This window comes from Mytilus edulis, chromosome 7, assembly GCF_963676685.1.
Source record: "Mytilus edulis chromosome 7, xbMytEdul2.2, whole genome shotgun sequence".
In the NCBI taxonomy this organism is placed as follows: domain Eukaryota; kingdom Metazoa; phylum Mollusca; class Bivalvia; order Mytilida; family Mytilidae; genus Mytilus; species Mytilus edulis.
The window spans coordinates 48487543-48559631 of record NC_092350.1 but is presented as its reverse complement, the minus strand read 5'-3'; the positions used below and the strand labels follow the sequence as shown (position 1 = coordinate 48559631).

The 72089-nt window shown below is 31.0% G+C and overlaps 2 protein-coding genes across 4 annotated transcripts; one reads left to right on the top strand and one right to left on the bottom strand.

Moving 5' to 3' along the window:
- Window positions 1-25196: 25196 nt before the first annotated feature.
- LOC139481670 (neuropeptide S receptor-like) lies at window positions 25197-26655 on the top strand. Its single transcript, XM_071265126.1, has one exon. It carries the CDS (start codon window positions 25315-25317, stop codon window positions 26599-26601), a length of 1287 nt encoding a protein of 428 aa, XP_071121227.1. The 5' UTR covers window positions 25197-25314; the 3' UTR covers window positions 26602-26655.
- A 2925-nt stretch (window positions 26656-29580) lies between these two features.
- LOC139481669 (DNA damage-regulated autophagy modulator protein 1-like) lies at window positions 29581-53789 on the bottom strand. Of its 3 annotated transcripts, none has more exons than XM_071265123.1 (10): window positions 53744-53789; window positions 38435-38557; window positions 37344-37397; window positions 36702-36769; window positions 36147-36313; window positions 35629-35797; window positions 33618-33655; window positions 31732-31905; window positions 30746-30825; window positions 29581-29897 (listed from the first exon to the last, which is right to left on the bottom strand). In XM_071265123.1, exons 2-9 carry the CDS (start codon window positions 38524-38526, stop codon window positions 30781-30783), a joined length of 807 nt encoding a protein of 268 aa, XP_071121224.1. In that variant the 5' UTR covers window positions 38527-38557; window positions 53744-53789; the 3' UTR covers window positions 29581-29897; window positions 30746-30780. The 3 variants fall into 3 exon arrangements, with proteins under 3 accessions (XP_071121224.1, XP_071121225.1, XP_071121226.1); XM_071265124.1 differs by having other exon boundaries at window positions 38435-42606; window positions 53744-53779; XM_071265125.1 differs by having other exon boundaries at window positions 30746-30822; window positions 53744-53779.
- Window positions 53790-72089: the final 18300 nt, after the last annotated feature.

Here is a 72089-nt window from a genome sequence, read left to right as displayed (position 1 = left end):
AGCCAGTCATATTACTGTTTGAGTTCTTGGATACCATAAACTAGTTATTACCGCAATTACTATAGATTTAGAAACATCTTCTATAAAATAATAGAAAAATAATTTGTCTTTGCTAGTATATAATATATTTTTGTGTGTGTGATCAAATAAGGGATGTTAGTGTGTATATTATTCCAAAATTAGGTAAGTTTTTACATTTAATTTCTATGGTTTCAAAGTGAAAAATAATATTAAAACACATTGTTAAATTGGCACTGAAACTAAGTTTAAGTATCACACCTGTAAAGTCTTATAATTTTGTCAAAGCAGTATCTTATAATTTTACAAATGTTTCAATTGTTTAATTTGATATCATTATTAGCCTCTTATCCTGCTATGGGAACCTTGGATGTAGTTAATGCAATATAACGATTATTTTGTTCAAACAAATTGACAAACGTTCAATATTATTAGGTTTTTTGTGACATTTTGTTTCAAATTATAGGCAATCTCGATATGTTTATGAATAATATATTTGTTTATCTAGTTAACTGTGAATAAACGGGAATCTGTTCGTCTTAAAATTAAAACATCCATGAACATTTCTTCCTCAAAATTTGTTCTTTTTTCAACTTTTTTAACCATTCAAAAACAGCTTCACACGTGCAGGTTAATCCTGCTCTACATGTGTTAAGTATATTAAATCAGTAAGTTTCATTGACACCGTTTATCCTTGCACTTTCATGGTTATCTCCCTGACTACTTCTTTATAACCGTAAGGAAACAACCATGTAACTTTAAAGGGAGAAGTAAGGTTTTCTTCTCATTTATATACTTTATACAAGTGATACCTTATCATGCTTATAACGGGTTATTTTAATTGGGTAATTTTTTGCTTATTTTCGCCCATAAAACAAAATCGCCAAAATAAATTCAGTCAAATTATATGTGAACATGCACAGGTATTGATAAAAGATTTGAATCCGCCAAAATAATAACCAAAATATTTCGTATACCTCATTCAGAACAAATCGTAATTTTACACAAGCGAAAATAGCCCGTTATACGATAGTTTGACTTGTAACTGTAAATGATAATGAAAGAATGCGTAAATAATTGATTGACTGATTTATCATAAATATTATAGTGAAGCATGTATTAAGTAAAATCAAAAAAATACTGAACTCGGAGGAAAATTCAATCGTAAAGTTCCTTATCAAATGGAAAAATCAAATGACAAAACACACCAAACGAATAAACAACTACTGTCATATTCCGTACTTGGTACAGGCATTTCAAATGTAGAAAATTGTTGATTGAAACTGGTTTCATAGCGCTAATCCTCTCCCTTGTAAGACAGTCGCATCAAATTTCATTATATTGACAATGAGGCGTAAACAAAATGTCATAATTGGAGATATCAACAACACGAACACTACCAAAAACTGGGGTGATTTCAGGTGCTACTCCACATATGGCGCTCGTCGTGTTACTCGCGTTTTACAAAGCCGGTAAGTAGTCCAATTCGGTAGGTCACATTTGCAAAAAGAGAACGGGATAGTAGTTACTACCTAAGGAAAAATACCGATATCATCGGTATAACATATATCCCGCAACGGTTAACCAACTCGTGACGGCTTCTATGAAAAAAAGCAACAGTTGTAGAGCGCTTTTCAATTTTAACGTAAGTGATGATTTCAACTTCATCATTTGGATCTCTTGATTTAAGAATGAAAAGGTCACAATTAGGAATTTATACAATATAAAAGTATAAGGACAGCACAACATTACATCTAGCCAAATATGATAAAATACAAGCTCGAGTATAGCATAGGGTTTCTTCCCCTGGAAAGTTTTAATTTACTGCATACAATTACAATTGTTAAAGTACACAGAAAGAATATCTTAATTTATCATATTCAAATGTCAATTTTATATTTCTAGATTACTAATATGACTTTTAGCAAGAGCATGTCTGAAACCAGAAGCCTCGGGGCGGAGTTGTCGTTGTTCTGGCTTAACATCCAGTTCCTAATTCTAAATAATAATATTTGTATGTATATATAACTAATTAACGGTATATAACGTCATTAAATTTTTCTTCGAACCCGTTTTACGAAGTTCCTCTCGTACTTTGGATGAGCACGTTCCCACCAGACGACCAAGACTGTTCTTTGCCTTACGGAGTAAGAACCTATGTCTCTTAGTTATTTCTAAATTTTTCAATAGCAAATAAAAAAAAAAGAAAATATTTTATAAAATGGTATCAACATAAGCGATTAATAGTTATCAAATGTACCAGGATTATAATTTAATACACCAGACGCGCTTTTCGCCTACACAACACTCATTAGAGACGCTGTTGACTACTGGGCTGTTGATACCCTCGGGACGAAACGTCCACCAGCAGTAACATGGACACAGTGGTGTTAAAAGTTATCAAATGTACCAGGATTATAATTTAATACGCCAGACGCGTGTTTTGTCTACACAAAACTCACCAGTGATGCTCAGATCAGAATAGTTATAAAGCCAAACAAGTAAAAGTTGAAGAGCATTGAGGAACCAAAATTCCCAAAATTGTGCCAAATATGGCTTAGACAGTCTATTCCTCGGATAAAAAATACTTAGTTTTTCGAAAAATTGAAAGTTTGTAAACAGGAAATTTATAAAATGACCATATAATTGATATTAAGACTCTCTTCTTATTGAGCTATATCAATTGAAAATTCGTAAACGTCCCACTACCTAAGTTGTTAGGGTGGGTTTACTTTTCAAAATCCTGGATCAGCAATTGGTCAGTACTTAGATAATTAAACCATAAGGACTGACATTCGAACAACAATGGTATCGATCTAGAAGTAGTAAATTCTAAAATAAAACATTACTTTCGTGCGTCCATTCATGTTATTTCAAGAAGGAAAAAGGCATAAACTATTAAGTATATGGGTGTGTCATTTATCAAGATACAAAAACGTTCCTTCCATATAAAAAGATGATAACCATTCAAAGCAATATTTTACAAAAAAAGTATGAAATGCGACTACATTTTTTAAAGTTGTGTTATAGCGCTAAAGGTAATTGTTTTTTACTATCTCAAACAAATTATTTTATACGGTACTGTTTGTTTTATCCAATTTCGATTATCGTGCTATCGGAAGTTTCGCATGTTTCATATTTTATGGTTTCCGACTCAAGCGTAACTGATGCAGAATATTGTGATCACAGATACGATACCCTTTGTTTGGTCGTGCTTCATACTTCAAGAAATGAAATGACCAGTTTTTGTTGTTTGGCTTTGTTGTTTTGTTTTTTCTCTTTTATTTTTTTTTCTAATTTTCAAATAACTATTATGATAAAAACTAAGATATTTGTTTGTTGCTTTGTATTTATTACTAATTATCGGAAAAAAACATCGAAAACAACTATTCTTTAATTTTTTTTAACCAGTTTCACATGTAGTTAGCTAAAAAAAACCATACACGTTTAGTTATTTTATTTTCCTCCAAAGGTCCTAATCATTCCGTGTAAATCACTCGAATGATGTTATTTTGGTTAAGGTCAGCAAACCGGATGTATCATTTATACCTTAAAGATATTTTGTTATTTGTTTCGGAAATGAATACTTTATAGCCACGAAATAATTCCTTACATGGAGAAAAACGTATGAGCTCAAGGCATTAACAGTTTAGTTGATATTAAATATAACAAATTCATTATTTCTGTCCATTCATCGGTACACAATGTATAGAAATAAGGAGATTTTATTAAATTGACTACTATCAACCACAGTTAAAATGACGAGGAAATAAAATGTTGCATGAAAACAACATTAAATTTAGTTAGCGATTGATGACTCCTACATGATAAATGTTAAAAAAAAGATTCAGACAAGAAAAACATCATCCTAATATATTTAACAATAAACTTTAGAAAACGAAACATGATGGACATGAATCAAAGACAACCAATGACTTATATAACTGGTATGCATTACAAGTTGATCCGGTATGTATTATAATGTAACATCTTGCACAAGGATAACAGGAGCATATAGCGTACAATCTTAAAACATAATGCAGTTATCTGTCAATACGAAATTAAGGAGATTTAATATGATTGCCAATAAGAAAAATATTCACCAAAATTTAAATGAATTGGATGCAACCTTTTATAGACTTCTTGAAAGCTTTCAACAATGGGAAATACCCATACCGTATGGTAGGCTATAAAATTCCCCGACATTATAGATATGGAAGCTATTTAGTATATGTTTGTTAAATTGAATTTCACGAATTATGTAGTTCTAAAAAATATATATATTGCATTTGACAGTTGTATGAAATGAATCCTACATTTCATGGCAGTAAAACAATTTGTGAGTCAGTGCCAAATACGGCATAGATTACCTTAGCCGTATTTGGCACAATTTTTTGGAATTTTTGATCCTCAATGCTCTTCAACTTTGTACTTGTTTGGCTTTATAAATATTTTGATATAAGCGTCACTAATGAGTCTAATTATGTAGAAGAAAATTATAATCCTGGTACCTTTGATAACTATCATAAACATATAGCATAGGTGTTTCAAAACACCCTTATTTTCGTATTTAGTATTTTTATAGAAAATTTTTAAAACTAGAGGTAACATGACTACTAACGTTTTTGCAACAAAAAAAAAGGATTACTATTTAATTAGTACCATGAAGGTCATTTCTTATATGCAATGAACTGTTATGTTAAATGTTGTCCATAGTACTGGCATGATATTTCCTTAATTAAACAAACATAAATTCTGCACAATAATTTTAAACGTGCAAATTTAACAACGAGATATTACACCTTTTGTTTACGATGGAACTTGTGTTGCATTTTAATGTTCTTAAATTCGAAACAGCGAAACAGATGATGTGTATTCTAAAAACACAAGTATTGATTTGGCCCAAAAATTACTGCAAATTTAAAAGTTATCATACATATATTTTAATTACTGTACAATATCTATGGTACAAGGTATTCAGAAAAACAAAACAATTTTGGACATTGAACAAGTTACCATGGCAACAAATTATGACTTAATTCATGTAATTTGCATATTTTGTAAAATTTCGTGATTTTCTTTGTTTTTCATCAAAGTTTATTGTAGATTGAAAACGTATGTGCGCACCCAAGAACCAATTTTATATTTCGTGAGATTTTGTCAAAAGTTATAATAAAGCTTCTGTTAAATTATTTTGTTGTTTCTTGGCTGCGCACGATGTTTCCACAACAGAATTAAAGATGGAAAACTGCATAAATTCTGTATTTTTCATCATTTTTGTGAAAACAGTATATATTATGACGTAATTGTGACGTCATCACATAACAATCTTAATGTTTTTCATTGATATTTCACGACCCTATGCATTTCTAAACATTATGTGCCAATTTGAGAAAGTTATCAAACATTTGATTTTCTTGGGCCAAAACCAGGCCTTAATGCCCCTACTCCTTTCGTAATAACATATTTTATTCATTGAGGAAAATTCTTTATACACTGTTAGCTTTGCTTCTCAATAATCAGTTGTATGCCTCCAACTGTAATATAGGTAATGTAGAGTAGGTTGAATCTTTTTTATGGATGATTTATATTCGACTTCACATCACGCAATTATAAATATCAGATCAAGTTTAGATGAATATGTAAGACGTTGAAAACAGACATACGTTAACATTAAACTTAACATGTAATAGAAAGGCAGTAACTTTTTTTATAACACGATATGGGGAAGGTTCACGTTGCTGTCTCATTAGGCAAGTTAAGGAATCGCGCAGATCCAATTTATGAATGAACAAACCTTTAATACACTGACAGCCATAAAATCAGACAGAATAATTAGATAGATACTTTAATGACACTATACTGTTAATACTGTAAGATTGGCATTAAAAGATATAAAAAGATATCCTTCTAAAAAACGTTATGTAATACGAAACTGTGACACAAATTATCACAACAACGAAAATTAATAGTACCATCAATAGCTTTGGGTGGTTTTTTTTTAAATATCAGATTATCAATAAAGTATCAAAACGTTACATATAATCTCAATTTTAGTTTATAGTTTATTTGCAAAGGAAAGATGAAAGATAAATTAGATTGCGGATGATAGAACTTAAGTTGCAAAAATGTTAGTTAACTAACCAATAAAGTATGCATTAATACAGAATCCAATTTCCGATGTCCCAAATGCAGTTGTCTTATCAGGACTAAATTACTGCCCACGTGAGTTATGGTTAGTTTAAAAAAAATATAATTGATGATATCAGCACAAATAATGGTAATATCTCCAGACAATTTATAGACGGTTCTAAAAGTTTAAAAAATTACAAAAAGTAGCGAAGAAAATTTATTGCAATCTTTATACCCTTCAAAATTATCCGAAAAAGTAATGGAATACTACTCAATGGGTAGAGTGATAATCTTTTATTTTAAATAAACAACACTAAAATAATTATAAGATCTTTTAATATTAGAATGTTACCCTAAGACATCTTTATTTATGTCATTTGAATATTTGTCTAAGGGATAAAGTGGCCGATCAGCTGATGTTGCGATTTTACGATATTTATATATGTGCTGGCGCAAAGTGTTTCAAGAAAACAAGAAAGAAAACAATTCAACGGTAGACTTGATACAAACAAACGGGATTGCATGAACAACATTTCAACATTGAAGAAAAGGTCAGCATTAACAAAATCTCTATAGTGAAATTTGATCCAGGTAGACATAGATGCAATCTGAATTTCAGTATATTTTTATAACTTATAAACTGAGATTTAAAAACAACTTATATGTTAACATTTGTAATCTAACAAACAAAAAAGTTGCAAACATTTTGTTTGAAAAACTTTTTTTCTTAGAAAGAATTCATTAAATGATTCAATCTCAATACCAAACTAATTGTCCAAACAAGCCACGGACAATATAATGTACTTGAGACATGGACTATCGGAAGGGTATAGCATTGGAAATATCACCTTATCTTCTTATTGACTGATATCCTGTGAAAGTTTAGCGATATAAAACTTCCAGTACATACCTGATTTTTTTTAAAAGTTTAAGTAACTGGTATAATCGATCGGTGTAGAATTACTATAAGCAGCGTATTGTATCGGCTAATTATGTGATGTAAAGAGGCCCAATTTTTAACTTATTTGATTAGTTTGAAAAATTAACATTGTAGTAATGCTGTATTACGTAATCTAGCATGCATAAATTGTTATTAAAGGATCGTAAAACATTATGATAAGTTTGAATGTCAAAAAACATATAAAAAGTCTTATTTAAGCTAACAAATAAACACCATTATTATATTAACCTTGTTTAGCAGCTTTAGTTGACAAATCTTCTTCGGTATAATGTGATCGTGAACGGTAATCTTGTTGTAGCACTTTATTACGTACATTGGAAGGAATGGTACAATTGGCATTCATTTTAGGTATATATTTGTGCCGATGAATCATGGATTATACATTCGAAAACTAATATTTTTTATATAGATATAGGAAGATGTGGTATGAGTGCCAATGAGACAACTCTCCATCCAAATAACAATTTATAAAAGTAAACCATTATAGGTCAAGGTACGGCCTTCAACACGAAGCCTTGGCTCACAACGAACAAAAAGGTATAAAGGCCCCAAAATTTACTATATTGGGTTTTTTAAATCCTTTATTTAAAATAGAAAGTCAAATTTTATAATAAGATAAAGCGTGAGATTTCGTTTCCATATAGTTGTATGCATGACAGTTACAAATGTACAAATGTAGTGTCATCCTGAACTACACAAAGCAAAGTCATAGAAATGCACTTCTTTGTATTCAAGTAAAAAGTAAATTCACAAAAAAAACCTGAACTCCTATGAAAATAAAAATGCGAAACGTCCCTAATCAAATGGCAAAATCAAATGTTCAAACACATGAAACGAATGGATAACAACTATATTAATCAAATGAACTAATGTAAATCCTACGTCTGCAGTTTGCATGGTTGTCTATTAACTTGATGTTATACTACAATAGAACACGGAAATAGAAGCAAATAGAAAGTCGATTTCAATTCGAGAAAATTCTATCATTTTGTCTTCATTATTTGATTTTTCTTTACATGAGATGTCATAAAATAGCAGAGAATTAATAACTTTGTATTGAATGAGACATCTCCTGGAGCTTACATTGAGAAGCAAGTGTTTCGTACATCAGCTAATTATCTATAATCTAACTTAAAATGTATTTTAGTATTAAACTCTGCAGGCAACATCAACATGCAATTAATAAAGTAAAAAGTTTCAGTATAATGAATGTAGATTCATTATTACAATATATAAAACCAGAATATGAGTCTTCAGGACACCATAACATCCTCAAATTTACAATGTGTCAATGTCCAGTAAATTGGTAAAGAAGAAATTTATTATGGAACAATAAAAGATAAAGACACAGAGTACTGGATTTTAAAATAAAGTTCCTATTGTGGACACCATATATTTTTTTTTATATAAATTGAACTTTTTCATAGTTGTTGTGTCCGTAGCCTTTGATAGCCGACTATACTGTATGGATTTTTCTCGTTTTCGTCTCCAGCAAAATGCAGCAAAGTTTAAATTTATATAGTAATGACATGAAGAGGAACTTAATTCTTTAAATCATTTTTCGAGACAATGGTTTTAATTCTCCAAGAGATTTAAAATAGTATTGGTTTTCTTTTACAACACGGACTACTAAGGTCGGCTTTTACAGAATATGATTTATATCAATATGTTATCTTTTTAATCTTGTTGGAAATCTATTTAATCCGTCCAAATGTTAACATATTAATGTAAAGTTCACACAAGATGAAAAAATTCCTTTAAAGGCGCTGAGTAGGAATGAAAATGATATTTACAATGAAAGTTGACACATTTGATGGTGTTGTAAAGGGAACAGATCATCAGTGGGTTTTTACTATTCTGATTAACATCGAGAAAAAGAAAAAAAAAAGGGATTTAACATTGTTTAAATTTCCTCACAAGCAATGCATACATTTGTACTGTAATGTCAGAACAACTTAATAAAAGTCATGATTTAAGGTATTTATGTTCACTTCCACATACATGTTATATCAACCGATAACCTTATAAAACTTTTTTTTTTAACTATTCCATTAAATCAACATTACGCAATAACTTCACATTCCATAAAAAATAAGTTCAGAAAGTTATGTATTCTATCACTCGTTTATACTAACAAAAAACTTTTAACTATGGAGTGTACGAATTTCTACGGAAGCCAAAATTGGTCTCGTTCAGGTGCTTTATGAATATAAATTTTAGCAATTAAGATACACATTGCAACACTGTATATTCAAAGTACGACACTATATGTCTGAAGTTCGGCACTGAAGAATTAAAGTCCTTCTCAATAGATATACCGTTAAGTCGAGCGCTGTAGATATATGAAAAATGTCCGCGTCATATAAAGCGCTTAACTTAATATATGCAGCGCTGGACTTTCATCTAACGCACTACACTTAAAGTCTCCAGCTTGACTTTGAAAACTGTAATGTTTCATTTACTAAAGACCAAAATGGCTCTTTCGGTATAAGAAATCTTCAATAATCCGTACAATTCGGAAGAGAACTGTTGAGATTATACGGAATAGAGTTAGATATATAAACATGTTTATTAAGTTTCAAGTCGGAATAACTTCATGGTAGACTACATAAACTAAACAAACTGCTGTTCTGATACGGATTTAACGAACTGACGTAAACATAATAAAGTGCAATGTTTATGTTCATATATTACATTGTCGTATACAACTATCCTACATTCGTTTAAAAAACAGAATATCGTGACTGAACATGCCTCGTAGTTTTTTGTTTATTGCCCATTGACATTTACTCATAAATCGTTGTTATTTCATATAAATAAGCACAACATCAAATTTACCTTATTTCGTGTTATTAACTTTAATTGTAGTCATCAAAAGGCCTTCAAAAATAGGGAACCCACTCCAGTATTGTAAGCTATAAAAGGCAATAGCGTGACAACATGTGAACATTCATCAAAAAAGAGAATCAACGGCCTGATTTATTCTGATGAAAAACGAGTAACAAATGCTTACATAAACCAACTACTTGAATTAAATTAGAAGTTTAAAACGTCGTAGACGTACACTGCTGTTGAACCATTTGGTACGTCTGAGTGAAAAGTAAAACAACACTTCATACGAGCAAACAGTATCATTAAGCTGCAAAGGTCTTGTCTCATCAAACGGCACTTTATACTAAAAACATAACAAAATATATAAAAGACACATAGCGCTCTCAGTAAATCGAAAGGTATGTTTAACTTGATTTCAATATCTTAATTTATTTTGCTTTGTAGACTTACCTATGAATCCATGAACGCAACAAACATACAGATTTCATAAAACAATACTTAAAGACGTTACCTTGTGCAATATCATTTTTTGTACATGATTCAGCACCATAAGTATTTACATTAAAGATATTTATCTAGTCCATATATATATATATATATATATATATATGTTGAGACAAAATAAATATAATTGTAATGATACAGATTATATTCAGAAATCTTATTATAACCTTAAATTGATAACTATTAAGAATGTGTATTTGAATGATAAAAAATCCACATGGATCTTGCTGAAATCATCAGACCCTATCATCTACATCAATGAAGAATTAATGATGTTGTATACCGTCTGTAATAATGTTTATACATGTTGATGTCTCCATAGGATATAATTCATTTTCATTTAGTTTGTGTTTCATGTAAATCAGTATCAATTGAATCTTTGAACTAATATTGGAAGAAGAAAACGTTTCAAAGTTTTTCCCTTTGTACCGCTCACCTGTATGATATCCGAGATTACTCTGACGTCCAACGGCTGTTTTGCCAGACAAGCTGGCGCCGTTGGACGTCAGAGCTCGTTCCATATCAAAACGTGGATATTTGCCCACCCAAAATAGATGTGCTGCTTCGTCGCTTCTGGTGACTATAAATATGGGACGAGCTCTAACGTCCCACAGCCCAAGCAGCAAAACAGCCGTTGGACGTCAGAGTAATCTCGGACTACTGTATGAATAATGCTTAAAAGGAGAAGTGAATTATAATAGATGCTACATAGTATTAGTCGTGTGTGTATTATATCGGGTTTTGTCCAATATTGATCCCTTCAATTGTTATAAATTAAAATCTTATGGTTCATTGTTTTTAATCAAATGCTAAAGTGAATCACTTTGCAAAAAATGAATACAGGCTATACTAATTAGTCAGGAACTGTTTCGGCTAACTGACTAATTTCCAAGAACGAACACTTAGTATGCATGATCATGATCAAACAATCTAGCAATTTATTTGAATAGGAAGGGTGATTAAATATCATTAATAAACGTACTTGTGGAGAAGGTTGCATGAGGTTCTTAATTAATTATGAATATAAACCAAATATTACATAAAGTATACAAAAACGAAAAAGAAATTCATCAACACATTGATATAAAAATTATTTCAACAAACATTCTGCAACAACAAGAACTGTTCATTTCATTTGCTCTAGATCAAAATTGATGTAGACACGATGCGATATAAATTCTTAGGAACTTCTAAATATCTGTAACATGTCTCTACAACCAAAAATACCATGAATTAGAAATGATCCGTTTACAACCGTAGATAATCGGAGAGATGAACGTTTTTTAGTGATGGTATTTTTGTTCGTGTTGATGTGAGTATATCAGTGTTATAGTGTATGAATCGGTCTGGTCTTTACTGCTGATAATTTCTTGTTCAAATAAAAAAAAAAGAGTACATCTGTCCTCTTTCGTAGCACATGTTTTGTTTCTGCTTAAGGACTATAACTGCAAAGAAACCTGAATGGAACAACTGCACAATGATATATAGTTCTTAAATGCTGTGTCAGTTGATCGCGAATAGTCAGTGGTCTTATTGTCAAACATATCACGTCTTCCAACTTTTATTCATAATTATATAGCTTACAATGCAATTTTACATTAAATATCTATTTCTACAGGCATCAATCCTGTCAGAACAAACATTCTGTGTTAATCATTGAATTCGACCAACGTTTTACTTACTCATGATCAATACCTTCGAAATAAAGTTAATACATGATATATATCATAGAAAATGCTGCATTAACAAAACATTTAATTATGATTATATATTTCCAAGAAATGTATATTTTGAAAAATAGTTTATTCAAACCAATTTTCAAACTTTTCAGAGACATCGCTAATATAGACTGTTGTTATAAATTTTATACAAAAATGAAACTCACTGACAGCTATTGAGCGCGTACAATACAATCAACTGTATAATAATATTTTCAATCAAACATTTGTTTTGTAAAAAACAAGTTAACAGCGTATCAATGGAATAACATAATTTGATTAGTTTTCGTAAGCACAATGAATGTACATTTGTAATGAATGTGAATGTATGAATGTGACCTACCGAATTAGACTATTTACCGGATTTGTTATCACATAAGCAACACGACGGATGCCGCATGTGGAGCAGGATCTGCTTACCCTTCCGGAGCACCTGAGATCACCCGTAGTTTTTTGTTGGGGTTCGTGTTGTTTGTTCTTTAGTTTTCTATGTTGTGTCGTGTGTGCTGTTGTTTGTTTGTCTTTTTCATTTTTAGTCATGGCGTTGTCAGTTTGTTTTAGATTTATGAGTTTGACTGTCCTTTTGGTATCTTTCGTCCCTCTTGTAGTATTATTTCTAGCAAATAAGTGTGCACATACTTGTATTGTGGTCAATTGGGGTTTGGGTTGGAAGACAGACATAATACAACAGAGTTCAAGTTCATGATGTTCATAAATGTACCAGAATGCCATGAAAATAAAGGATGTCGCAAAACTTTTCAAAATCGAAATCTTGTGTTTTTCATCGACTAGAAGATTGCATAAATTGAAATAAAAAGAATGTTGAAATCCATGGAAAAATAGGAAAGTCCATTATCAAAATTGCAAAATAAAAAGCTCAAACACATTAAAAGAACGAGTGGAACAACAATTTAAAGTAGGACTGATTTGCTTTTGTTATAAGAAAAATAAAGGATTAATTTTCTTTTATAATACGAAATATCTAGGTTTGCTCTCCCGTATTTTTATCATGCGTATATATTTTTTAATTATTCTCAAAAATCTATATTATTCTTCTTTGTTGTCAAAACATTAATGTAAAATTTGCAAAATGTTTTTAATTTGAAATTGAATTGACATACATGATAGAGTTTACAACCTAATCTCATAGAAGTAAATATATCAAAGAGAATATGATAAAACTTCTAAGAATTAAATAAGTTGTATGGACAACATTTAGAAGAGCCAATAAAATAAGATGCCGGTACGTTTATGATATAAGACCTACTAACCTAATACCGATACACAATGCAGTCTGGTTTTTGCATGCATAGTGGGAATAACTGCTGTAGGGGCTTTAACACATTTAAAACAAAAATCATCCGTTAGATTGGATAAGTCGAATGAAAAAAGTGTCTTGCTATACTAAAGCAGTTGATGTTGTCTTATATCTCTAAAACCTAAGTGTAATGAGCAAATCTGACAGAGTAAAATTGTTTATTAGGTCCAGATCTATCTGCCCTGAAATTTTCATATGAATCGGACAACCTGTTGTTGGGTTGTTGTCCCTGAATTGGTAATTTAACTGAAATATTGCCAATTTTGGTAATAATCTGGAATATTATTATTGAAAAAGATAAACTGTAAACAGTAATAATATAACGCAAAGTAAGATCTTCAAATAAGTCAACATGACATCTAGTTAAAAGAAAAGTGTCCGATGATCCTGCCCGTAAACCATAATGGTGGACATGGCTAAAAATTGTACATAGTGTCGAATGCAGTGTATGACTCATATCTCTTTAACCAATGCATTTGAGCTAACCTAACAAGATTAAATTGTTCATCAGGTCAAGATCTAGCTACCCAGAAAATTGCAGACCTATTTTGGGGTTACTGCCCCTGAATTTGTAATATTCAAAAAATGTTGCAGCTTTTGGTTATTATCTAGAATATTATTATAGATGGAGATAAACTGTAAACAGAAATTATGTACAGCAAAGTTAAACCTACAAATAAGGCAGCATGATCAAAATAGTTAATTGACCCCTTAAGGAGTAATTGCCCTTTATAGTAATTTTTTAATAAAGTTTGTAATTTTTTGTAAATTTTTGTAAATTTTCGTCTAATGTAACTACTGGGCCAAATTCATTATAGATAGAAAAAATTGTAATCAGCAAGAACTTTCCGTAAAATAAGATCTGCAAACACATCACTATCCAATATACACATAGACCAAGGTGATCGACACAGGCTCTTTAGGGCCTCTTGTTAATGTCTAGGAGATTTAAAAGTGCTGATTAACTTTATTTATAACACGGAAAATTTAGTTTAGCTTTGTCACATAAGCAATTATGGTAATATTTGCTACAATATTTTAAACGTGTTTAAATTGAAAGTAATCGGAATAAATGTCAGAATATTAATGTACAGTTGACAAAGGATTAATTCAAACATTGGATGCTTAGTCTGAATAGAAAAAAATATTTTAGTATACAAGTTCGCACAGATGATGGCTTTCACCACCTAATCCTATTGAAGTAAATATATTACAGAAAAAATGTACAAAACATCAGAGAATAGAGTTGGTTGTATAGACACGCTCTACAAAGGTCAATCAACTGAACAACATACCATTAAACCTAGTACCAAGACGCAGTCTTTTAAAAGTGATAACAGACATGTTGTGTTTTATGCATAGATATAGCTCTTGTAGCTTTTTAAATAACACCCATCTAGCAACAGCAACGTCTGCATATGCAGTTTATATTCGATTCGATATAACAGGGCTTGTATTTTTCTACCATTATGTCATTGGTAAGGTTTCACTGCTCACAAGGAAGTTTTTAAAAAGTATAAGTTGTGAAGTTGAAATTATACATTTGTAAGATTTGCGTACGCCACCACGATTTGGTTAATCTTTGCGCCGTTTCATTTTCATAGATGGTATTGTAGTTATGTCATAACTACAATCCCATCTCCTTACCCCGATTTGACCTTATCATCTGGTATGTATTTACACAACGACGTGACGGCGCCAGATGGTGAACAGGATCCAATCTACTTTCCACTATGAGATTACTATTAGGATTTGGTGGGGTTCGTGTTGCTCAGCCTTTATTTTCTATGTTTTGTATTGCATTTTTTTGTTTGTCTGTGTGTATAATTGTGCAAAAATTGGTAATGAGAGTTAAATCTGTAGATCAATTACTTGTTACGAAACAGAGTTAAACCAAACTGTGTTGGCTAGATCATTTCAGGTTTTTTTTTCTTTTGACGAAAAAGTTTTATTATAATTGTTGCCTTTTAATATGAATATAGGTAAGCATTCTTAACCTAAATAAAACTGATATGAACATGTAAAACGACTTTTCATTGTATATGTAGTTACAATAAATAACAACTTTTATGATCTTTGATATTCATTTCAAATATAATGTTGATTCGAAATTATAATTGTATTTAAAACTCACTAGTAAAAATATCTATGGGTGCACTGTATATATCGTATATATAACATGTATACATAGGTAATAAAAAAGGTAAATGATGACGACGGAATGAAATTCGCTACATATATATAAATATTTAACAATTAAACTGTCAGTTCATTTTCGAAATTTTGAAAAACTAACAATTTTTTCAAGGGTATAGTAATTGCTTTCTAAATCAATCTTTATGTTTAAAAGATCTTAATATAAAACAGTATTTGCATAGTTATGTAGTATATTAAATACCATTTATTGGTTTCTTTCAACCTGGATAAACAAAACAAATATATGTCTTCAACTTGATAAGTCTGTGATTAAAAGAGGGACGAAAGATACCAAAGGAATAGTCAAACTCATAAATCTAAAATAAACTGACAACGCCATATACATGGCTTAAAAATGAAAAAGACAAACAGACAGACAATAGTACACATGACACAACATAGAAAACTAAAGAACAAACAACACGAACCCCACCAAAAACTAAGGGTGATCTCAGGTGATAGTTAGTGGGATTCCTGGCGATGTTTCTCAGCTGCCCCTTTTCTACTTTGTGTTAGATGTACTGTGGTTTGTCTGTGTGTTTTTTTTTTCTTTTAGGCAAATGCCTTTGACAGATTTTTATCTATGATCTTGAAAGTCCCTTCGGTATTGTTTGCCTCTTTTTAAAGTGTTAGTCAGTTTATATGTAGATATTTTTCAGAAAAATTGTGCATGTGTAAACAAAAGCTGTTGTTTCGAATATGTACTACAATTAAAACATTAAATGATGTTTTAAGATGAATAACTCTTTTCTCATCATTAAAACAAGATGTGTGAAAATATTTTCTATGCAATCAAAACTAATGCGTAGGCTAATCTGCCGGCAAGGACGTCCACATAAGACCCAGCCCAGTAGGCAACACTTCGGTGTTGATATGAATATCAATAATGTGGTCATTTTAATAAATTTCCTGTTTACAAAACTTTGGATTTTTCGGAAAACTAAAGAATTTCTTATCCCAGGCATAGATTACCTTAGCCGTATTTAGCCGAACTTTTTGGAATTTTAGATCCTCAATGCTTAGGTAGCTTAAACTCGCGTCTAGCGTACGACATTATAATCCTGGTACCTTTGATAACTATGTATTGTGACTCTGGAATCTTAGTTGAGCATTAGGTTCACAAAACGTATGAGTCAATTTAAGTGTAAATATTTTTCATTTAAAATTCCGAAACAAAGTTCTGAATATGTTAATAAACACTGCTTTCTATAATGTATTGAAGCAATTGCAACAAAGATCTCACATGCTGTATTTACAGTCATAGATATTTCTTTGTCAGAACAGCTAGAACTATATAGGTGCAAAGTGTAGACTAACATGCCAACAAGTTCTGACATTTATTGTGACTGTTTTATCTCAGTTCAACATAAGGTTAACAAAAAGTCAATTAAATGGAAGATATTTTTCATTTAAAATTCCAATACAAAATTCTGTTGTTACAGCAATTACAACAAATATTTCACATGCTGAACTTCGAGTAATAGATATGTTCCTTGTCAAAACAGCTATAACTATATAGATGTTTTATAAGCAATTAAAAGCAATATGTAGGCTCATATGCTAACAAGGCCAGACATTAATTATGACTCTTAAATCTTAAATCTTAGTTAGGCATAAGTTTAACAAAACGTTTCATGAATCAATTTATTATTAATATATTTTGTTTTTAATTTCCAAAACCAAATTTTTAAGATAGAAACAAACACGCTGTCGTCAATGTAATGCAGCAATAACAACACAAAACTTACCACCTGTACTTGAAGAAAAAAATGATTTTATTTGTCATAACAGCTAGATTTACATAGATGTTTTATATACAACTAAAAGCAATGTGTAGACTAATATGCCAAAAAGACATGACATTCACTGTCAATGTTATATCTGAAAATAACATTATGTTCATTATAAAGGTGGAATGTATTGGGGTCTACTTAGATAATGTCCGTTATTACTCCGATAATAACATTATAAATCTGAAGTTAGCATTTGATTATAACATATAGACCACTAATCGTCTTCTCCATATCCGGTTACGTGAATTATAACCTAAGCTATGAGTCGGATGACAGACTGACTTTTGCAAAACATTAACTTTTTAGTGACAACGTCAGCATCTGAGATAATATCAAGGCCAGTAAAACCACTTTGATCTAAACTATATGTTCTACGCACAATTTGAAGTGATTGTACGTTGAGAAAACAAATTATATATTGCCATGAATAATAATAGAAGTAGAACATTTGAATTTACAAATTTATTCAAAATAAAAATAATTGATTAAGATATAAATCATTACTAGTTGTGGTGAAAACGGAAAATATATCTTAAAAGTGTTAAAATTGTGAGAGATATATTAACGTAGTGCTTGATTGTTTTGGAATGACACCATTTGACTAGTTGACTGTTATTGGAAGCTGATATAATTACTATATGTTTTATCCTGCATTAAGACAACTTTTATACAAATAACAGGTATACAAACACATTTTTGCTTAATTTGTACTTATACAAAGTATTCTGTTACCCCACTTCCATGTTGAGCAAGCGGTAATATGATTTTTTCTGTTTCCAAAGCAGTGCATTATGGAGTCCATTTTGCTGCCCCCATTTCAACTATTCAACTTTGACGATTTCTTTCAGAAATTAGAGACAATGATTTTGACTGTCATAACTAAATTGTTATGAATAATTTTAGGATTCAAAAATTATTTGTTATTCCTACGAAACAGGAGAAAAACTCGGCGGAGCCACACTTTTCGTCCTGTTTCTAGAGCTCATACAAATTATTTGTATATTTTCTGAAAACATACATATATTGTATATGTATTAGCCTCTTTATCACATAGTATTGTATGAAACAAGGAATATATCATTCAATAGACATTATATGAGGAACGTTAACAAATATGCTACTACATGACCATTTTCTTAATGGTGAAGCATTTAAACCTGATAGCATAATATAAATCTAAGGGGCACAACGACTAAAAAATCAAATTGTAATCGTAATTGTTTTGGAAATATTTTGAAATCAAATTACACAAGAATGTATGTATTTAATATATTGCACCGATAACAAAAAAAAACCTTACATGCTGTTTATAGGGTAATAAATATTACTTAATCTTCCAAACAAGATTTTTATAGATGTTTTATACGCAATTAAGATAAATGTGTAGGCTAATCTGCCGGAAATGCTTGAGAATCATTGTCGCTATTAAATCACAATGTTGCGTTACATTGTATGTCGGTGCATTAAAAATGTAAGCATATATTGCAAAAGTACTTAATTTAAGACTATAACTACTCTGAAAATAACTTATTAAGTTTGAAGTGGCATGGTTTATAACATTAAGACCACGAATCATCGTTTTTTTTTAATTATTTAATTGAGACCTAAATTATGATTCGGATCATTGTGGATGACAAAATTACTTTTTGAAAAAAGATGAACTTCTAAATTGATGTCAAAATCATAAAAAACTTATGGCTCTACAAATATGTTTTGCTTCCACGCAAAACAATTGATAATACAATTCTGTGTTAACCTTTTGTAGATTGCTATCGAAGAGAACTTAACAAGTTGTGAACATGTTCACAATGAAATAACTAATTTAAAGGAAAGCGATAGCAGACGAATTTAAGCACACTATCTATTGTATGATGATATATAGAGATATGCCAAGTTGAATGTGATGTGTACATATACCATCGTTAATTAATTGATCGAAATGGAATATCTGAGTCCCATATATGACCACTATTCCGACCTCTTTTATTGACTTTACATGCTTACTTTTTTGGAGTACCTATCTTCATGACAGTTTTCGCATGTAATCGAAACTTCTTTTTGTGACATGCGTTGTATATGAGCGTTTTTTTGTTATATCGAGGTACACATAAATATGATGCAATGAAGAAATATATATATATATATACAAACATGTTTCTTCCACACAACTCTTTTCCAGACATGGCTACCAACTATGTCTTTTTCATGATTCTGTGAAAAGCTTTCAAATATGTATCTTTCTTTAGATGTATTAACCAACTCTCTCCAAAAAACTCAGACAGAATAAAAACTGCATTTCATTTAAAATACGGGACGGAATTCTCAAGACAGCATAAAGGTAACTAACTTCTTTTCTGTTGATATGTGTACGAAATTACAGAACTATAAATGCATAATATTTTTCTGTTTCCGCCTGATTTACATTTTCCAGTGTCATTCTTTATAAATGGATAAATAAGTAATAATGAACAACAAAACTATGTGAATCCAATCGCGATTTGTTTGATTATCTCTAGTGTCTGCACACTCTGTAAGATGAAAGTAAACATGAAAGAAGATGGTACGATTTATCAGGTTTCATAAAGGTGTACTTTACAGTTTCTTTTTAAAATTTTAAAAATCGTCACCCGATTTTTGATTCCAAATATCATTTATGGGATGAAAATATGGCTAATAACAGAACACAATTTATATACGGAATTAGTTTTATCGCAGGTTTTATTGTACTCTACATCGTGAAACATCTATGCTGACGATACGATAAAAAAAAGGAGTCACCTTTACAGATATAAACCTTTATTTTTTGATATTCATCAACTGCACAATTGTCATTAAAGAATTTCAAAGCTCATGATAATTTGTACATGTGTAGTATAATATCTACATTTCCAAAATATAAAAATCGCTCTGTGTTTCATATATGTATAATATTCATAAATACACATAAATATCATTCAGACCATTTTCATTAAGTCTATATTTGTTGTGAATGCACAAACTTTTTTTTATAAAAATTTTAAAAAAAATAACTCTACATGTATTGTTAATCAAATTCATTATACAATGTGTGTAAGTTCCCAGAAACATAATACAATGTATTTAATGTTATTTTTTCTTTTTTTTTTCTCAAGTCTTTTGAACAATATCTTATTTGTAGCGAATTAATAAAAGTCAAACCATCACAATTTCATTGCATACATTTCCATTTAGAGTTTACATTTATTGTAAAGGAAATGTTTAGACATGTTAGACTCGACATGTTATTACATATTTTGAACGACTGAACAAAAACCATTGTAGATTCCACACATATATCGTGTATTAACATTCTGTCTGGAAAAAAATAACGTACATTTACCCAATGCTTCGACGTTTTGAGATAGTGGTTGTTTAATTTTCTATCACACACATTTATTGATTTAATTGCTGCTTACTGCATGCGACATGTCAACTGCTGATTTGAAGGTAAAAAGTAGCAAAAAAACAAAAAGTTCAGAATTATTAGGAGTTAACACATTTTTTGCAATTGCTAATTTAAAATTTCAATTTCAAAGGAAGTAATGCAAGCCTCGAAGTTTTTTGAAAGTTGTAGCTTTAATCTTACAGGGCTTAATTGCTATACACACGGCAATCTGATCTTCGCTTCAGCTTTTTGAATAACCGTATTAGTCTTTTCAAAATCGAAATCATTCTTGCAAGCTATATTTGTAATAATTTTTCCATGGCATTGGTCAGGTGAACGTTTTTAACAAATCTATGGCTTGCATACATTATTTCTTAAACAATACTAAACACTATACCACATTTTTGTATATGTTCTGCTTCTGGAAGTATAAATTACCAAAAACTCGTATTTACAAATACACTAAGGATTCTTCACATGATTGTCCTGTAATGGAATAAATATGTTTCTGTTTTATAATTATACTGAATATACTAACTGAAGACAGTAACCTTAAAATAATTCACAAACTAATAGCAAGATCAATATTTGTTCTGCTTGAGTGCATGTTGCTGGATATGAGTATATATATATATATATATCAGTCCGATTAAATATGTCATGCATATTTCAATTTGTGCAAACATTTTCCGAAGTATAATATATGAAAACTAATAGGATTTCAAGTGAATCCATGACAATTCATTCCATTCTCAGCTCGCCCCACCTTTCTACCAACTCGTCTCACTTTCTATCATTTTGTCCAGCTCATATATTAACCAACTGCCCTGTCCAATAAAAAGGGTAGGTAAACCCAACGGAATAAAAACCTGTCATCTTGCTCCACGAATATCCCACTGTATTATGTGAGCATTCACATGAGTAAGTCTAACATGTTTTTTTTAATAATAGCTTTGGTTACATTTCGGTAGGCATCACAGTTAGTTAAGGGTGATTGCTACTCTGTTTCAAAATAACAAGCTTTTTAAAGACATTAGTAGTATATAAATAACGGAACTTATACAACTAAGTAAACCTTCGAAGTTTTTCCTCTGAAAAAAAAATGAAAAAACATAACAAGGGTTTTATAAGATTTTCAAGTATGGCTTTTAAGACTACATTTATATGAAATAACATTATAAAAAAAAAGTAGGAGTAAGTGGTCAATTTTTTTATTGGCCATTAGATAGATAAAATCAGAGAATTCCAAATATCTGGCAAAACATAAAGAAAACAAAGAGAAGCAAAAATCCTTAAACATAGATATAGAATGTGGTATGAGTGCCGTTTAGAAAACTCTCCGTCCAAATAATAATATATAAAAGTAAACCATTATAGGCCAATCTACGGCCTTCAACACAGAGCTTTTGCTCATACCGAATAATAAGTTATAAAGGGCCCCCATATTACTAGTGTTAAACCATTCAAACTGGAAAACCAACGGTATAATCTATAAAAAAAAAACCAGAAACGAAAAACACGTATAGATTACATAAACAAACGACAACTATACTGTACATCAGATTCCTGACTTAGGACAGGTGCAAACATTTGCAGCGGGATTAAACGTTTTAATGGTACCAAACCTTCTTCCTTTTTCTGAAACATTAGTATAACATCACAACATAGAAAAACACAGGATAAAATATCAATTGGAAGACTTAACTCAATCAAAAAACATAAATTAACACACTATGAACGAATATATTTGATCTGCGTTACCTGAATGCAAATACATAGTTAATAAAATATTAAGGACAAAAATTCAAGGCCAAAAAACAAACAAACAAGTCCAAACAAAGCTATGACAAAACACCACCGTAAAATACTTAATAACCCTTAGAAAATAATCACTTTTGAAAAAAAACGGTTTTCATAATATACACACTGAATAAAAATTAACGTTGTCGTTTTAGGTATACACGAGTATGATTACAAGTTGGATAAAAGTATGAAGATTAAAGTCATTCCATTATAAGCACAGATAAATTATTGAGTAACATAAAGCTATGTCTAGATCTAGAGGAATTACGATTTTTTTTATAATTTCTTTAATTTATATTATCTTTTAAATTGAAAGCCGGATATAAAAGGTCCTCAATACATGTTTCCTTTTGATGGAATCATAATCAATTCAAGAGATATTTACTTTATTTACATAACGAGGTTAGTTAGTACACTTAGTCTAGTGAAACACCGGTACTTGAAAGGAAAATACTACATGATATTTCTCCTACTTTAGTACATGTAATATGTAATGTGCAATTAGTGTTTTTTTATATGTCCTAAACATGATAAAGAAAATCGGGTCTTTAACTATGGTAATAAATAATGCTTGTTTGTCCATTGGAGGAAGAAGCTTAATGGAAAAGGTTTTTTATTTAACAAATTAATGTAATATTCTTTAATGCATATCGTCTTTTAAAAGTACTGCGGTAACCTTTATGTATTTTGTTAGAGTCATTTGGTGTTTTTTAGTTCGATATTTATTTTAAAATGTATAAAATAAATTTGAAAAAAGTATGAAGCAAAATCTTCGCGTTACGAAGATTTATTAATTGATATATGGGTGTTTAACGCCACCTTTCGCAATATTGCCTTTAGTGACAGTGAATTATTATTGTCGGCGGAAGTTGGAGAGAATTACTGACCTTCAGACGAAACTGACAATCTAAGTCAATTACAATTAAAACACTTGCCACGTTTTAGGTTATTTTGGTAGAAGTATGAATTAAAGAATATCATGTTAAATAACATCACATCTTTGCATTTGCATTCAGGTTTTACCCCCAGTACATATCGTAAATTAAATTGTAACATGACTGGTACTTTTTTACCTATGATCTTCTGGTGAGTTAACTTCTGCTACTTTTGTTTTGAAAGGAGTGTGTCAGCAGACTGTTTTTCACTCATTCAACCCTCCAATTTCACCGTTGACCACTAAGGATGTACGGAGCTTAAACCACTGCTCTAACTTTCATCTGAAAAGTTATTAACGCACAGTGTGCATTTGAAACGAAACCATATTATCTGTTTTCCCTACCATGTAGAAATTAGTCTATCTAGTAATCTACGTTCAGTACGTGGATGTCATCACTTTGATACATATGTTAGGTTTCGTTCAACACGAAAGAATAATGTGTCATTTTTTTAAAACACGAACACATCGAAAAATAGAAATAAAAGGATTGTTCAAATCATTACATCTTTTGTTTAAATATTTTTTCGTGTCATGAAATATGAAACTTTGCAGATAATTTGATGACAATTAACAGATTATGACTGTAAAAATTCTGTGTATTATATCGATCGACAGTAGTATTTAAAGGGATAGTTATACTGAATAAATGTTTGTCTAATCTTACTTTTTATCTTTTGCTTTAACTAAAGGATTTGACGCAATTATATAAATGAGTTATAATGAAGGTAAACACATAAAAACTTAGTTTTTGTATAATTGTAAGACAGGTGGTTGTTGTTTTCTATTTTCTATTTATTTTGTCCATTCCTTTCTATTCTTTATATTATAGCACCTTATTATTCTCTGTTGTTTTTATACACCTTTACATTTGTATGATGTTTTTCCCATTACTTTCTATTCTGTTAACACCATCAACACCCAGGAAAGGCAGAATATTTTATTAATTAAGAACCTATTAAAAAAATAATTACTGACATCTGCGGATAGGCCGTGTATTCGATCCGAATTTCATAAGAATGCAGAACAGTCCATATAGAATTTTATTTCTGCTAATCAAAGAAGGATGATAGGAGGTATCTGTTACTGGAACTGCACTTTTTTTTGTCTAGCTAAATAGATATAGGAAGATGTGGAATGAGTGCCAATGAGGCCGCTTCCGGTTGTGGGACTTCATCGCTGTGTTGAAGACCTATTGGTCACCATGGGTTGTTACTGCTCTTTGGTCGTATTGTTGTCTCTTTGACACATTCCCCATTCCTGTTATCATTTTTATGTTCTCTATATTGCCTCGTCACATCCTAGAGTAGCTGACAAGCTATCGTGACTATATTTATAACTCAAATAATTCAACCTCTCTTCGTGTCCCAAGCGAGGCATCGTAAAGCAGCGGAATATAAAGACAGCATTATTCAGGTTACTATATTTATTTGACATTTCATGATTTATGTAATGATTACGATTAAAATTACCACATTGACTAATTTATCATTTCTTTTATTTGCAGCTTTCCAACAAAATTAACACGCAACTGTTCCCTGATTTACAATAATTTATGATAAAAACTAAACTTGCGGTAGGCTGATGATTTTATTCAATGCAAAATAAATGTTAGTCCTACTACTAGGACGGATTTCGTGTTCCAGTATGTCTCGAGGATGTATACTATAAATATTTTTTCCGTGACTGTTACTACTACAATATGAACAATAACAGCTCTTATGATTTCCAGGGAGGTAGTTGGAATTGCCATCCTGTAAATGGAGTAACAGTGTCGTTATCAGATTGTAAAAACAGGATACATATGGTGGATCATAAAATATGGACCCCTGACGTTATTCAACGAGTAGTGTCTTTAATTGTTATAATGATAGTCACGATAATAGGAAATACGGCGATCATTTTTGTACTTTCTTGCACGAGATACAGAAAGAAAAACAGTCGCGTCAATATGTTCATTATTAATCTTGCCGTTGGAGATTTAACTGTTTGTTTTGTAACTATGACAACAGAAATTCTTTTTGTGGCATTTGGTGAATGGGTACTCGGCAATGCCGCTTGCAAGATATTGACGTATCTACAAATTGTGACCTTGGCTAGCACCACATTCATTTTGACCTCTATGAGTATTGACAGGTATTGTACATTGTGTCGACCATTCCAGTTTCACCAACCGTCGTCTGCTTTACGCGCCAAACGAATGTGTTTAACATCTTGGTTACTTGCTTTTATATTTGCCTCTCCACAATTGCTCATATTTGTTCAGACAAAGGAACAGGTTTTTGATAACGGACACGTACAGTATGGATGTAAAAGTCAAGGCTATACGGCGGCTTGGCAACGAAAGGTTTATTTTACCTTTTTGAGCTCATATATTTTGATCATTCCTGTCATCATTATGTCATATTGTTATATCAGCGTTGTTTTGTGTGTTTGGCGTCAAGGTAAACCGTTTAGAAATCAGAGTGGAAAATTCTGTCAGAATGCATCCGCAAAGAACACAATATCAACGGCAAAAGTAAAAACAATAAAGATGACCCTGACAATTATCATAACATTTATCGCATGCTGGACACCGTATTTTGTAACAACGCTCATTAAAATATACAGCGACTATAAATTCAAAATACCATCGTCAGTAATGGTGTTTGCTGAAACAGCGGCCTTATTGCAGAGTGCGTTTAATCCAATTTTATACGGGTGTTTCAATATTAAAGTAAAACATTTAATGACTGACCACTGCTGTCCAGGAAAAATATACAAAGTTAAAACTGGACGTGCATATAATGTAGGTGCATCTGGTACAATCGTTGTAACGGGGAAGATAAATTATTATCTTCGCCATGATTCGAAAGAAGGTAGTAGTTCCGGCGGAAGCAGTAGGGGGTATGTTTTTAAAGAAAACGACGAAAAATGTTTCAAATTAAAAGTTCGTTTTATCTCTAAAGGCTCAATTAATCAAGACAGCAGCGAAGCAGGACAAATTTAATTTGTATTTCCTTGTCATTGTTTAATGAATGAATAAACATAATTATGTTTTGTTTTTCTCGTTTTGACATTCAATGTACTAGTAACTTGAATAATTTGTTTTACTATATATACGAATTCCCTCTGCCCGTGAATAAGTATGATAAATTGATGTCCTACCCTTAACACTTGTATTCCTAATTATACATTGAAGACAGAATAATGTAATAAATTTAACTTTAATTTAATAGAAAACGGCCGACATTAGTATATATGTTTGTATTAGGAAGGCAATGCAAAATTGTGTTTAAAAAAAGAAGACTTTGATTTAAACATTTAAACAAACAGATCTCTGAAATTGACTTCTTCGTGCTCGTTTATTTTAGAAGGAAACGGGACGTTTGGAGGGCTCTTCATATGGAACCAAATGTGCCCCTTTTTTTTGGCGACATTTTGATTTTACGTCAATGAGGCTAATAGGATATTCACAGTAAATTATTGATAAACTGGAATTACTCCTTGAAATTAACTTCATATTCCACAATATACATCTTGAATTAACGGATACCTTACATGTTTTCAATTTGACTTATCAATATATATCTATACTAGAAATTGGCTTTAATGGTGGTTTGTTTGGAACTTAACTTCGAAACAACAATTAAGATTATTATGAGTTCAAATATATCATTGTCCATGTTTGCGATACTTAGTTATTGCAGATGAAGTATACATATATCTTCTAGTTGATACGATATTACAGGTATTTCAGTTCATATTGATATTTCTTTGATTTATAGTTTCTATCGTCTAAAATACTTTTGAACAAAAGGTCCAAATGGAAAAGTCCTCCAAATATATATTTGTAAGACGCCATAATTATTTAGTGTACTGTTATAGGCAGCCGATTTAAAATATATGACCATGGATATGTTCCAAATGTTGTCAGAATTCAGTCATCTTTCCAATTTGACTTATCTCAGGAATGTAACTTGCAATACATAACATGGTGGCAGTACTGAGACAGGAAATGCTTCCCTTTCGGAGCACCTGTCCATCCCGGATTGTTTTCTGTTTGGTTCTTTTATTCCGATTCTTTCTGTGTATATTTTATAGACTTATTTGTTTTTGCTTTGTTGGTCTTTTTTTTTGCGACAATTATTTAAAAGTTATTCAGATATTCAGACTTTATTTCGGATTCGTATCCCGTCATTTATGTTATCGCTAAAAAAAAAATGCAGGAAACCCACGCTAGGAACCAATAGATCGATGGTTTTTATATAAGCAACACATCCAAGTAGGAACAAAATAACTCCGGTAGACAAACCATATACAATAGAGGCAAAATAAACTCAATAGACAACAAGAGATAGAAGGAATTCAACCGTACACAAAATACTACAAACAAAAGCACATATTGAGAAACACTTTGTTACTTAACATAACTTTGTGAAAATAACTGCTTTGTATTGGTAGCAGATCTTGATGCGGTTGAGTTCATTGCAAGTCGATAAAGTAATGCAATAAAGAGTGAAAAACAAATTTCAGGTACCACACATTGAACCTATGAGATTTTCAGCTGAGTAGGAAAAGTCGTAAAACATAATAAAAAGATGAAGCTACACGATGAACATGTATATGTCGCCTGTTTACACAAATATTTCGATGGTTTATGCAAAAGTAAAACATCGAAATTTGAAAGCCACTGATCAGGATTGCCAAACCATCTTATCGATGCAGACAGACTATAATAATCGGTCGTTATAAAAACAAACCTATATCCAGGTGTATATATTGTGTTGCAAAATGCACAATGACATTTCTTAGTTGGACATTGGAACAATTGATATCTTAAGGGAAATTTTTAAACATGATTTGGGTGTGTATCATACGGAAGCCGATGAGGGCCATTCAAATAAAAATAATTATGTCGTAATTACGACATAGCATGTCGTATTTATGATATCACTATGTCGTAATAACGGCATATTATGTGGAAATTGCGACATAGCTATGTCGTAATAACGACATGTTATGTCGAAATTAAGACATGCTATGTCGTTATTACGACATAATTATTTTTATTTGAATGGCCCTAATAATCGACGGACGCCAAGTGATGAAGATACATTTAGCTATCTAAACAAATGTTAAAGAGGATACAACTCAGATATGGTTTTAACTGATCATTCTTAAATTTTCGACATAGGTCCATTTTGTCATGATGAACCCTCGACAGTTTTGAAATAAATGTAACGATTTTCGAGATATTATCAAAAAACTAATGTGTGCCCATTATATCCTACTTTTGAAGTTAGTAACAGCGGCTGTGCTTTTAGAGGTCAAAAATCGAAGCAAGCCTTTTGTAAAAGAAACAATCCTTACTAAAAAATCAAACTTTAATTTTTTAAAGAATTTTGCACAGTAGTTTCAAAGGAAATTTAAAAATACACTTACGCCAGACGACGACGGACAACAAGCGATAGCAATCGCTCGCGGACCAGTTCAGGGATCCATGAGGCAGGAGTATTAGGGGTCCAAAGTTTAACATAGGCTTCAATGGAAAAAGCTTTGAAAATCTTCTCTATAAGAACTATCAGGTGATATTCGACTAACCTTAGAGAATCGATAATCCTAATATTATGAGAGGTAAATACAAAAAAGATGATGTGGTATGATTGCCAACGAGACAACTCTTCAAAAAAACCAAATGACACAGAAATTGATAATTCCTATACCGCATAATCAGCTATAAAAGGCCCCAAAATGACAAATGAAATATAATTCAAACGAGAAAAACTAACGGCCTATTTTTGTACAAAAATAAACAAAAAACAAATATGTAACACATCAACAAACGACAACCACTGAATTAAAGACTTGGGACAGACACATACATAAAGAATTTGGCGGGGTTGAACATTTTAACGGGATCCAAACCCTTTCCCTAAGTTTAATTTGTAGGAAAAGTTAAAACAGTGGTAAAAAGTAAAAATCATTCTTGCAAGCCATATATTTATTCATTTTTTAATGTCCTGGGTCATGTGAACGTTTTTAACAAATCTATGGCTTGCATGCATTATTTCTTAAACAATACTAAAAACTATACAACATGTGTATATATATCCTGTTTCTGGAAGTATAAAATACCAAAGACTCGTATTTACAAAAAGATATAGGAAGATGGTAGTGCTAATGAGACAACTCTCCATCCAAATAACAATTTATAAAAGTAAACAATTATAGGTCAATAAATAGCACCACCTTTGAAGGAACACATGTCAATAATGGACACTAACGAATCTTCACATGATTGTCCTGTAATGAAATAAATATGTTTCTGTTTTATAATTATACTGAATATACAAACTGAAGACAGTAACATAAAAAAATTTGACAAACTAGTAGCACGATCAATATGTGTTCTGCTGGAGTGCATATTGCTGGATATTTTGTTTTCTGTCGTCTAATTTGTCTAGGTTCTTTTGTTTGTATTTTTTGCCAATATGGTATTTTTTATATGTGTTCGGTAATATGCAAAAGAAAGGATTAATAAACAAATTCATACTTCAGAAGAAAAAAGACGAACCAAATGATTGTCCAATAGTTATTGCGTCATTTGGCTTCAGGTTTACAAACAATAGCTGTTTAAACACTTGACGCTCGAATCCAAAGAAGTTAAAAAGGCCAAATAAAGTACGAAGTTGAAGAGCCATTGAGGACCAAAATTCCTAAAAGTCTATAACCATTCATCTCATTTCTACTATGTATATCTTATTTATATGATAAGGTACATTTAGTAGGCACATTTTGTAAAACATGTTTTGGGACTTGATAAACTACCCAATTCTGTTCAATGATCAGCATTAAATTTAGAAAAAATTAGATGCTTATTTGTATTCAATTTCATAAACATTTAGGTTTTTTTAAATTTTATTCCTCCTTTAATCTCCATTATTATCATCTAATTAGGCAATATGTAAATCATTTTAAAACACGATAAAAATGTTAGGACAAAATGCATGCAAAAAACGTGAGTTTGAATTCTCTTTTCTTGCTTATCATCATCATTCATAAAAAAAAGTGTGGTTAGGGATAATTCATAGATTACACACAGTTTTCCACAAATAGACAGTATAGTGGTTAAATTGGTAACAAAAACTTACCGTTCATGCTGATATGTTTAAAACATTAAATAAAGTTAAATAGACTGAGTGTCTGTTAACAATGTTAATGGTACCTGCTGCTGAAATAAAAAATTAATTAGATATATTAATAAGGTCCATTATTACTGAACTAGTTAAATATTTTGTGTAAGGGCCAGCTGAAGAACACCTCCGGGTGCGGGAATTTCTCGCTGCATTGAAGACCCATTTGTGGCCTTCAGCTGTTGTCTGATCTTGGTTGGTTGGTTGTCTCTTTGACGCATTTCCAATTTCCATTTTCAATCTTAATATTACAAATGTTTTTTCTTACGTATGTTGGCATTTTCTCGATTGGCTGGGACGTAATATTACCGTCTATATAAAAAAAAGTGAATAACAAAAAATACTGAACTCAGAGGAAAAGTTTAATCGAAAAGTCCGTAATCACGTGACAACACACATCAAAAACGAATGAAAAAGAACTGTCATATTCCTGACTTGGTACAGGCATTTTCAAGTGTAGAAAATGGTGTATTAAACCTGGTTTTAAAGCGCTAAACCTCTCACTTTGATGACAGTCACATCAAATTCCGCTATATTTACAATGATGCGTGAACTAAACAGATACAATAAATAACATAGTCAAAATATGGGTACAGCAGTCATCTTCGTGTAACAATTTTAAAAGGAACAATTTAACAGAACACAAAAATATCTATCTACAAACACATTCATTGATTCGAGTGTCTGACGTCAGAAAATTTGATACGTCACACATGTGTGTCGTTCAATGTATATACAAATATATTTTAAAACTTCACATGGGCAATCTTATCATACAGGGTTAAAAAATCAAAAGTTGTCTAGTGTATTTACTTATATTCTGTATGTGAGCACGCGTTGGTGATATTTACATATCTAACACACCAGAGAAGTAAATTAGTCATCTAAGAAATCATAAGAATTTTCAATTTCTGAAAGGATTATACTTGTTAATACAATATTACCTGCCTATTTTCTTTATCTTGGTACCTATGATTATCCTCGACCAACTGAACGTTTAAAGTTAATACACGTATTTCTTTAAAACATCCCATAAATGAGATGAGGAAGGCGTAGAGTGACAATGCTAGTAGCAATTCTGTGATTTTTGCCAACAATAAAACATCTTTTAAATCCTCCTGGAAAACATTTAAAAAAATACTTGATCGTCTCATTAGACGAAACTCTAATGTAAACGGTACCAATTTGTATGCAACAGTTGCGCATTTTGACAAAATATTTGAAAATCAAAAATTACTCGAAAAAGATGCATAGCTGTAAACCAAAAAGGACAAAAGCTGGGAGAGGAACCAGAGCTTTGCATGAGGGAAATACACTCTCAATATGAGAAAAAAAATACCAAATTTTGTAACAGCAAATTGTATTTACACAAATTCAGTATTTTCATGCCAGTACCGAAGTAATGTATGGATAGATATTCGGATTTAGATTAAGAAAATGCATTAAAAAAATCTTTCATAAATATATTCGAATTTAGATTATAACCCATTTGTACAGCTTTGCGATGGTTATCGTTTATGTACTGTACGTTGTATACGCTACTGCATTGAATCTCATAGAGCAAAGGGCACAGAAGGTAAAGAAGAAGAAACGTTTATTCTATCTTGTTCATCACATGATACACACTGATGCATGATTAATAAAATATTGTGATTTTTCCCTAAAGGTCAAAATTACAGAATAGGAAAAGTAATCGTACATTGTCATTACCTGTGTGTTCCTTACGAAACACAAAATGTCTGAAAAAAATACCGGTTTTAACTTCAATAAAAATCTAAAAATCAACGCTCAACGAGAAGTCACGAATAAAAAAGTCTTAATGCAGACAACAAAGTGACATGCCAACCCTCTTTGTGGTTACACGTACGAATAAGCAACTGTATCAGTCCAGTCAATCTAGCATAAATTTGACCCAAACCTAAAAGTAATTGCAACAGAAGATATTTAAGGTTTAATCTTTAGCATTATACCTCAAATAAACACAGAAAAAAATCTTACAAAATCTTACTTTAGGAAGTCTTAAAAATCATGCTTCCAAATTCCTATGGAGATATGCATTGAAAAGGAGAGATAACTCTGTAAAAAGGCAGAAACATCAATAAAATTTGATACAAAATGTACCGATTCTATTCATCAGTATGTATTAATTCTTGATATTTAATCTTTAGAGTATAACAAACAACTTTCAGGGTGTATCTTTTATCAAGCTACAATCAAAATTTCTTAATTTATTAGTTGAACATTTATTGAATTTTTCAACGTGTCAAGGTAAAGAATCTCAAATTTATTAAAAGTTATTATGCATAAATTCTTCTTTTTGTGGTTTAAAGTTTCTTTAAAGAAGGTAGATGCTGAACAAATATAATAAAAAGACATAAACAATACCAAATTTTCACATTATTTTTTTCAAAATGGTAACAAAGTCACAAATTTGCAATTTCTTAAATGAAAAATGCACAAAAAAAATTAAAATATCCATAACACTTCGGTTTAGTAAATTTCATGAGCAGAAGATTATATAATATAGTCAAACACAAACTTATAACCACATCAAAGTATCATACTTTACATAAATTAAAAAAAAAATCAACCAAAAACCGACAGAAAAAAGACTCATTTTTGCAGTTATCTCCCCTTCCAATGTTAATTTCCGTAGGAAATTGAAAAATGCTAATTTTGCGTTTTCCTCAAGTTAGATTTCTTGGGACTTTATTCTGGGTATAGTTAGGGCATAATGCTATAGTTTAGAGCTAAAACATTTTCTGTTGCAATTAGTTTGCGGTTAAAACTTAGTTTGAGTGGACTAATACTACTACATTGATGCACATACCTTTTTCTCCACTTTAACATATACGAAAGGTACAATAACTATTGTATAATTAAGGAAAGAATCCTTATATAATGGTGAGAAATTCTAAAAGCTATAAGATGTCTGGAGGGGGCCGGCCATCCAATACATTTTGCGGCGCATACAACATCGCAATCTTTGATATTTTTGTTCTGTTTTTCTAAACCTAGAATCTTATTGTGCCTATATATATATATATCATCTATATTTATGTAATTAGGCTAATATATTCTTTAATAAACTGCAGTAAATTTTCTAAGGTGCTAATTCAATTCTTGAGATTTAGATATTATATACATAAATATCTAGTATTCGAGAGGAGAAAACTAACCTTGTATATTATCAGTTGGGGTTGCATTTTATCCAGTTTTCAACATCATATTTCAATTTCAAACCCGCAAGGATCAATAATTGAATTAATAAAGTATTCTCATTCTTATTCTTATAAATAGAGGTAAATTAGAAGGAAATGTCATCCAGAATATACCGAAAACTACAAACGCTAGCTCCCGAGTTACAAAGAAATAAAGCATACTTTCTTAGGTCCTGAATACCTCATCAATAATTCGTAAGTTTTGATATATTTAAAAGCCGAATTCCAGCAAGAAAAGGGTCCAATTCAGACCTCATAAGAATGCACCTAATGCAATGGTGTGGGTTTTTGTCTAATCAAAAATTGAGCCGTACACAAAAAAATCAGTATCAAGTGGAATGTTTAAAATGAAAAAGGATCCAAATAAGACTTTAGTTAAGGGAAAAATTGTGAATTTAATACAGAAAGGCATCGAAGCCGATCAAATATATTGAGTTATTTCTTTTTCTTCTTCTTCTGATATACAGTTTCAGCTTGATTTATATTGAAGATTACGAACTGTTGCATGCGTTGAGTTAGTGAATTAAACTAAAGTTAAACAAAAATATTTTTTTTTAAATATGTAGAATACTTGAATAGAGATATTAACATAAAAGAAAGACAACAAGTGATGATACCATTACTGGTTATAGTGAACATGACATCAGTCTGCATATTTCTGGTATATAATTTATGTGGAATACAACAGACGAATTATTAGTAAGCCTAAGTACATTAAACGTTCCCGACTATCCAAATATAATTAATAATTTTACAGGACTCAATCTTGAATTATAGATTTTACGAATCACCCTTAATCTGTTCTTATTCAATAATGTACGTGGTTCGCGCGTTCATTTATTCTAGATTGTCGACCGTTAATTCATTTATCATAGATAATAAAAGATTGTCGACGAAAATTTCGTAAAATGCATTTACGAAAAAAGTAAAATCACAAAAATACTGAACTTAGAAAAATATTAATTCGGAAAGTCCATAATCACATGGCAAAATCAAATAACAAAACGCATCAAAAACGAATGGACAAGAACTGTCATAATCCTGACTTCGTACAGGCATTTTCAAATGTAGAAAATGGTGGATTAAACCTGGTTCTAGCCCTCTCATTTTAATGACAGTCTCATCAATTTCCGATATATTCACATTGATGCGTTAAATAAACAGACACATAAATAAAATAGTCAAAATATGGGTACATCAGTCATTATCGTATAACAATTTTAAAAGGAACAATTTTACAGAACACAAAAACATCTACTATCTACGAACACATTAATTGATTTGAGTGTCTGACGTCAGAAAATTTTATACGTCACATAAATTTGTCGTTCAATGTGCATACAAACAATTTTAAAATTTACATAGGAATGTTAGCATACAGGGTTAAACAATCTAAAGTATGTAAGAATAAATTTCAGAAATGACTGATAATTATAATTTACGGCGTACATTTATAATGGTTGACCGATAATCTATCATTATCCCCGTTAGAATGTGATTATCTAATGTATGTGGTTCCAGCGTGCCATATGCTCTCATAGGTTAAACGATTATTAATATTCGATAGTTGTGCCTTTTCGGTTGATCACGGCAGTTTATTATATTTGGTAAAAAGGATACAAATCACAAATATTATACATGTGACAGCAGAATTAATACACTGCCATAGCCACTCCCATCGCGCTCTCTTTAGCTTACATGTGAGGGCTGATTGCAAACACATGTATACCAATGGTAGTATAAATGCAACGGCAGCACCTACAAAATGTGGTGTGACCATGGTATCAACCTACAAAATAAACATACTTTGTGAACGGCACTTATTAACTCTAGTAAGTATAATTTGTTGAAGAAATTGTATTAAAAAAATAGTTTTAGGTTAATCAACTAGATTTCCTATTCGTGGATTCGGGAAAACACTAAAGTTGACATGGTTCCCTTTTTTCCAGAACTAAGTAAGAGAAAATGATAACTATATATAACGGTTCTGAGTAGTTTTTTTCTGCACAAATTATTATGGTTTTTTTTTTGTTGAAGTTAGTCAGACAAAATAGGTGATACGCTATTAAAAAGGTGAATTGTGAATGCATACAAATTTACTTTAAAATAATAAAATAATATATCATGTTGATTTTTACCTGAAAACATGCTACCATTAACAGTCCGATGGACGACAAGAGACCTACAACGAGTCCAAAAATATTCTGCCGATTAATATTTATCTGCCAACGGTTACTGCAATTGGCTCGGTTTCTTTGTATACTTTCTCTTATAAAAAGGAATCTTATTTCTGCATTTACTGCCACTGAAAAAAATGAATTTAGACTGCAAATCTTATTGTTGGGAATTCGGTATCATGTATAACTATATATGTGAACAATGGCATATGTATAGTGAAATGAGATGTACTAGTATGTAAAATGTAGCAACTTGCAAAGAAATGTGTGTTTATTCGATTGTGTTGGAGTCTACATTGAGACCAGCAAAAGACACTGTATTCATATTTCTGTCATCATTTGGAATATCATTTTACTGACTTTGAAACTTTCCTTTTATAATTAAAACATCGGTGGATAAATGTACATTTTGCAGTTGTTTATTTGACAATAACAACGATTCTCCTTATTTTCATAGTATAACATATTTGACCCGATCAAAACAAAGCATACAGCAAAATATTTAAAACAACTCACACATTATAGCTGACACTGTAAGTAAGAAGGAAAATATACCGCTCTCTGGTTCGTCTACGCCAGTATAACTAAAAAATGGTAGACCAAACAAATATTTGATCAACAATTTTTCAATTTTCAATTGTTAATATTTCAAAAACAAGGACACTGACCCTTCATTTTTACTGCTATTTTAGTTTCATTATTCATATATTATCACCGCATACAGTTTTCAAAAAGCTTGTTATTTTAAAACAAAGACTAAATAGCGAATATCCTTAAAATTTTGTAAACCAAATCACGGTTAATAGTATGCAGTTCGTTTTAATTCATTTAGTATCACTACATGTATGTGTCATTGTGTCGGTAACGATATCGATTCTTCCAAATACTGAACTCACTCTTGTGCTACTTTTGAATTCATATGTTTTGTGAGCTATTTGAAAAAATAAAGTAGTGAATTAGAAAACTCATTAACAGAAAATACGCACCACATCTTCCCATGTATGTAAATACCTAATGATTATAGTTATTCCTTTCATAATTTTGTTTTGGGGGAGGAATGTAGTTGTGTAATTGTTCTTGTTAAGTACGCGTTAAAGTATACTGTTAAATTTTCCAGAAAGAATTCGGACAAATGAAGGCAAATAATACACCATTTACCTTATATACGGAAAATCTTGATTTGTGTGATTCTGTGCATAAGCTAACCCATATCTGTAAATTGCATTATATGATTGATATGATAAAATTATTGGTACAGCTGCAAATATTGTCAAAATGTTTACGAACACACTTTCAAACTTTTATAATTTCCTTGAGCAGAACGAAACAATAATACTGGCAACGATAGAAGCTCGTGGCATAACAGACGTTGCAATGTTAGCTAGAATTGTCATACGAGTTGAAACTAAAGAAATGAATTTGTTTTTGTTGTAAAACGTAATGAAGAATTGCTCTTAAGTCTTTGCAGTCATATACGGCTTATCATTTAGACGTATATAGTTATCTTCAGTTGTTAGTTATAACAGTTCGTGCAATGTTAATAAATATAGATACACCTTTAATGGACAGCTGATTTAAAACATTTGATACATTCATGCATGAATTATGTATGTACTGGGTCGTAAAAGGATGAGTATAAATATTAACTTATATATCTACTGTTTTCAATTGGAATCGCTACATTATATTATCCGTACATAACCTTGATCAAATACATATCGCCTCTGCTCGTGAGGTTTTGGCATCATTGTGTGTTTACTGCTGTTGCATACTTTTGTGTATCTAAATCTTTTTCATCTGACCGACCGAGTTAGACTATTTACTGGGTTTGTAATAACATTAGCAACACGATGCACGCCACATGTGGGGATCTGCTTACCCTTCCGGAGCACATGAGATCACCCCCATTTTTAGATGGGGTTCGTATTGCTTAGTCTTTAATTTTCTATGTTGTTTTTTATGTACTATTACTTAACTGTTTGTTCTTTCTGATTTTTAGCCATGACATTGTCAGTTTATTTTCGATTTATGAGTTTGACTGTTCCTCTGTATCTTTCACCCATCTTTTTCTTTTACCAATCACTTGCAAGTGTTGTTTTTTTTTTCATTTTTGCCTAAAAAGCTTCCCGCTTATCGCAACCTTGCATCCTTACTATCGCTTAGGTTTGCTATTTGTTTGTATTTTCTTTAAGGTCGCATCTATTTGAATATTAAACAGTTATAATTCCATTGATGTAGTATGGACTTACGTAGTTCCAAATGAAATCCAAATCCATACGTTTGTTACTATAGGTAAAAGGTATATAAAGCTGCAAAAACTGCAACTTGAGGCGAACAACATTTTAGAACTGAATCTTATATTCTTTTAAACACTGAAAACAAAATGTTTGAATTAAGGTATCAATTTGACAAACACAGCAATATCACCGTAATAATGGAATGATGATACGTAAATAAATGATTTTTACTCTGATAGATAGTTATCTTAATATTCTACATCTGCTCATCTTTATATAATGACACGCGCGTATGTAGACGCAAGTTATGAACTCTAGTATTCATGCATCTGTTTAGAAATATTTGAATGCATTTGCATAGCTTCAACAGATATGTATATATATCTGACTTATAATAAGGACTCACTTCTTAATTTTCTCTTAAATAAAAATGGACATACATGTAAAAGCCTGTCTCCGGCGGGAACTTGTAGTTCAGTCTTTGTATTTGGTTGCTGTCTGCTATTATACGTATATCTCGTTTATAAATTGTTTTGCGTAAAACTGGCGGATAGTATTCCTTTTCATTACTTGCTTTATAAAATAGTCTTAAAATATGAACATTTGAGACCCCCAACCACCAGTTTTTTGGCGGGTTTTGTGTTGCTCAGTCTTTAGCTTTTCCGTTGTGTTTTGTTTACTTTTGTTTGTCTGTTGGTCTTTTCTTATGATATGTAGCCATGTGGTTGTCTGTTTATTTTCGACTGATGATTTTGAATATTTTGCCTCTCTTTCGTAACAAGAACACCTACCTATATAACAGTTGTTAAAACATGCTACTCATCATACATGTCCATGGTTTTATGCAAAACAAATTATAAATGAGAAATACGCGGGTTTATTTTATGACGGGCCTGGTTTTTTTTCATAAGTGTATGCCTATTCACAGTTACTCTGTATAAATAACATGTTAGTCTATAATGGATCATTTTTCTCAATAATAAAAGAACAGTTTAAGACATTATACATGCGATGCTCATTTAAATTGCATGCATGTTATGCTCGCTTAAATCACAGACATGTTATGCTCGCTAAAATCACATGCATGTAATTTTCACTAAAATCACAGTCATGGTCTGCTGACTAAATGGCATGCATGTTATGCTCGCTAAAAATCACCGGCTTAGTAAAGCTCTCTCAAAATCACATGCATGTTATGCCGGCTTAAATCACATAATCTGACATGTTATGCTCGATAAAATCAAATGCAAGTTATGCTTGCTGAAATCACATGCTGGTTGTGCTCGCTGAAATCACATGCATGTTTAACAACTGAGATCAGACTAAACGAAATATTGGTTTCCTTTTTACAAATATGTTTCCTCTACCGAAATACTATTAACTTGATCTTACCTTTATTTGTTTAAATACAACTAGTATGTCAAAATCTGTTATTATATGTATACATTGTCGTCAGGTAAAAAAATACCTTTAAGGAAGTCGAGAACTTTAAATTTTTATCAATTGGAATAATTTTGTTGACTTTTGTTTGCCAAGTAGACTGGACTCATTCATTATTTATCCTGCACGCAAATTTTTAAGCACCGATTGTCATTTTTAAACCACACATGATATACATCTGACACTTGTTAAGGTTTTAAAACTTTTACATATACATATTGTAAGATCAAATTAAAACAACGTGTTTTTTTAGATTTCATAAAATAATCAAAAGGAGATACAAGTTTGAGTTTTTATATTTCTAAATATAGAATAGTCAAAATAAAATGATATATCAGTATGTTCAAGTGTGGTTGTGTGTATATTCCATTATGAGTATATAGATATCAGTTCGATAAAATATGGCATGCATATTTCAATATGTGCAAACATTTTCCGAAGTATAATAAATAAAAACTATAAGGATTTCAAGTGAATCCATGACAATTCATTCCATTGTCAGATCGCCCCACCTTTCTACCAACTCGTCTCACTTTCTATAATTTTTTCCAGCTCATATATTAACCAACTGCCCTGTTCAATAAAAAGGGGAGGTAAACCCAACTGAATAAAGACCTGTCATCATGCTCCTCGTATATTCCATTGTATTATGTGAGCATTCCGGCGTTTTGAATTTGCGCCGATCGGCATTTCATTTGCACCGATTTTTTCTTTCATTTACGCCAATTTTTTCTTTTCATTTGCGCCGATTGCGGTAAATTATAGGTGAATGTTATTTTTCATTTATCATTATTGACCTCTTCCGTTAGACAGTTGTACACATGATATGAATTGTCAATTATGATATTCATATGACAGTTGTCCTCTGCTCACCACGGGGAGGTGGAAGTAGGATGTCGAGCAGGTTAAGTCAATTTAAACGCACTATGTTCACACACCTTAAAATCAAGAAGTAAAAACCTAAGATAAAAGCATTTTGTTTATAATACTAAAATCACGAAGTAAAAATCTATTTACAACATTAAAATCCATAAAAACGGAAAACATTAAAATGATAAATCTGTTCTTGCCGAGTACTTATGGGCAACACATCTAATATATTCTTTTTTTTGTGATAACGTCTCTTGTATATATTTGTCGTTATTGTCAATAACGAAGTCCATAGGTTCTTTCTCTTGCTTACGTACTGATGTGGGCATTTCTAGAGTTCGGATTTTAACATACGTAACTTAAATATAAGCAAACAACGTTTATACCAAATTTTACCAATACACCTTCCAAGGTATAGTACATGTAGAAGCATTTACTCACCTGTGTTAAACTGAAAATGCAATTAGGAGCAAATATAAAATCGGTGCAAATGCAAAAATGAAATAGGCGCAAATGAAAGAATTACAATTTTAAAAATCAGCGCAAATGTCATACGCCCGAGCATGCACATGAGTAAGTCTAACATGTTTTTTTAATAATAGCTTTGGTTACATTTCGGTAGGCATCACAGTTAGTTAAGGTTGATTGTTACTCTATTTCAAAATAGCAAGCTTTTGTAAAGACAATTTAGTAGTATATAAATAACGGAACTTATACAACTAAGTAAACATCCGAAGCTTTTCCTCTAAAAAAAAATGAAAAAACATAACAAGGGTTTTATAAGATTTTCAAGTATGGCTTTTAAGACTACATTTATTTGAAATAACATCTAAAAAAGAAAGGTAGGACTAAGTGTTCAATCTTTTTATTGGTAAAATAATATGAAAAAATGATAGATAAAATCAGAGGATTCAGAATATCTGACAAAACATAAAGAGAACAAGAGAAGCAAAAATTCTTAAACATAGATAAAGGATGTGGTGTGATTGCCAATGAGACAACTCTCCTTCCAAATAACAATTTATAAAAGTAGACCATTATAGGTCAATGTACGGCCTTCAACACAGAGCATTGGCATTGGTATAAAGGGCCCCCATATTACTAGTGTTTAACCATTCAAACGGGAAAACCAACGGTCTAATCTATGTAAAAAACGAGAAACTATGTGAAATTATTGGTTTTTTTTAGATGTCCTAAACATAATAAAGAAAATTAGTGTTTTTTAGTTCGATATTTATTTTAAAATGTATAAAATAAATTTAAAAAAAAGTATGAAGCAAAATCTTCGCGTTACGTTATTATTTTATTTTAAAAAAATGTATTAATCGATTTTTGGGTGTTTAACGCCACCTTTCGCAATATTGCTTTTAGTGACGGTGTATTATTATTGTCGTTGGAAGTTGGAGAGAATTACTGACCTTCAGAGAAAACTGACAATCTAAGTCAATTACAATTGAAACACTTGCCACGTTTTAGGTTACTTTGGTAGAAGTATGAATTAAAGAATATCATGTTAAATAACGTCACATTGTTGCATTTGCATTCAAAGATATGTTTATCAATTCTGCGATATGCATTTAATCAAAAACTGGATAATTGAAAATTTCAGTCTATTAAAGGACAAAATTGATAATATTAGTCATATAGTAAAAGTTCCATGTAAAGATACAATTTGGAAAAAAAGTAATCAGTGGTAAACAAAAACCTGCGGCTTAGGTTTTACCAACAGTTCATATCGTAAATTAAATTGTAACACGTATAGATTACATAAACAAACGACAACTATACTGTACATCAGATTCCTGACTTAGGACAGGTGCAAACATTTGCGGCGGGATTAAACGTTTTAATGGTACCAAACCTTCTTCCTTTTTCTGAAACAATAGTATAACATCACAACATAGAAAAACACAGGATTAAATATCAATTGGAAGGCTTAACTCAATCAAGAAACGTAAATTAAAACACTATGAACGAATAAATTTAATCTGCATTACCTGAATGCAAATACATAGTTAATAAAATATTAGGAACACACATTTAAGGCCAAAAAGCAAACAAACCAGTCCAAACAAAGCTATGGCAAGACACCACCGCGAAATACTTAATAACCCTTAGAAAATAATCACTTTTGAAAAAAAAAACGGTTTTCATAATATACACACTGAATGAAAATTAACGTATTCGTCTTAGGTATACATGAGTATGACTATTAGTTGGGTAAAAGTATGAAGATTATAGTCATTCCATTATCAGCGCAGATAAATTATTGAGTAACATAAAGCTATTTCTAGATTGAGAAGAATACGATTTGTTTTATAATTTCTTTAATTTATATTATCTTTTAAATTGAAAGCCGGATATAAAAGGTTCTCAATACATGTTTCCTTTTGATGGAATCATAATCGATTCAATAGATATGTACTTTATTTCCATAACGAGGTTAGTAATTACACTTAATCTAGTGATACACCGGTATTTGAAATGAAAATACTACATGATATTTATCATATTTTAGTAATATGTAATGTGCAATTATTGTTTTTTTTTATGTCCTAAACATAATAAAGAAAATTGGGTCCTTAACTATGGTAATAAATAATGCTTGTTTGTCTATTGGAGGAAGAAGGTTAATGGAAAAGGTTTTTTTATATAACAAATTAGTTCAATATGTAATATTTTTTAATGCATATCGTCTTTTAAAAGTACTGCGGTAACCTTTATGTATTTTGTTAGAGTCATTTAGTGTTTTTTAGTTCGATATCTATTTTAAAATGTATAAAATAAATTTTTAAAATAGTATGAAGCAAAATCTTCGCGTTGCGTTATTATTTTATTTAAAAAAAAAATGTATTAATCGATTTTTGGGTGTTTAACGCCACCTTTCGCAATATTGCCTTTTGTGACGGTGTATTATTATTTTCGTTGGAAGTTGGAGAGAATTACTGACCTTTAGACAAAACTGACAATCTAAGTCAATTACAATTAAAACACTTGCCACGTTTTAAGTTACTTTGGTAGAAGTATGAATTAAAGAATATCATGTTAAATAACGTCACATTTTTGCATTTGCATTCAAAGATATGTTTATCAATTCTACGATATGCATTTAATCAAAAACTGGATAATTTAAAATTTCAGTCTATTAAAGGTCAAAATTGATAATATTAGTCATATAGTAATAGTTCTAAACATGACTGGTACTGAAACGTTGTTCCACTGTTTTTTGTTGTTTTACTATTAATATAGTAGATAGTTGTAAGAAATATAAAAGTAAAACAAATACTGTTTTCAGAAGAGAGAAACAAGTAATAAAGAAAAATCCAAGTTCCATGTAAAGATACAATTTGGAAAAAAAAGTAATCAGTGGTAAACAAAAACCTACGGCTTAGGTTTTACCAACAGTACATATCGTAAATTAAATTGTAACATGACTGGTACTTTTTGACCTTTAATCTTCTGGTGAGTTAACTTCTGCTACTTTTTTTTAAAAGGAGTGTGTCAGCAGACTGTTTTTCATTCATTCCACCCTCCAATTTCACCGTTGACCACTAAGGATGTACGAAGCTTAAACTACTGCTCTAACTTTCATCTGAAAAGTTATTAATGCACAGTCTGCATTTTAAACGAAACCATATTATCGTTTTTCCCTACCATGCAGAAATTAGTCTTTCTAGTAAGCTACGTTCAGTACGTGGATGTCATCACTTTGATACATATGTAAGGTTTCTTTCAACACGAAAGAATAATGTGTCATTTTTTTAATCACGAACACATCGAAAAATAGAAAAAAAGGATTGTTCAAATCATAACATCTTTTGTTTAAATATTCTTTTCGTGTAATGAAATATGAAACCTTGCAGATAATTTGATGACAACAGATTATGACTGTAAAAAATCTGTGTATTATATCCATCGACAGTCGTATTTAAAGGGATAGTTATACTGAATATATGTTTTTCTAATCTTACTTTTCATCTTTTACTTTATCAAAAGGATTTGACGCAATTATATAAATGAGTTAAAATGAAGGTTAACACATAAAAACTTAGTTTTTGTATAATTGTAAGACAGGTGATGGAGGGTCTGGATGATGATCCTTCATTTCTGTGTTCTTTAATTTGTTGTTTTCTATTTTCTATTTATTTTGTCCATTCCTCTCTATTCTTTATATTATAGCACCTCATTATTCTCTGTTGTTTTTATATACATTTTTATGATGTTTTTTCCCATTATTTTCTATTCTGTAAACCCCACCCACACCCCGGAAAGGCAAAATATTTTATTAAATCCGAAACTATTACGAGCATCTGCGGAAAGCCTGTGTATTCGATCCGAATTTCATAACAATGCAGAACAATCCATATAGAATTTTATTTATGCAAATCCAAAATTTTTAAGCATGATCGCAGGTATTTGTTATTGGCACTGCACAATTTTATTTTGTCCAGCTGAAGCTGGCCTCTGGTTGCGGGATTTTATCGCTGTGTTGAAGACCCATTGGTGGCCTTGTGCTGTTGTTTGCTCCTTGGTCGGGTTGCTGTCTCTTCAACACAGTCCCAATTTCATCCTCAATTCTCCATGTTCTCTATATCTTTCTTGTCATAGTCTAGAGTACAAGACCAGCTATCGTGACTTGAATTTATTTGTTATAACGCGAATAATTCAATCTCTCTCCGTGTCCTATTTTCTCCCAAGCGAGGCATCGTAAAGCAGCAGAATAAAGACAGAAATATTCGGGTTACTATATTCTTAGACATTTTATGGTTTATGTAATGATTACGATTAAAAATACCAAATTGACTAATATATCATTTTCTTTATTTGCAGATTTCAACAAGATTAACACGCAACTGTCCCCTAATTGACAATGATTTATGATAAAAACTAAACTTGCGGAAGGCTGATAATTTAATTCATTAGAAAAGAAATGTCAGTCCTACTTTTAGGACGCATTTCGTGTTACATTATGTCTCGAGGATGTATACTTTAAATATTTGTCCGTGACTGTTACTACTACATTATGAACTATAACAGTTTTAATGATTTCCATGGAGGGAGTTGGAATTGTCATCCTGTAAATGCATGGAGTAACAGTGTCGTTATCAGATTGTAAAAAACAGGATACATATGGTTGATCCCCAAATATGGACCCCAGACGTTATTCAAGGAGTAGTGACCTTGGCTAGCACGACATTCATTTTGACCTCTATGAGCATTGACAGATATTGTACATTGTGTCGACCATTCCAGTTTCACCAACTGTCGTCTGTTTTACGAGCCAAACGAATGTATTTAACATCTTGGTTACTTGCTTTTATATTTACCTCTCCACAATTGCTCATATTTGTTCAGACAAAGGAACAGGTTTTTGATAACAGACACGTACAGTATGGATGTAAAAGTCAAGGGTATACAGCGCCATGGCAACGAAAGGTTTATGTTACCTTTCTAACCTCATATATTTTGATTATTCCTGTCATAACTATGTCATATTGTTATATCAGCGTTGTTATGTGTGTTTGGCGTCAAAAAAAAACATTTAGAAATCAGAGTGGAAAATTTTGTTAGTATGCTTCTGCAAAAACACAATATCGACGGCTAAAGTGAAAACCATTAAGATGAACCTGACAATTATCATAACATTTATCGCATGTTGGACGCCGTATTTTGTAACCATGCTCATTAAAATATACAGCGACTATAAATTCAAAATACCATCGTCAGTAATGGTGTTTGCTGAAACAGCGGCCTTATTGCAGAGTGCGTTCAATCCAATTGTATACGGCTGTTTCAATATTAAAGTAAAACATTTAATGACTGACCACTGCTGTCCAGGGAAAATATACAAATATAATGTAGGTGCTTCCGGAACAATCGTTGTGACGGGGAAGATAAATTATTATCTTCGCCATGATTCGAAAGAAGGTAGTAGTTCCGGCGGCAGCAGTAGGGGGTATGTTTTAAAAGAAAACGACGAAAAATGTTTCAAATTAAAAGTTCGTTTTATCTCTAAAGGCTCAATTGATCAAGACAGCAGCGAAGCAGGACAGAATTAATTTTGTATTTCATTGTCATAATATTATAAATGAATAAACATCTGTTTTCTTTTTTTCGTTTTGACAATCTAGGTAACTTAATTATTGTTTTATTCTACATCACGTACATACGAATTCCCTCTCCTCGTGCATTGGGTTGATAAATTGATTTCCAAACCTTAACACTTGTATTCCTGGTTTTATACTTCAAGACAGATTAATGTAATACATTTAACTTTAATTTAATAAGAAATGGCTAACATTAGTATAGATGTTTCTATTAGGAACATAAGGCAAATAAAAACTTTAATTTAAACAAATAGATCTCTGAAACTGACATCAGCATCGTGCTCGATTATTAAACAGACCACCGTTAAAGCCAAATTCTAGTAGTTAGTTGAATTAAATCATTATATATGTAAGTCTAAATTAAAAGCAATATAAGGTATCCGTTATTTCAAGATGTATATTGTTCAACGTGAAGTAATTTTAAGGAGAAATGCAAGTTTCTCTATATTTTACTGAAATATCCTGTATGGACAATTGATCGACATATATGGCCTATAGTTGTTAATTTCTGTGTCATTTGGTCTCTTGCGGAGATTTGTCTCATTGGCAATCATACCATATCTTCTTTTTTGTATTGTGAACAAAAGGTCCAAATGGAAAAGTCGAAATCATTCCTCTAAATATTTTACAGACGACATAATGATTTAGTGTACCATGGATATATAATTTTTGTTGTCAGAATTCCGTCATCTTTCCAGCGTTACTTATCGCAGAGGTGCTACTTGCAATGCATAACATGGTGGCAGTACTGAGGCAGAACATGCTTTACCTATCGGAACACCTGTTCATCGCCGATTGTTTTCGGTTAGGTTCGTGTATTTCAATAGTTTCTGTGTTTATTTTGTGGACTTATTTGTCTTTGCTTTGTTGATCGTTTTATTTATCATGACATTTCACATTTGTTTCGCAACTATTAAAAAGCTTGTCATATCCCACTTTACAGTTTCTCTTTTATAATAAAAAACTTATTATGCCGTATTTAAGGCCCAGGACAGGTGTTTTATTTTAATTATTTGTATCAGGTACTCTTGAAATCAAACTTTTCTCTTGAAAATCAGAGTAAAAAGATTTAAATATTATTGTGGTTTTCTGACTTTATTTCGGATTCGTATCCTGTTATTTTGGTTATTGTTAAAACATGCAGGAAACTTTCATATGACATCAATACATCGATGATCTATATATATATATATATATATATATATATATATATAAGCGACAAATCAAAATAGGAATGCAATTACTCAGGCAGACAAACCATATACAATAGAGGCAAAACGTCAATTCAATGGACAAATAAAAGAGATAGAAATAATTAAAATGTACACAAAACACTACAAACAACAGCACATATTGAGAAACACATTGTTACTATATATAACGTTGTGAAAATAACTGCTTCGAATTGTTATCAGAACTTAATGCGGTTGGGTTCATTACAAGTCGATAAAGTATTACAATAAGGAGTGAACATTTTTTTTCAGGTACCACAAATTGAACCTATGAGATTTTAGGCAGAGTAGAAAAAGTCGTAGAATATAATAGCCAGATGTACATGTAGCTACACAATGTATATTCCGCCTGTTTACATATCTATGTCGATTGTTTATGCATAAGTAAAACATCAAATATGAAAGACACTGAACAGGATCGCCAAACCATCTTATCGATGCAGACAGACTATGAAGATCTGTCGTTATTAAATCAAACCTATATCCAGGTGTATATATAGTGTTGCAAAATACACAATGATATTTCACAGTGGGACATTTAAACAATCGACATCTTTAGGGAAATCAAGCGATAGTTTTAAACAAGATTTGAGTGTCTATCAAACTCTATTAAAAACGTACGTCAATGTATCAACCTGCAAGATATCCAATACTGTTCTTATATGTAACAGTAACGATGTAATAGGAAAATACAAATTACATAAAAAAATTGTACCGTTTCAAAGACTGCTCGCAATTACAGACAATACGCTCATACAAGTGTGTTATGTATCTAACTTCTGGATAAGAAATTCAGACGTCCTGCACTTTTAGACTTATATAGGTGAATAGTGTGCGTAAATTGACTTCCATTGATCGATAAATAAAAATAAAAAAAGCTAAAACATATTATTCTGCACTTAGATTCCCTGCTAATTTTTAATATTTAGCTCATATATGTTTACAATCTTTTTAATTGTTATTATTCTGAAATGTCATAACTGATTAATCGTAAACGTTATTTGTATAAAATGTTTAAACTGATATAGTCGCCCTTTCGAATATCATACAATGTTAACTTCTAAGAGTATACAAATAAGAAGATGGGGTTTGAACTCCAATTCAACAAAGTTATATTTCCCATGCAAAATTTAATTGTTTATTTTAAGTGCAAGTGATTTGATATTCATATTAGTCTATATCCGTTTTACTAAGAACATTTTAAGTTCCTCAGTACATATATTTATCACAAGTTAAATGACAATGAGCTAAAATTACTATCCCTTGTTTAATAATAGTTATAACCTCATTTCCTGCGACCACATGTTATTATACTGATTCTTTTTCCATCTTTATATTGACTAAGATCCATATACAGCTTCACTTATTCATTTAAACGCCATATTTGAAAGGAAAGTGCACTGTAGGCGCTTTTTTTATTTTTTTTTTTATTTTGGGCTTACTTATATGTTGTCGGCAAAATTAATGAATGTGTATGCAGCCACTAATATAACATATTTTAAAAGAATTGTTTTGCCAAACATATTAATTCAAATAGTATTTTGTTCCTGTATTGTGATAGGGACATTGCAATCTATTCCTTGACTTCAGATTTATTTCTTCAGGCATATAGCATTACAAAACTGAAGGTTTTGACTGAGTGTGTAACTTTATAGTAAATGTATATTGAAAAATGACTGCAATCATTTGCACTTGGCAAACATAGTACCTTAAAATTAAAAGTGTTTTTCTCTCTATACAATTGAGGTGAACCAGCAACATTCTTTCAGGAGATCACCATGCTAAGTTAAACTGTTTAAAACAATGTAAGATTTTTTCCCAGTCTGGTGCAATTGTGACACTTTTTCTTATTTAGTATACCTTTGAACGAACTAATAACGGAAGCATCTTTGATATTACTTTATATGTTTTAATAATTTAATTTTGGATGTATCGCGTCTTCCGATTGGCTGACGTTATTTTGTTATCAGCCCATAGACATAATGTAGTTATGTAACCGTGACGTCAACAACGTTTTTTCATTGTTTTCTACGGTTTAAAATGAAATGTACCAGTTGTTTTAACATTTATTTCTGTCTATTCGAAATAACATGAAAAATGTGGTGCACACAGTTAAATTCGGTGTGCACCACATGTTTTATGTTATTTCTTCATAGACAGAAAAACATTACAGTCCGTCCCTAAATAAAAGAGATAGAAAGAATTAAAATGTACACAAAACACTACAAACAAAAGCACATATTGAGAAACATATTGTTACTATATATAACGTTGTGAAAATATCTGCTTCGAATTGTTATCAGATCTTAAGCGGTTCGGTTCATTACAAGTCGATAAAGTATTACAATAAGGAGTGAAATTTTTTTTTCAGGTACCACAAATTGAACCTATGAGATTTTAAGCAGAGTAGAAAAAGCCGTAGAATATAATAGCCAGATGTACATGTAGCTACACAATGTATATTCCGCCTGTTTACATATCTATGTCGATTGTGTATGCATAAGTAAAACATCAAATATGAAAGACACTGAACAGAATCGCCAAACCATCTTATCGATACAGACAGACTATAAAGATCGGTCGTTATTAAATCAAACCTATATCCAGGTGTATATATAGTGTTGCAAAATACACAATGACATTTCACAGTGGGACATTTGACCAATCGACATCTTTAGGGAAATCAAGCGATAGTTTTAAACAAGACTTGGGTGTCTATCAAGCTCGATCAAAAACGTACGTCAATGTATCAACCTGCAATATATCCAATACTGTTCTTACATGTAACAGTAACGATGTAATAAGAAAATACAAATTACATAACAAATTGTACCGTTTCAAAGACTGCTCGCAGTTACAGACAGTAAGCTCATACAAGTGTGTTATGTATCTAACTTCTGGATAAGAAATTCGGACGACCTGCACTTTTAGACTTGAACAGGTGAATAGTTGGCGTAAATTGACTCCCATTGATCGATAAGTAAAAATATAAAAATCCAAAACATATTATTCTGCACTAAGATTCCCTGCTAATTTTATGGAAACACTGTCAATAGTTGGTCTGATAACAAAGATATGTGTAGTGCATTTCTATTTGTTAATCGCAATAGGTTCAAATAAACAAAAACAAGAAAAATCACCTGCTCTATCTGCCAAGATAGAATGCGCAAAAACACTACATTTTGTAGTAGCAGAGAAGTTTTGTTTTGTTGATTTCCGCTCTTCCGTTTTCATAGAAATAAGAAAATGCGGTATGAGTGCCAATGATACAACTCTCCATTCATGTCACGATGTGTAAAACATTCAATTATAGGTCAAAGTACAGCCTTCAACACGGATCATTGGCTCACACCAAACAGCAAGCTAAAACTACATATTGGGTGATCAATTACATAATATGTCGATCTATTTAATATGAAGTTACCAGAAATCCGTAACATTCTTTGTTAAAAAAAACATAAATCAAAATGCTTTGAACGCACGATGGTCATTCCACCCATGGAATACTACTACAGTATAAGGTTTCACCTATCCAATGTCCTCTATTATTTTGTATAAAACCCTTTTTTTAAACTTTGTAAAAACTAATTGAGGCCTGATTTCGATGAAATTCTTAATATTTTAATTAGCTCATAAATGTTTACATTCTTTTTAATTGTTATTATTCTGAAATGTCATAACTGAGAAATCATTATTTGTATAAATTGTTGAAACTGATATAGTCGCCCTTTCGAATATCACACAATGTTAAGTTTTAAGAGTATACAAATAAGAAGATGGGGTTTGAATTCCAATAAAACAAAGTTATATTTCCCATGCAAAATTTGATTGTTTATTTTAAGTGCAAGTGATTTGATATTCATATTAGTCTATATCCGTTTTATTAAGAACATTTGTAGTTCCTCAGTACATATATTTATCACAAGTTGAATGACATTGAACTAAAATTACTATCCCTTGTTTAATAATAGTTATGACCTCATTTCCCGAGACTACATGTTATTATACTAATTCTTTTTTCATCTTTATATTGACTAAGATCCATATACAGCTTCACTTATTCATTTAAACGCCATATTTGAAAGGAAAGTGCACTGTAGGCGCTTTTTTTATTTTTTTTTATTTTGGGCTTACTTATATGTTGTCGGCAGAATTAATGAATGTGTATGCAGACACTAATATAACATATTTTAAAAGAATTGTTTTGCCAAACATATTAATTTAAATGTTTTCTGTCTATTCGAAATAACATAAAAAATGTGGTGCACACAGTTAAATAACGCGCGTAGTGTGCACCAAATTTTTTATGTTATTTCTTCATAGACAGAAAAAAATGTTACAGTTATTCCCTAAATGTTAAAACTGGTACAGTTTAAACGACAGAATTTTTATTTGTAGTAATGCCTATGAGAAAACAAACACGTGAATTCAATTAGACTGATAAGTTACATATATTTATAGCGAAAAAACGTTATAAATGTAAAACTAGCTAAAATACCATTTATTATTCAAAATCATTCAAATCCTAACCGAAAAATGAAATTTTCCGTAAAATGAATTGCAAAAGCACGAATATTGGTGAAGATGTAACCAAAGTCATCAACCACAATAAAATCGAAGAAAATGTGCGAACTACAAAACAGAAAGACAATGTGATATTATGATTGCCAATGAGACTATTCACCACCAGATAGAGATCAAATGACACAGCATTTTTAAAAACATTTATATGTCACCTTACGGCCTTCAACAATGAGCCAAACCAATACCGCATAGTCAGCTATAAAAAAAATACAGGCAGACACACAGTGTGGCGGGGTTAGACTAGATTGGCAGCTCCAAACCCGTCCCCTAAATCGGGACAGTGATGTAACAGTAAAACTTAAGAACCAACTACAAAAATCAGTTTCAGTATTATTTTTGTTTTGTTTACTTTTGTTGTACTTTAACTATCTGAACATGCGTTTGTCTCCCCTTTTTCTATATTATCTTGCTGTCAGGTCTCTATTTTCCCACTAACATACAACTTTATTTTGTTTTTCATTAGTATACAGTGATGGAAACTTTGCGTTATGCTACTCTTACAGAGAATTATACAAAATAAAACTTTATTAAATGTGTTACTTTTCTCTCTTTTTTTATGTCGCGTTTGTCTTCACATTGAACATAAATAGTTACCAAAGGTACCAGGATTATAATTTAATATGCCAGACGCGCGTTTCGTCTACATAAGACTCATCAGTGACGCTCATATCAAAATATTTATAAAACTATATACCGCTGTCTTTTATTTCCGCCTTTTTTTTTATATATGAATAAAAGGAGATTTATCAAGATGAGACCTCAATCAAAACGACACAATCGTACATTAGATTTTAACAGACCGTTGCATTATAAATTGTGCAAAATGCCACCCTTAAGATATGTATAAATCCAAGCTTAACAAAACATTCGACTCTCAAAGATGACACAAACAATTCTTAAACATAATTTTTAATATTTTTTGTAAAAGAAACTACATTTAAAGCTTATAAACATATTTTGTGCATTTACATTTTTCTAGTTTTTTTCGTGTCCTGATGTTTCAATTTTAATAAAAATGCATTCAAAGTACATGTAATATGTTATATTATGTCAAAGTTGACCATTTAATTGACGATGCATTTACTTACCGATGTTAGGACATCGACTTTTATTTTATAATGCTCGAATATTGTCATGATCAATACTATGTATTACAAGTTCCAAGAAAAGACAAAAATTGAAAATGCGTAGGTTATAAAAATAAAAATTATAGAAATAGAAAATGTAGACGACGGAAATTTTATTGAAAATGGGATAATAAATTTTTTTTGTATATTTACTTAGATCAGCTGTTATCGGCAAGAAAACATATGTGTACCGGATCATATATAACAAATATTTCTTTTTATTCTCGATCTTTAAAAAGGCAGGGTGCTATGCAAAAAGGCAGAGGAAACCCTGGAAACTATGTAAAGGGCACAGGATGCCACTCTAAAAAAGCAAACACTGCGCCTAGGTTGAACACTGCAAATTATCCATGTTAACGATTATCATATCTTTAATAATGTTCATTAAAATCTTGTAGAATTGAATGAGACTGGTATAAAGTACTATATTTGTAATATAGTCGCCATTTCGGATATGTTGACTTCTAAGGAATTAAAAATAAGAAAGACGAGGTATTAATGACAATGAGAAAACCCTCCACAAGAGACCAAATGACATAACAAAATTATGTTTTATATTATTAAAACTGTTTTTCCGCATGGAAAATATAATTGTTTATCGTACTAAGTGCAAGTTGTATGATATTATTCGATATCCGTTTTACTGAGAACTACTTAGGTTCGTTCATTCCTCATCCCACACAAACTAATGACAAGTTGAAAGGAAATTTACTATCCTTGTTTTTAATAATAATCATAACTTCATTACTTAATATAACCACATGTTTTTTTACGGATTCTTTTTCATCTTTGTATTGAATGAGATCCTTGTACAGCTTCACTTATTCATTTGAACACATACTTGAAAGAGGGAAAGTACATCGTAGACGGTTTTCTTTATTTGGGTTAACTTACATGTTGTCTATGCAGATACTACTACATGTACATGTATAACATGTTTAGAGTGACGTCCATTTCCACTGATCTACTATAGCTGGATGTGAGATTTTCGCGCAGTGTTGAAGGACAATTGGTGGCCTGCAGCTGTTTTATGCTATTTTGTCGGATTGTTGTCTCTTTGACACATACCAATTTCCATTTATCAATAATTATAACAAAAATAATCTAAAAAAGATTTCGTGTTTTGTATTGAAAGATGGATATTTTGGATTTTTATTAGATCTTGGATTTAGACACAAAGCATTACAAAAATTAAGGTTTTGGCTATTCAAATTTAGTTAATTCCTCATTTTCTCTTGTAAAAGTAATATCTTTACGTTATAAGAGTTTTTCTTAAAAATGAAATAAACAAAAAAAAATATTTCAGTAGACCATTATTTTACTGTTTAAAACATTGTTAAAATGTTGTTGTCCGAGTACGTCGCATTGCATTATTTTTTCTCTCGAACTTCATAGCTACGAAAGCACCATTGATATTTCTTTATATGTTTTAATGGTAAAAACTTGTGTGATTAGTAACATATCTTTCAGCATATCAAACGTGATGAATGTGACACTAGCTAAAATCTTTCCTCAATGAATGACAATAGCGCGAACATGTGTGAAAATCTAAAATAATCATCTACACAAAGTTCGGAATATGTTTAGACTACAACACGGAAACTGAAAACTATAGCCTTTGAACGAAACATGCAAGAGTTGTCTCAATGGCAATTATACCACATCTTCTAATTTCAAAGAAATCAAGAAATGAAAAGATATAAACTAAACATTAAATTTCGCTCAAATTTGAAACAGCAGGTATTAAATCATTGTTACAGCCGATTACATTGAGTTTGTAGGCAAATGTAATATCTTCAGAGAGTTTGCTTGCTAGCTGAACCGTGAAGTTATTGTTAGGTAATTATGGTAAACTACACTCCTTTAAGAGTAGACTAGTCCGACAGATAACCAATATATCTGTCTGTAGGACTAGGCTACTTCGCAAGAAGAGTATTATACCTTACCTAATTATGACTTCAGGGTTCAGCTAGCAAGGAAGTTAACCAAAGACATTACATTTGCCTACACATTCAATGGAATCGACTGCAATGCAATCCGAATATAAGCCAACAACAAGGGAAATAAATGTATGATTGAAATACTTACTAAAACAGTTCGTTTCCTCTTTTTGAGAAATATTCCTTTAATAAATTTAGTTGTAAGTGCAAGTAGCTAAATACAAGTATATATATTAATTTAGCTTATAGCTTATAGCTTGTTTCACGCAGAACAAAACTATAGTTCAGTTCTCCGAAGTTAGATAGGAATGAACGGAACCTACAATGATAACTTGTTTGATAATTGTTATCTTATTTCCTACGACAATATAGTGTTAGACTGTATATTTTTGAATCGATATATAGACGAAAAATAATATGTTTATATATTTGTACATTTGAAACCAAACTGAAATCAAAAAGCCCTTTCCAACCCTTGCAGTTGACAGCCGTCGTTGTTGTCTATCCGTCATCTTTATCTCTTTTGATGCTTCCAATTTGAAACTAACTTCCCAATATAACCAAAGTTTACCTTAACTTTCAATAATATCTTGTTTTTAATTTGATTAGGGGATTTTGCTCTATAAACAAAACATGGTCTTTGAGGCTAACATAGAACAAAAGTGTAGAACTTAAATTCGTAGCTAATACTATGGTATCTGAAACCAGAAGCAGATTAAGCAAAACTGGTAGGGTGACATGACCAGCCGGTCATGGTCTATCACTAAATAATTTTCAGATAAAGAAGTACGACCCATTTCGGAGTTATTGACCCTGCAATTGCCTTTTTTGTCGAACGTGCGACTTTGTCACTAAAGTGAGACATAACTATCTTACATTCCGTCGTCGGCGCCATCGTCGTTGGCGGCTGCGTCAGCAAATAATCACTTTGTAGTTAAAGTTTTTGAAGTTTTAATAACTTTCTTAAACTATCCTGGATTTCTACCAAACATGGAGACAGCATCTTGTTTGTGATTATATTAAGATAGTATCCAGAAGTAAATTTTGTAAAATCCCAAAACATGACAAGCGAACATCCTTAATAACAGGCTCTTGATGTAGGACAGACACACACAGAGTGTTGCGGAGTTAAATGGGTTTGCTAGCGCCAAATCCTTATCGGAACAGTATAAAAAAGTACAAACAGCAAACATCAGCGTGAACGGGCTTAACTCATCATATTGCACATCAATATGAAGCAGAAAATTCAATCGTGGCAGGGTATTTATACATCCTTACAACAAAACAGATACAAAGTACAGATCTGACAGTACTCGCAGTTACTGACAACAAGTTCAAATTTAATATAAAAAAAGGCCAAATATCTTAGACTAAAATAGCAAAAAATACACGACCATATTCTAATGGAATTAATGTAAAGACGCAACTAACAGTCAGTAAAAAGCATGACCTTGTGTAATGCCAACATGCGAAAATCGACAGATTGTATAGCTAAATGTATGGATGGGAGTATACATATGACAATGAATGATACTTTGATATTAATTAATTGATAGCAAAATAAATGTTTACACAAAAAAAACAGCATTCAAAGACATATTGCTGAATAAGAAACTGGATCAGAGAGATTGATAACTATATAAGTTTTGGGATTGTCTATAACTTTTCGGGCTCGAATAACACAATAGCTGTGTGCTGTCCCGTTTGAACATGTTGAAATAAGTTTTCTACATCTTGTATGAGGTACAGCTAAACTTCCGCACGACATATTTTGTCTATATAATACTTTAGCAATGGTTTAAATAATTGTTGGAAAGTCCCTAGTCAGATATAATGATTTACCAATAATACATAGATAACGTTCATCATATATAATACAAAACGTCATGCAATACGACCTCTGATAACGAACGAGTTTAACCCTAGGTTGTATGATGGTTCAACAGGATCATCCCCATCTAAAAAAGGAAAATCAACAATAGCGAACGAAATAGGTTTACCATTTTTTCTTTTTTCTTTTGTAGAAAACGAAATAAGTTGTAAATAACAAACATGTACAACAAAATATTAGACATAAGTGCAGTCTAATCATGATAGAAAGAATTAATGTTGTTATATATTGAGATTGGAGATACAATTATGAAATATAAAAGTCCATCCACGTACACTTTACTACACAAAAGAACGTGAAGATGAAAATAGTGCACGATTGCTGAAACATTGATGAGCGAACGGCGTTTATTATGTACTCGTGAAGATGTGGTCAATGACTGCAGAAGCCACAGGTTAAAATCGTATTACATTTTACATCCGTCCACAAAGGTCTATAAAAATATCAACAATGAACCAAACTTTCAAAAAGATACAAATGATCAATAAATGGGAATTGAATCATTAAAAATACTAGTATATCCTTTTATTTATGTCTACATGAAGTGCATAATCATGTTATGTATTACTGTGAAGTGTCATATATATCACGTAAAGATATTAAATCATATTATCTGTTAATGACAGTTCTACCCTAGAACAGTTTTAGACAGTTCTAGCTAGAACTGACCAAATCTTTGGTCAGTTCTACTTCTAGAACAGTTCTACGGTTAGAATTGATTTCAAATTCTACGGCTAGAATTGATTTATAAATTCTACGGCCAGAATTAATTTATAAATTCTACGGCTAAAATTGATTTATAAATTCTACGGCTAGGATTGATTTATAAGTTTTAAGAAATATTTGTCTGAATATAAAGGCTACGGCAAAATAGCGATTTATATTATATAGAGTTTTGCTATTCTGTCGGTTTTATTTCAGATTTATAATCGGCAAGAGAGCATGTTTAACCCCGCCGAACTCTGATTGCTCGTTAGTGTTGAATTTTGTATATTTTTTTATTTTAATTTCGTTAATTTGGAGATAAACGATGTCGCCAAAGGGAACAAAAGTGTTATCGAGTCAAAATTCAAGTGCAGTTATCATATCAAATAAAGGCCTATTGATATTATTTATTTGTTTGTTGTCTCTTAAAAATGACCTACATATAATGGAGGTCTCATTGACATTAATAATCCTCTCATTATTTTTATCTTTAACATTTTTATTAGATATACAGATCTTTCATTTTACTAAAGGCCATAAGTGATTAAAACTGTTTCAATCAGCAAAGTTTGAACATAAATCCGAAATCTGACTTTTGAAATGCAAATGAAATCTACTCAGCTAATCGGTTTGATACAATTTTCAGTACATTATTTATAATTTAGTATTGATAAAAAGACTGAACAAAGATAAATGGTCTTGTTAAAACGATGTACCGCAATCCTTACTATTCGTACAGTCGTAATCAGTGTAATTTTGGGCTCGATTGCAGCTTGACAGCTTATTTATTCTTTATTTCACTAATTGAGCTTTGTAATTTCCTGAAGAATAAGGGATTGCCAGTCACTAAAATTTGCTTAATCTTATCATATAAATCAGTGTTACTCCAGCACAAAACATGTTGAACAAACCTAGAAGGTTTATTCTGATAAAATATACTGTGCTAGATGTTTTGATATTAAGCTTCAAAAAGACTGTACCACCTGCTGTTGGCTGTGTTGTACAGCAAACTCGACTGAAAGATGCTCCGAGGCACTATAACTGCTGTAGAACAAACATAGTTCTTACTTATATTGCATGAAATATTCAATTTCAACAAAAGTCAACTAACGAATGTAGGACTGTGGGCTATTTGAATAATAGCACATATACAAATCATCATCCAAATAACTCTAAGTGTTATTAAAAATGTGCATGGGTTGGATTTTAGTCATACATTTTTATTCATAATACAGCAATATGTTTGTTGTGCACATTTCGTTCTTATTGAAATGCCGTTGATTTGGAGATAAACGATATCGCCAAAGGGAACAGAAATGTTTTCTTTTATAAATGCATGTGCAGTTATCATCATAAAAAAAGTTCACTGAGTTTGTTTGTTGTCACTTAAAAATGACCTACACATTAAAGCGTTTGAACATATATAAATATAGGAAGATGATGTGTAAGTGCCAATGAGACAACTCTCCATCCAAATTACAATTTATAAAAGTAAACCATTATAGGTCAATGTCCGGCTTTCAACACGGAGCCTGGACTCACACTGAACAACAAGCAATAATGGGCCCCAAAATTACTAGTGTAAAACTATTCAAACGGAAAAACCGCATTCTGAATTTTTAAATGCCCTTTTACTCAGTTATGTTTATTTGTTCTAAATGAGATTTCGAGGCAAGTCGTATATAGGTTGGAAAACCAAAACTTTGAACAGATTTCAAAGAACCAATATGACCATGCAATTAATCAAGTATTTCCAAGGAATTTGTAACACTTCAAAAGTATTATTTCTTATTGTTTCATAATCCTAATTTGATTTTTTTTAATTTTTTTTTTTATTGTACCAAGTCTTCTAGTAATTTAAAAAAATAGCTTCGTTGTAGAACAATGGCCTGAAACGACACAAATCTAAATTTGTAAGATGTTTTGTGCAGCTTCAGAAGCCAGTATCTTCAGCACTTTTCATCATAACAAATATTTGCTAGATTTATAACGCAAATATCTAGACTAAGTGGATAAGAATTTAGTTCTGTGCGAATATATGCTGCACTGTAGCAATTTTAATTTAAGTTGACCGATAAAAAAGCAATTCATACTTGTAGACAAAATTTACCAGCTAAGAATTAGGTAGTAGGAACAATTTGTTTGAAGAATTTAAGTATAACTTACTTATCAATCATGCTTCGGAAAAATTCAATTTCAATAAAAGTCAAATAACGAATGCAGGACTGTGGACTATTGAATATACATATTAACTTTAAAAAAAAAAGATTTAAAGAAATGACTAATGTTGGTACCAGTAATACATGAATGCGATGTACCTTAATAGAGCTAATAAATATAATATCGATTTAATATGAAATATTCATTGTACAATGAAACTAAATTCAATGTAGGTTGATTGGGTATTAAATTTTTAAATGTTTTGGTGTTTCATAAACCAAAAAATGCTAAATTAAACTCCAGAGAATTAGGTTAAATGCGTTCTAGTTTCTAGGAATATACTACAATGCTCATGTATCAAATTATGTAAATGATTTATATGCACCTCTTTTACTACTTTTATCAATAATACTAATACAACTCGTTTTGATTTTTTATCTTCCTGATTTCAAAGACTCTCTGATGCACAACACTAAATCAAACCTGTAACAGACCAAGCGCTTGCCTATCATGCATGCTTATGAAATGTTCGATTTCAATAAACCCCCTACAACTTTCAACTAAAGAATGTAGGAGTGTGGACTCACAATTGTTGAATCTTATTGAACATTTTTACAAGGAATATATTTTAAAACCAAAAAAATAAAAAAAAATTCTATAATTAGCATCGATCGGTTATAACTATAGCTTGATGTGATGTTCCTGACTGGAACATATTTCATAAATCGTGTTCATTGAAGCTAATAATACATATTGTAAAGATTAGAAATGGTATATTCAATGTAAAATGAAATGTTAGAACTATTCAAAATTTAGCAGAATACATGTTATTCAAAGTAGGTTTAATAGATTTAAATTCATACATGCTTTTTTTTTATTGATTAAATAGCAAATGCCAGTTGAAATCCCAAAAGATTTGAAGATTTAATCTTTCCTTAAAAGTCTAAAAACATATAACAATAAATTTACAATTTGCTTATACATATATGTCTTGGACATTTTAGTTTATTAGTCTAATTATTTACTAATCGGACTAATGTTAGTATTAAACTTCAAAATGGACCATAACACTCGCTTTAGGCTGTATTTGTACAACTATTCGACTCACAAGGATGATATTACACACGATAACAACTCAATGCTGTATCGGACAAAGTGGTTGCTTATCATGCATTCCTAGGAATTATTCAATTTTAATGAGAGTCAACTAAAGAATGGCGGAGTGTTGAGTAATTATTTAAGAATCTTATTGAAACTTTCAACAAAAAATAGTATTACAAATATTTATAAACTCTAATAAAAAAAAAACGAATTATATGAAAAGGCTTGGCATTTAGTTTTTAGTTTTAACACAAGTAAGTGTATTATTGTCATTTTATTTATTTTCTTTTGTTACATCTTTTGACATCAGACTCGGACTTCTCTTGAACTGAATTTTAATGTGCGTATTGTTATTCTTTTACTTTTCTACATTGGCTAGAGGTATAGGGGGAGGGTTGAGATCTCATAAACATGTTTAACCCCGCCGCAATTTTGCGCCTGTCCCAAGTCAGGAGCCTCTGGCCTTTGTTAGTCTTGTATGATTTTAAATTTTAGTTTCTTGTGTATAATTCGGAGTTTAGTATGACGTCCATTATCACTGTACTATTATGCATATTTTAGGGGCCAGCTGAAGGACACCTACGGGTGCGGGAATTCTCGCTACATTGAAGACCCATTGGTTGCCTTCGGCTGTTGTTTGCTCTATGGTCGGGTGGTTGTCGCTTTGACATATTCACCATTTCCTTTCTCAATTTTAAATGTCAGATTTCTGAATGACAACCATTTCAAAAACCATGTTTGTTGGAACTAATAAAATTTAATTCAAAATAAAATATTTTATATACAATGAAATGTAAGAACTATTTGAAATGTAGCGCAATAAATGTAATGCAAAGGAGTTTTAAAAGAATTGAATTCATACATGCATTTTTGTGATTTATTTGGCAACAAATGCCAATTGAAACTATAGGAGAATGATATATTTGATATTTATGAGAAACATATAACAATGCATTGATGTTTTTCATATAAGAAACATGTCAATGAATTATCTGCACCAGTTCATTACTCTAATCTGCTTTAACAGTTTGATATACACAAACACAAATGTCAATTACTACTTAACTACCCACATCGTTTCCTCTACCTAGGGGAATGCTCATGTGTTTTATTTTTATTTTACTGTCAATTAATGAAAGTAATAAGCATAGTCTAAGCACCTTCCTTTTTGATATCACAACTCTAACATGAATGAAGGTGTAATACCACCATTGATTTTCCCTATTAGTCCTTGTTAAATTTGCAATAACTGTGGAGAATTTATCTTTGTTTCAAATAAAGAAATACTTGGCATGAATAAAGTTTAACCTGTCCAGTACTATAGAAAAAAGTTCACATAACATGCCAATAGCATATAATAAAACATCCATCACTCGAAATCAACCAATCAAAATTCTCCCCTTATTTAATCTGTGTACAAGCTTTAGTAACCATGTAACCTCAAGTTTAGAAAATATTCTACAGAAACCCTAAATAAAAAAAAAGTATGCTTTGAAATACCCAAGACATATGTTTATGAAACAGAATGTTTTACTGCAATAAAATGTAGAATTAATGACCTACAACTGTCAAATTGAAAGGAATATTTGTTTTTGACCTATTTTCGTATACAACCAGCTGATGGGACATACCATAATTTGGTGGTATTGCACCTGAACTGAATAAATTGCGTTCCTTTTAGAAGCATGCATATGGCTATCAGTTATGCTTCATATCATATATTATATACAGTGTTTGATAACCAGACAAATGGAGCAATTATCATGAACATAAAACGTATCATCATTAAAGATCTAGAAAGGTTGTTTTTTTTTTAATCTAAAGTATAGACAAATACTTAAACCATTTTTATCTATTATTAACACTTTTTATTATTTTGGAATTTGTTTTCATCATATTGATAGTGGGCAAAAAAGAGCTGACACAGCACGTCCTTTCATTTGTTATGGCTGAGACGTGACTGATAGCATGTATAAGGACATTAGCGAAGATTTAGACCAAAAACGAATTCTTAAATAGAATTGAAGTAATGTAATTGTATTGACAAATAAGCTTGGCAATACTATAGAATTAATGAAATTGATAGATTTATCATCAGTTATACCTAGATAGGATGTTCTGGAATCGAAAATATTGCATAAATCGTGTTTGGTGGAGTTAATACATATCGTCCCATTTAGGAATGAAATAATAGAGCTATTCGAAATAAAGCGAAAGACATATGATTCATGGTAGGTTTAAAAAAAATAATTAATAAATTCTTGTTTGTTTGATAAGACAGACATTGAAACACAAGGGGAATGGTAGATTTAATGTGTACAAGAAATATATAACAATACATTTGCAATTTTTTTATAAAGATATGGCATTGCTTTTTTTAATAATCGGACTAGTAATAAGTTTTAAAGGGACTGTAACACCTGCGTTTGGGAGCATTCACAACCAACCGGATTTCTAGGCCACTTTGAGTCACAGGAACAACTCAATGCTGTATCAGGCAAAGTGCTTGATTATCATGCAGGCTAAGGAAATTTTTAACTTCAATGAAACCCCAAGATAGCCAAACAAAAAGAATGCAGGAGTATAGAATCACAAAAAAAGAATACAGGAATATAGAATCACAAAAAAAAATGCAGGAGTATAGAATCACAATTGTTGAATCTTATTGACAATTTAAACAAGAAATAGTATTTGAAATATATAATAATACCAATAAAAACCTACGAATTCAAATATAACTGACGTAAGGAAATATACTTCAAAATAAGCCTGGCAATTAGCAATATAATTAAATAGATTTCTAGAGTTTTTTATATCTATGACATGATGTGTTGTTCCTGAATGCAAATATTTCATAAATAGTGTTTGTTGAAGCCTGTACTGATTAATAAGGTAATAGTCAATGTACAATGAAATGTTAGACCTATTCAAAATGTAGCGCAATACATGGTATTCAAAGTAGGTTTAATAGCTTTTTTGATTGATTAAATAGCTAATGCTAGTTGAAATCCCAAGAGAATTAGAAATTTAATCTGTATTAAAAGTGTAGAAACATATAAAAATACGTTTGAATTTACTTATAACTATATGTCATGGCCTTTTTTGCACGAAGTTCATTACTCTAACTAATCATACTAATCGGACTAGTGTTATTATTTAGCTTTAATATAGACAGTAACACTCGCTTTAGGCTGTATTTGTACAACTATTCTAATCAAAAGGATGGTATTACACACGATACCAACATAATGCTGTATCCGACAAAGTGTTTCCTTATTATGCATTCCTATGAATTATTCAATTTTAATGACAGTCAACTAAAAAAATGTAGGAGTGTTGACTCATAATTTTTGAATCTACTTGCAATTTGAGGCCCAAAATACCAGTTGGAATATATAAAACTTCTAATAAAAAACTACGAATTATAAAAAAGAATTCAACTCACTAAATATTATTAAAAAATGTTTGGCGAGACTCAATAGAATTTATAAAGTTACTAGTGTTAGCACCAGTACCTAAATGTTCTTTTTTAAATGAAAAACATTTCATGAACCGTGTGTGTTGGAGCTAATAAAATTTAATTCGAAATTAAATATTTAATATACAATGTAATGTTAGAACTATTCGAAAAGTAGTTTTAAAAGAATCAAATGTATACATGCCTTGTTGTTGATTGAATAGACATCAAATGCCAATTAAAACTATATAAGAATGGTATATTTGATAATTATCAGAAATAAATAACAATGTATTAATACTTTTTCTTATATAAATATGTAAATGATTTATTTGCAACAATTTAACTCTAATTTGTTTTAACGGTTTGATCTATAAAACACAAATTTAACTATTACTAACTACACACATTATTTGCTTTACAATTTGGAATTATAAATTTTATTTTTTACTGTTATTTAAGAGAATAATAATAAAAGCATCAGCTAAGTTCCTTCCTTTTTGATATCACAACTCTAATGAATGAAATGAAATTGCATTCCTTTTAGAAACATGCATATGGTTATCAGTCATGTGTTATATCATATATAAATATATATCATATACAATCTTTTGATAACCAGACAAATAGAGCAATTCTCATAAGCATAGAACGTATCACCCTTTAAAGATCTTTTTTATTTCAAGTATAGACAAATACTAAAACCATTTATATATTTTTTTTTTTATTTTATCATTTTAAGAATTTTTTGTTCATAATATATCGTTTTAAAAAAGTGAAATAACAAAATAACCGAACTGAAAGGAAAATTGAAATAATAAAGTTTATTAACAAATGTTAAAAACAAAAGCTCAAACAGTTAAACGAATGGTAAACAACTGTCATATTCATATGCTGTACTTGGAACAGGCATTTCCGAAAAAGAAAGTGGTGGGTTAAACCTGGTATTGCAGTTACGAATGTCTTCGTTTAATTTATTCACTAGCACACTTTTTGTTTTTTGACAACTGGAGCCCAGCTCCAGGCGTGGGATTTTCACGCTGTGTTGAAGACCTATTGTTAGTCTTGAACGGTTTCTACTCTTTGTCTCTTTTACAAATTTCCTGTTTCTATTCTCGATTTCATGACTTCCTTTAAGGCTCGGGCAATCAAAAGCTTCCATAATAAACATATTTTTTTGGTGAAAAATATGGCATGCGTATTAATTCCTTATGTTGGTCGGGAATATTGACAACCACTGTAACATGAGGATGTGAAGTTATGAAACAAAGAAAGCAGAAATACACGCCTCTTACCGATTCCTCATTAACATATTTATGTTTTGTGTTGTTTGTTTGCTGTCTCATTAATGTTTGTGTTATATCTCTTGTTTTCAAATAATTTAAATTGATTTATTTTTGTAAGATTAATTTACTGTGTTCAACACAGTTCAGAAATAATCAGAACCAGTCTCAGGTCAATCAAGTACTTTGAACAGGTACCAACGTCTAAAGTAATTATTTGTATCAGTGTACATCAGTGCCTGTATCAGGGCTGCGTTACGTTTAATGATAATTTCTGGATTGCTGTGATACTAAAAACTATCACAAAGATGAACACATTGATACATATTTTGACAAACAAGGCTTTTCTAATCACAATTCATTAACTTGAACTGCACCTCAAATTGATGCAGCAAAAATATTCATCAGCTGCAAGTCAATAGTTTACTTTGACAATACGAGATTTGATGTTGATTTAATTCTTGGAATAATGGTACTAACACTGACATACAATCAGTATAATAGTTTTAACAGTAAACAGGTAGTTGACAGAATAGAGCAGTACTCCGGCTTGACCAATGCTTAGCTGACAAAAGAGTGATAATTCTGCAAACAAATCTTGAATAACTTTTAAAATGTTAATGACAAATGCATTTAAAAATAAGATATAGTCCATTACAAAGCAAATACAAATTATTACTATCTAAATTGAATTAAATAGAAAAAGTAAGGGCCAATATGTTTTGTTTGTAAATTTATTAGTTATCTTTGATTTGGCCTTTTTAAATTCAATCCCCTTTCGAGTGTCTATGTGTTGTCTCCTTATTCAAATCCTAACCATTCATTGTCTAAAATTTTAATAAGATGCTGTCAAGTTCTTCAATAAAACAGTCAATATATCACGAGGCAAATAGATCTCTTTGAGACAATTCTGCAGTATTCATACCGATCTTATAGCCCTCTGTGTATTAAATGAGTCCTTATACCTTAGAATATGTTGAACTTGATCATTTATAGCCCAGACACATGAGGTTTCTTAAAAATTTCTGATGAACCAGATTTAATTATAGATTTTGTTTTGTTATGATATATTCAAAAGTAACATCTCGCAAATAATAACAGATTCACTTTCATTTAGCGATGTACATAGGAAAATTTCATATTGTTAATTAAACAAGAAAATCACTTCAACATATTTTTTAGCGGTAAATATATTTTTCAGCTAAATTAACTTTTTTTTTATAAAACAATGTGCTGTGTGTATTTTTTTCCCTGTTGGATTTATAATTAACAAGTTATAATTTTCTAAAGCATGATCAAAGTTACCATATGATATCAATGCATCTACTTTAATTTAGCATGTATTACTACTGAAAGAGTTTAAATACCTTGAATGGCTGTACAGCCCTCACACGGTCGGATCGGTGCCCGAAGGCGATTGGTTAGCATTTAAATATGTCCTTTCGTGTGTATGGAACAGGTGGAAGGTTTCGTTGTGGTAGACCATCTTGGTTTTCGTGAATTGTTTGGATTTGGTTTCTTTACTATTGTGTTGGGGTTTTTGTTTGGGGGGGGGGGGGGTCAGTCTGTACACCACAACGACTGCATTCATGGACAGATTGGTCAGCTTTGCAGCCCGCTAAACACGATGACGTTATGCTAATAATAACGATGGCAGGAGGCATTATCAGAACCAAAGTTGTAAGACAGTGTAATGGCGGTCCATTATTTAACAAATAGGATTCCCCCTCGGACGTCAGTCCGCATTACACTTCCAAACCATAATGGTTTTTGGAGTGTATGCTGACGCGAGAATTTACATGGACGAAATGTAGACTCTACAGCGTTTGATTGGTTTCTGTCATCGAAAGAATTACGTCGTTGATCCATCTATCAGTAAACCCTCATCGTAGATAGCGGGCAAAGGAGAGCTGACACAGCACGTCCTTTCATTTGTAACGACTGAGACTTGACTGATAGCATGTATAAGGACATTAGCGAAGATTTAGACCAAAAACCAGACATTGATAAAAAAGAATTTGGAAGTACTATTTGGCTATTAGCTGTCAGATAGGCTAAAAGTTTATCTACCGATGCTTTAAAGCAGTATTGATGTATATATCATATTAACATTGAAAGGCTACGAATTCTAAAATAGAATTGTATTGACAAATAAGCTTGGCAATAGGCAATAAAATTAATGAAATTGTTAGATTTATCATCAGTTATACCTGGATAGGATATTCATAAATCGTGTTTGGTGGAGTTGATACATATCGTACGAATCAGGAATAAAATGATAAAGCTTTTCGAAATGTAGCGCAAGACATATTATTCCAAGAAAGTTTAAAAGAATCAAATTAATACATTTTTTGATTGATTAGACATAAAATGCCAATTGAAACACTAGGGGAATGGTAGATTTAATATGTACAATAAATAAGTTTATAATACTATATTTGCAATTTTCTTATAAAAATAGGTCATGGACTATACCACCGGCGTTGTGGAGCATTCAAAAACAACCTGATTCCTAGGCCGCTCTGAGTCACAATAACAACTCAATGCTGTGTCAGACAAAGTGCTTGCTTGTCATGCAGCCTAAAGACATGTTCAACTTCTATGAAACCCCAAAGACAGTCAAATAAAGAATGTAGGAGTATAAACTCACAATTATTGAATCTTATTGACAATTTAAACAAGAAATAGCATTTGAAATATATGATAATACCAATATAAAACTACGAATTCTAAAAGAGAATTGAAGTAACTGACTTTTATTGAAAAATCAGATAAGCAATAAGCCAGAACATTAATGAAATTTCCAGATTAAGCATCAGATATACAAATAGATTGATGGGATGTTCCTGAATGGAAAACATTTCATAAATAGTTTTCGTTGGAGATAATGCATATCGTACCGATTAGAAATGTTACATTCAAAGCACAATGCAATGTTAGAACTATTCAAAATGTAGCGCAATACATGTTATTCAAAGTAGGTTTAATAGAATTAAACTCATACATGTGTTTTTGATTGATCAAATAGCAAATGCCAGTTGAAATCTCAAGAGAATTGGAGATTTAATCTGTACTAAAAACTAGAAACATATATATATATATAACACTACATTAGCAATTTGCTTATAAATATATGTCATGGACTTTTTTGCACTAGTTCATTACTCTAGTTAATCATACTTATCGGACTAGTGTTAGTATTAAGGTTTTAAAAAGGACTGTACCACCAGCATTTTGTTGTATTTTACCAATAACCCTATTAATAAAACACCCATGAAGCATTATACTAAGTTAATACTGTATTAAACATAGTTTTTGCTAAACGCGCATGCTTTGGAAATATTCAACTTCAAAGAACCACTACCGACAGCTAACTAAAGAATGTAGGAATGTGGACTTAAAAAAGAGGACAGAAAGATACCAGATGGAGAGTCAAACTCATAGATAGAAAATTAACTGACAACGCTAAAAATGAAAAGACAAACAGACAAATTATAGTACAGAAGACACAACATAGAAAACTAAAGACTAAGCAACATGAACCCACCAAAAACTTGGGGTGATCTCAAGGGCTTCGGAAGGGTAAGCAGATCCTGCTCAACATGTTGCATAATTGTTGAAGCATAATAACAGTTATAACAAAAAATATCATTTAAAACAGATAAACCACCAATACATTCAATATAAACTAACGAATTCTTAAAAAGATTTGAAGTTACTGAATATTATTTAAAAAAAAATAGGCTTTGCAATAAGCTATAAAATTGATGAAATTGCTTAGTTTAAGCAACAGTTATACATATAGATTGATGTGATGTTCCTGAATGGAATCAATATTTTTCGTTGGAGCTAATGCTTAACTTACCGATTAGAAATGTAACATTCATTGTACTTTGCAATGTTAGAACTATTTGACGTGAAGCTAGAAACAAGTTATTCAAAGTAGGTGTAAGAGAATTAAACTCATACATGTTTTTTTGATTGATTAGACAGCAAATGCCAATTGAAATCCCAGGATGATGGTATGTTTCACATGCACTAGAAACATATAACAATACATTTGCAATGTTCTTATAAAATATAGCAATGATTTATCTGCACTAGTTCATTACTTGAATGTATTTTACTCATCAAACTAGTGTTAGTATTAAGCTTTAAGAAGGACTGTATCACCTGCTTCTGGTTGTTTTTTATAACTACCCGACTCGAAGGATGGTTTAAGGAAAAATATCAACTCAATATTGTATCTGAAAAGGTGGTTGTTTATTATGTATTCTTAGGAATTATTCAACTTCAATGACAGTCAACTAAAGAATGTAGGAGTGTGAAATGATACATTTGTAATTTATGAATCTTATTGAAATTGTCAGCAAAAAATCTCTGTAAAAATATATTTAAAAAAAACATCTATTAAAAAAACTTCGAATTCTAAAAAAGAATTCTTCTTACACAATATAATTTAAAAAATCGTGGCAAAACACAATAGAATTGATGAAATTACTAGTTTTAGTACCAGTACATTCATGTCATGGTTCTGAAACAATTCATTACTCGTTTTTGTGTGAGCTTATGAAAATAGCTAACAGATGGTTGAACAAAATACAATGTTACGGTTTGACTCATGCTAAGCTTACAAAATCTCGAATCGCGCGAAATATTATAATGTCAAATGCATGTAATAATAATAACGTAACGGTTCCCAAATTGCAACGAGTACCCAAATTGCACCTATTTAACAAAAATAGCAGTGGAAGTCTTAAAAGATTCATAGAAACTAAACAAGTTGTATTTTTATGATCCGATAGTATGCACGTCTTTCAACATAGGTAAATATATTTAGATATACACAAAACGTTTACAGTATTTATCAACAAATGAAGTGTTTACTGAAAAGGCAAAATGTACTGAAAAGTCGCCATGCGACGTCATCAAAACGTCATCTTTTTAAAATTAGCAAATACAATATGTTTCAAGTACATTGTATCCATTTCTTAAAAAAAGAAGAGTAAGCATGGACAAATATTCAATTGTTCAAAATATTTGAAAAAAATAAACAAAAGCTCTGTTATTCGACTTTTGACGATGCAAATTTAAGCATGGATGCAATCTGGGTACTCCTCATTACAGAATCATTGATGGTTTGGAGGTTAGTTCAGACCAATTTTTCTATGATTCCATATGAATTGAAAATCAAATTGGTGTACCTATATAAGAAAGAAGGATACGGCTACAAAATAAACACAAAATGGAAATATTTGTCTTGATCATAAAAAAACGTAGTTGAAAAAACTGTCAAATTAGGTGTAATTTGGGTACCGTCACGTTATATAATAAATTACCAATGCAAGTATCAGTATCTGAATTAAACTGAATAAAAAATGTAAGGAAACATATCTTCTATAGGTCAAATCATTAGTTATCTTTTAATTGCCGTTATTTATCTTCATTTCATATCAAATGTTTATGTGTTGTCTTTTTATTCAACTCCAAAGGAACATTCCTTGTGTAAAATGTGATAAGATATTTTCAAGTTCTTCAATTAAACAGTTATTATATCACAAGGCATATTGATCTCTGTGATACAATACTGCAGTATTCGTACCAATCGTTAAACCCTCTGTGTATGAAATGAGTCCTTATTCCTTTCGTGTAGTGATGTAATTAGGGGCAATTCCACGATTATAGCTAAAAAGGAAAACCACGTAGACAATTTTTTTAGCGGTTAATATATAATAGGTAAATGAACTTTTTTTTTATATGAATAATGTGC

Coding starts and splice junctions, on each gene's coding strand:
- LOC139481669 (XM_071265123.1), bottom strand. CDS start 38,526: ATGTTGTTCGCCTCAAGTTGCAGTTTTTGCAGCTTTATATACCTTTTA. Junction 37,398..38,434: donor TGGATTTCATTTGGAACTAC/GTAAGTCCATAC, acceptor TGCAATTTACAG/ATATGGGTTAGCTTATGCAC. Junction 31,906..33,617: donor ATGTTAAAGTGGAGAAAAAG/GTATGTGCATCA, acceptor AATGTTTTCCAG/GAGGATTTAAAAGATGTTTT.
- LOC139481670 (XM_071265126.1), top strand. CDS start 25,315: ATGAACAATAACAGCTCTTATGATTTCCAGGGAGGTAGTTGGAATTGC.